Here is a 58,250-nt window from a genome sequence, read left to right as displayed (position 1 = left end):
AGTGCAGGCTGTGGTCTTGGTACTCTAAGCAGGGTGAGAGGCAGATTGGTACATAAATAAGTGACCAAAGACAGATTGGAATACAAGTACAAAGTCTCTGGTTTTGTGGAAGCAGGAGAGGTCAAACTGGAAGAATGTGAGAGGTCATCTCAGAGAAGGTGGAATTTAAGCTGAGCCTGGATGGATGGGCAATGCTTTAAGGGTAATGATGGATTGAGGCTACTCTCCAAGCCCAGGGAGCAAATCAGGGCATGAGGGAGCCCTGGGTGTGTTTGGGAACAGCTAATGGAAGCTGAAGCATGGGATGTAGAAAGGGCAGTGAGGGAAGAGGAGACATTTGGGAGATAAAACTGGAAAAATTAGACTCAGCCTTCAAACGCCAAGCTAGGGAGGTTGGACTTTACCAAAGGCATCTGAACAGGGGAATTCATCATCAGTTTTAGTATTTAGGTAAAACAGTTTTTTACATAATATTTAGAATGGACTGGAATGGCACAAAATCTACATGATCTACAGAAACTGGACTGTTTGATGTTGACAAAAATACCCATCTAAGTCTAACATTTATTTGTTTGTTTGTTTATTTATTGGTTTCAAGAGTAGAATTTAGTGATTCATCACTTATAGATAACACCCAGTGCTCAACACAAGTGCCTTCCTTAATGCCCATCACCCATTTAGCCCATCCCCCACCCACTTCCCCTCCAGTGACCCTCAGTTTGTTCTCTACAGTTAATAGTCTCTTATGGTTTGCTTCCCTCTCTTTTTTTGTTTTCCCTTCCCCTATGTTCATTCATCTGTTTTTTTTTCTTAGATTCCACATATGCATGAAATCATATGGTATTTGTCTTTCTCTGACTGTAAGTCCAATATTTAATATATATATAATTTATTAGGTGGCATTTAGCAGTGGTTAGGAGTATAGGGTCTGGACTGACTATGTGGTCTTGAGTCCCTGCTTCACCACTTTTCTAATTGTGCAGTCGTAGCAAGTTGAACCTCACTGGGCTCCAGTGAAAAAATCTGCAAAATGGAGACAATAATTGTACCTACTTCACAGGATTTTATTGAATATTAAATGAAATAATTCTTGATGCTTAGAATAGTGCCTCGTTGGAGCTCATAAATGTAAGCTACCATGTTAGTTCAAGAAAAGGAAAATCTGTGTGCATCAGTCACCACGATAATCAAAGGGAGCCATGACGCAAAAAATAAGATAATAGGAAATTCTCTAATCTACTTTTCTTTGACATTAGGCAGGTTGGCCTTACTAGGTCTTGAATTCATTTGAATTTCCAAAAACTTGCCAAAAAACAAAACAAAACAAAAAAACCAGGGGGACAGCAGCTTAGGAGCATGAGTGTTAAAAAAAATGTGCTTTTAATTTTTTTATTACTTTTACTATTTTATTTTTTTTAAGATTTTATTTATTTGACAGAGAGAGACACAGTGAGAGTGGGAGAAGCAGGCTTCCCTATGAGCAGGGAGCCCGATGCAGGGATGCAGAGCTCGATCCCAGGACCCTGGGATCCTGACCAGAGCCGAAGACAGACGCTTAACGACTGAGCCACCCAGGTGCCTGGGTGGTTCAGTCGGTTAAATCTGCCTTCGGCTCAGGTCAGGATCCCAAGGTCCTGGGAGTGGACCCCCCAACAGGCTCCCTGCTCAGCAGAGAGCCTGCTTCTCCCTCTTCCTCTGCTGCTCCCCATACTTGTGTGCTTTCTCTCTCTCTGTCAAATAAATAAATAAAATCTTAAAAAATAAAATAAAATATTCCATATTTGCCAAAGAAAATGATTATACATATATAGCATAATAATAATAAAATGAAAACCGTGTTCTTACTACCTAAGTTTAAAAATTGTGGGGGAGATAGGAAGAGGGGCCTCCATTATCCATTTTCCCACTTTTCAGTAATAGAAATTATTTAGCTGGGCAAATGGTAGGCCAGCTAAAAACTACATTTCCAAGCTTTCTTGCAGCTATGTAGTCATGTGACCAGGTTCTGGCCAGTAGAATGAGAGCAGAAGTGACGTGTACACTTTAGGCCACGCCCCAGCAAGGAAATGAAGCATCGCCTTCGCCTTTTAACCATTCCAATTGATTGGAACTTGTGGTTAGCAATTTTTTACCACAAGGGCAAAGGGCAACATCCTAAGGGTGGCAGGCTAATAAAATGGAAGGAATTTGCTATACCAGCCCAGAACTGCCTGACACTAGGTGAGAGAAAAATACACTTATATCATATTTAGGCCATGTGGTTTTGTATCCTAACATAATTATCAATGCTTTGGAAGCCATCTGTGTGTGCTTCTACAATCCCATTTCTGGAATTGTATATATCATTTATTTCCTTTTCTTCATAGCTTTGTCACATATGTACATATTCCTAAATGCAAAGTCATGCATGTTTTCAACCTTTGTATGAATGAAATCATACTGTGTGCATTTTTTCTATAACCTGCTTTTTTTCCTCTCTCAGTATTATACTTATGCAGTCCATCCATGTCAATAAGTGTAGCTATGGTTTATCAATTTTCCACTGCTATATTAAACTTGCTGTGTAATATTAAATTGTATGAAAAGACCTCAGTGTATCCATTATTATTGGACACTTAGGATATTTATATTTGTTGATTATTGTACAAAGATGCTATGAATATTCTTATACCTGTCTCCTAGGACATGTGCAGCAATTTCTCTAGGATATACTCCTGGATCAGAATTGTGGTGTTAGAGTATGTGCATCTTCAACTTTACCAGATAATGCCAGGTTGTTTTTCAAAATGGTTGTCCCCATCTATTCCTCCTTGCTAACACGTGCACTCAGATAGGCCGCATGATTAAGTTCTGGCCAGTGGGATGTATGTAGGAGTGTCGTTTGGGAATTCTAGAAAAGCACCTTACTTTGCTGGCTCAGCTGAATGGTATCCAACTTTTTTTTCCCACCATCTTTCTCTCTCCTGCTACTTGAAATGCAAACAGGACGGCTCGAGCTACAGCAGCCATTCAGAACCAAAAGATGACCTTCCTGGTGATCACGAAGCTGCCATAATTCTAGACTTATGCAAGAAAAAAAATAAACTTTTATTTTGTTTAAGTCACCAGATTTTGGGGATTTTTGTTACAAGTATCTGAATGTAAGCCCAGTTGAGTGTTTTTGTTTCTCATTGATTTTTAGGAATTCTTTATGTAATCCGGGTACTCATCAATGTGGATTTTATTTGAGGGAAATACCTTTTCCTGGTTTGTGGCTTGTCTTTTCATTCTTTTTTGATGTTTTGATGTATACTAAAAATTATTTGTAATATAGTTAAATTTATTAATGTGGAAAAGGATTTCTCCTTGGATTATTCATGGCATTGATAAATTAAAAAGCCAATGTCCCCAAGTTTACTGTACATAAAACCAGCATAGTTAAAAGTGGATCTGTCATTCTGATTCCTTTCCTGCATTTTTCAGCATCTTTTTTTTTCACATTAAAGATTAGGAGATGTATATTCAATGGATGGTTTGGTCTTTAGGAACTCTCATATTGCTCTAAGGCAGGGATTGCCAAACTTTTTTCTGTGAAGGGCCAGACTGTAAATATTCCAGTGTTTGCAGGCCAATGTCTGTCATAACCACTGAACTCTGCTTTTGGAGTGATAAAGTAGTGTAAACAATTTGTAAGGCATAAACATGGCTTTATCCATGGCATTGAAGTTTGCATTTCATATAATTTCACATCAAAAAAATTCTTTTGAATCTTTTCAGCTATTTTTCAGCCGCGTAGCTCATAGGCTATACTAAAACACGTGGTGGGTTAGGTAGTAGGTTGCTGACTCCTCTCCAAGGTGCTGTAATGAATCCTGTGGGACAAACTGCATCTGCTGATAGACGTTGCTTAACACACTATCTCGAAAGCAGTTTCTGAGCTTGTTCTATGTCTCAGAAAATTGCATAAAGATCAGAACCAGGAAGTGAAAAAAAGGCAAGTGGCAGGCTTATCTCAGGCTGTGCAATATGTTTATGACAGGATGTCCCCTGCCTAAATGGGTGCATTGTGAGGTAAGGGGCTGCTGAACCACCACTGTGTGGCAAAGTGTGCTTAGTTAGTCCACTCTGCAGTGGGAGGACATTGCCTGGATCCGTGTCCTCTATCCCCAGAGAAGGCTCCGCGTAAAAATATCCACTGTTACTGGTATTGGATGCTGTGAAAAAAAGGGGGGGGCATTTGGGTTTCAACCATTCAGTCCCCTTGTCAGCAAATGTTTCCAAGTCCTGATTTTTCGTTTCAACACCTTGGTCTCTGAACCCCGAACCTTAAACCCCCAGTGAGCGTTCTCTAGAGCTAATTAATGGCAGGGGCCCTGTCCTCAGCGTTGGAAGAAAAATTGTTTTTGTTGTGTGTTTATCAAGGAGGACCTCTTTCTGGGCAGACAGATGGGGCCATTAGGCCAGTGACCCAAGACGTGCAAAATCATGTTCTCACAAAACCCCCTCCCCCTCCTCCCGGGCTCCGCGGGCAGCGTCGTCCTGCAGTGGTTAGCCAAAGGCCAGAGCACACCCACACTAGAACAGAGTTGTGCACAAGACCACACGTTAGAGGAACCAGCCTCTAACTGCCCAGCCTGGGAGGAGCCTTTAATCACGGGAGCGCTGCCAGACGTCCCTGGATAAGAATCGAACCTTAGAGGCAGGTGCATCGGCCCCTTGGGGAAGTCAGGTCCCTGGCACACCAACCAGAAAGTTACTGTCTGTGGGACCCTAGTGGTGGCCTGGTGGCTTTGCGAGTGCCGGTCCAATCCTCCCAGACACCTCGCCATACTCTCCCCAGCCCCTCCCCTAGGTCCCCTCCTCCGAGGCCCCGCCCTCACCCCCTCCCCCGGCGGTCGCACCCGCGGCCGGGCCACTCTGGGGGCTGGGGCCCCGGGACCTGGGGCAGCCCGGCCTGACCTCGACCTCGCCCGAGCGGGCCCGACGGGCTAGTCCCACCCGGTCAGCGCAGGCCCTGGCCCGCCAGCCCCTCCCTCCACCTTCTCCCCGCCCTGGCGCCCGGCACCAGCCGCGCTCCCTCGCAGCGGCGGGGCTCGCAGCGGCGGGGCCCGCAGGCGGCCATGGCGGCGGGCGCCGGGGGCAGGCCCGCGCCGCGCTGGCTGAAGGCGCTGACCGAGCCGCTGAGCGCGGCGCAGCTCCGGCGGCTGGAGGAGCACCGCTACAGCGCGGCGGGCGTCTCGCTGCTCGAGCCGCCGCTGCAGATCTACTGGACCTGGCTGCTCCAGTGGATCCCGCTGTGGATGGCCCCCAACTCCATCACCCTCCTGGGCCTGGCCATCAACCTGCTCACCACGCTCGTGCTCATCTCCTACTGCCCCACGGCCACCGAGGAGGTAGGACTCGCCGCCCGCCCGCGGCCCGCGCCTCGGCCGCGGAGGAGGGACCCCCAACTGCTGTCCCGGGATCCCCGCGTCACCCCCACCCCAACCCCGCCCCAGTGCGCCGCCGTCCCACCGCTGGAGGCGCCGGGGGAGCGGGGAGACCCCCGCGCGGCGACCCTCCTGTGGCGGGGGGGCGGACACAGCTATTGCCCCGCGCCGCGTCCGCCCCGAGCCTCTCCCGGCCGCCTGGAGGCTGTCGCGCCGTTACCCCAGCCCCGCGTCCACACCGAGCCTCCGCGGGCGACGGAGGGGTTGTCAAGGTCACTGCCTCAGCTCCGGGTCCACTCCAGCCTCCCCCAGGCCACTGAGAGCCGGGGGCCTGCCTGCCCCGCCTCCACCCCGTCGGGCGCCAAGCTGTGGGATGGACAAGCCGTCGGTTACTTTGCACACTGGGGACTGAACGCCCCCAATCTCCGCCCGGCCGGTCACCAGGGCTTGCGGTCGGGTTGACCAAGCCCGAGTTATCCTTTGGACACTTTTATAATCGCGTGTTTCTCAGGGTTGTGCTGGTGATCCTGAAATTACTGGTAGCACTGATCAAAGAAAGTTACTTCCAAGAGGTAACTTCCTCTTTGCTTCATTAACATGCAAAATCCCTAAGGTATTAGCAAGGAGATAATCCTTATTATCATGACCCAGGGATCACAAAAGCCGACAGATTTTATTAGCAATCCGTCTGTGTCCGAAATAAGAGTAAATAACGTGGGCTTTGGACAACTGTTAATCGGAAGCACCGCACCCCGTGGGCTCGGGACAGGATAGGAGGCAGAGGGGGTTCACTCGAATTTTTAGCTTTAATGTGGAGTACATGAGATAAATATCACATTGCACATTCTGTGACACTGCTCTCTTATCTTTGCCCTCCAAATAGTGAAATAAATCCCTTTTATAATCATATTTGAGTATAGGTTCTGTGGGGAACTAATTCAAATTAAGGTTGACTAGCAGGAATACAATGGAAATATTTCATGCCTTCCATGCTATGCATCCATTTAAAAAAATAATGGAGCCGACGTTTTAAACCTATCTTGCCAATCAATGGTTATGTTTATTACATATGAGTTCTTCGCAGATGTTTCCATTGTTATTCATTTCCATATTGTTTGCAAAAAGTAAGTTTCTTTAGTTTTTGGTTTTTGCAGCCTGTTTACAGAATTTCCTTGAGGCCTAGAGGTGTGTGCTAGAATGGAAGGAGCACTGGGTTTAGAAGTGGAAGGCTGGGGTTCTCCCTGCTGGTCAGTTTTCCCATGAGTGAAACAGAAAATCACGCCTACCAAACCAATTTCACAAGGGTACAGTGAGGATCAAATACTATATTACCTGAAGAGAAATGTAGAAAATGGCAATTTGCCCAACAAATTTAAAATATTATCAACACATTAAAAATACCACTGTTATTAAAAATGTCCTGACAACGTATAATAAAATTTAGTTTTTATTAGGCCTAAATTTGGCTAACAGCATTTGGGTGTTTCTGATACTTGGCAGTGGAACTGTGACCTTGTCGATATTATTAATTTAAGGACCATTTGTTGAGCACTTAAAAACCAGGACACACAACCAAGTCCAAGAGATTGTTTAGTTGTGTCAAGAGGGACCTGATGGAAGAGGTAAAATTATGATTAATTTTTAGGCTCAGACACTTAAAAAAGAAAAAGTGCAATCAGAAAATCAGAATGGCCCCAAAAGGAGGAATAAGAATTAAAATAATAAGATGAAACTGAGAAGAGTTTCTGAAATGTATGTCATTAGATCCTCCTGCACATGCTTCTGCGTGGCTGAAGCAGTGAGGGGACAAGCCATTACAGGATTCACAGTGCCTGTTTGATAAAATCCCAGCAATCGCAGAAAAGAAGTGTGGCAGTTCAAGCTCCTTTGCTTTCAGGTCACAGAGCTAATAAATGACTGGACCCGACAGGATTCAGATCTAAGTCAATCTGACCCCAAAGCCTATGTGTGTATGTATGTGTGTATATACATATATATATATATATATATGTATATATATATATATATATATATATATATATATATTTACAACACATCACCACCTTCTGGTCCAGAGTTCCTGCCTTTGTCTAGGTTGTATGCAGGAAAAATTCCTTATGTTTTATATAAGATTTATCAGGTATGTAAAATGCTTACACATCCATTGTTGCCTTTGTGTTTTATCCACCCAAGGAGGTTGGCAAGTTTTTTCCCTTCCTGGAATGGCCTTTCCACCATTTTAGTATTTCTTCTATCCATCCATCCTGAAGTAATAGTAGTATATACGTTTTTATTAAGAGGCCCGTAGGGTTAAGTGATGTTAACCTGGATTGGAATGTGTTTTCTGATTCTTAGACTTAAGGATTCTTAGTGCTTTTTCAAACTTGACAGATTGCTTCCAGAAAGGGTTAGGAAAAATACATAAGGTTTTGGATTTAGATGTTTAGGCTTATGTACCCATATGGTATGTAATCCTACCCATATGGGATTACCTTTATGCAATGCTGACTATATATCTATATTAATAACAATACTTGATCTATTTTTTTTACCTACTGTGTTAACTTCTAGGACATAAATGGGGATGAGGGGAAGTTAATAGAAAAAATTAAATGATTTATATTAAGTTCTACAACGGGTGTTCCTTTTTTTTTTTTTTTTTTTTTTCTTTTTTTCTACAGTGGTGTTCTGAACTGCATGTCATGCTACCATTTCTGTTAAGGAACTTTCCACTCCAGCCAAATTGAACTACTTGCTATAGCAAGGATTTCTTTTTGTCCCTGTCTTTTCTCCTTCCCCTTCCTTCCCCCTGCCCTGCTTCCATCTCTCAATGCCCAGTTCTAACATGACTTCCTTATAAAATTTTTCTTCCTTCTCCAGAGTCAGTCCTCTAAACTCCAATAAAAATAACAATATCAACTAACATTTACTGGGTATTAACTATGTACCAGGTATTATTTTAAGGTGCTTTAGCCTATTGTCTCATTTAATTCTCTCAACAACTTTATGAAGTGGTACTGTTATTATCCCCATTTTATAGATTAGGAAACTGAAGAGAAATTAACCTCTTCCAGGGTTCATAGCTTTATTTTATTTTTTTTTTAAGATTTTATTTATTTATTAGAGAAAGTGAGAGACAGAGCAAGAGCAGAGGGGGAGGGACAAGCAGACTCCCCGGGGAGCAGGGACCCCTATGTGGGGCTCTGTCCCAGGACCCTGAGATCATGACCTGAGCCAAAGGCAGACGCTTAACCGACTGAGCCACCCAGGCGTCCCAGGGTACAAAGCTTTAAATGGAGACCAGGATTCCAAGCCAGAATGCTATGCTTCAGGCATGGGGCTTTGTAGGTCTCCTGTGGAACTTCTCCATTTCATTTTGGTTATGTGTGTCCTTACTGAGCAGGACAACCTACCAGCTTTTAAGTTCAGACAGCGATTGCCCATTTGTACATTTTGCACTGTACAACGCCTTGCATAACACAGAGGCTTAGTAAATATTCACTAAATTATTGCCTGCATGAATGAAATGTCATCTTGGGAGATGATGTTTTTCCACCCTTATTCAGTTTAAGCTGGTCTTGGATTAAATACTTATCGGTTGTTTGGCCTGGGAATTTTAACAAGAGTAAGCAAGAGTTAGGGCTATTAGAGAAAAGAGGAACTGAATTGCAACCTCCTCACCTGGATGAAGCAGTTCTATCTGAATACTACTCTGCATGGAGTTGGTGGCCCCCATTCCTTCCGGCCTAATCCTAAAATAGAATCACAGCCTTCTACAGTTTGAAGAACTTTAGAGCTTATTTAATGCAGTTCCTAAATCTGTATATAAGAAAACTCAATGATTCTAATCTAGTTCTTTAGAACTAGCCTAGTGACATCCTCAGTGACACACCAGTGTCATTGATTATAGCAAGTAAGTACCTAACATAGGGTCAGGTCAGAGGGCATTAATATATTTATTTTGTTAATGATGATAGAAAGTTGAACCAAAAAGGAAGTTTTTCTAAGGAAGTCAGAAAGACCTTAAGAAATGGTTTGTTCCCTATTGAAATAATTCAGATTATAGTTGCCTTTGCACTGTAATTATTTGTTGGGGAATAAGAAAAGGCAATAATCTTTAGATTCCTACTCAGATTGTTTTCCTTGGGTTTGGTTTCTTCAAAATCTAGTATTTCCTTTTTTACTACCTATCTCCGTCTTTTTTTTCTTTTAACCAGCTCAGTAACTTATCAAGCATCATTAAGGCAGGACTCTTGTAAGGGAGTGGCCTCTCTTAATAAAATATAAACTCCAACTCCTTTCCAGAGGTGAAAATTCTAGAAAGTGGGGCAGGGAAGTCACTAAAATGAGGCAAGCAGGCACTCAGGCCTCAGGACTTAAAGAGGCAGATGCAGGACCCTGACCCTGAGGGTAAATGCAGCCTCAACTTCTGAAGCCTAGGTGGCTCACTGGCCTCACCACAGTCCCAGCTCTGGCTGGAAGGAGCTTCTGCAGGTAATTGCTTCGGGGCTTGTCCCTTTGATTCCTATGGTTTTCCCATACTTGGTTATATAAACTCTTCCTCCTTAGACTTTTGACCTGCGCCGAGGCTCTGACCACCTGGGTTTTGCAATGGTTAAGAACAGAACAGATGTGAAAGCACCCCGTACAGTTGATGTTGATGATCCATCTGACCCAGGGATTCTCTTCATACCCCTCTCCCTTCTTGTTCCCTGAGCACAGTGAGAGACTGGCTTTTTCAACAAGAACTCTAGTAAGTACTAAAGGTTTACAAAAAAAGGGGAAAAAAGGACTATTACCCAAAATATAAAAAGAAAGAAAGTTAGGGCGCCTGGGTGGCTCAGATGGTTAAGCGTCTGCCTTCGGCTCAGGTCATGATCCCAGGGTCCTGGGATCAAGTTCCGCATCAGGCTCCCTGCTAGGCGGGGAGCCTGCTTCTCCCTCTCCCTCTGCCTCTCTCTCTCTCTCTCTCTCTGACTCTCATGAATAAATAAATAAAAAGCATTTTAAAAAAATGTTAAAAAAAAAAAGAAAGAAAGTTACCTTCCTGAAGTACTGATTTCTAAAGTCAGGAGAGAGCCCTGTTGGTCCTAAATTGCTGGTCAAACTGCATTTGTATAAGCTGCCTACTTGTAACCTGCTTCATTTCCCGAAAATGGGTATGCTCATCTCAAATGCTGGCTCCTAACCAGAACTGAAGCCTGAAGGTCATAGTTGAAACCAGTAAGCCCCTAGGCCCCTTCCTGATTGGTGACTGAGAATTATCTTACCTTTCCTGAGGCTTGGAATTACCTGCTCTTGGAAACTTCTAGGCCTCTGGTGGGAACCCTCCCTCTGTAAACAAGGAAGTGCCCATCAGCCACAGGCGCACAGTAAACAACCTCTTCATCGAATCACAGGGCTAGAACAGTGTCAGATTCCTTGTCAGTTAGAAACGCCGTGAATTTTCTTTTTAAAAAAATCCACTTTTTAACACCCCATAGCATTACATTTTTTCACATAGGCATGATCCCTCTTCTAATTTTCTTTCTTCCTACCTCTTATAAATGCATTTTCTGTTTTTATGGAGAGAGAAGTCAATTGCTGTTTGGATAAATGAAATCTCCCTGTTAGCAGCTGACCCAATTGTTACTGGTTATATAATACCTTTTGCATATGTGTCAACTCACACTCAAGGCCATTTAAAGCAAAGAGATAATTCTTTTAAGTATAAAAATTTATATAAATAGACATTATATAATTCCAGTATTTCCTAGATTTTAATTTGGGGAGATTTTTACTTTTGTGTATTACCTATATATACACTATTTTCTATTTACTATTTTTCTTTACATCAATTTTAAATCTCTTCCTTTTTAAAGATGTGGACTCAGGGACACCTGGGTGGTTCAGTTGGTTAAGCGTCTGCCTTGGGCTCAGGTCATGATCCCAGGGTTCTGGGATCGAGTTCTGAATTGGGCTCCCTGCTCAGTGGGGTCTGCTTCTCCTGCTCCCTCTGCTGCTCCCCCTGCTTGTGCTCTCTCTCTCTGACAAATAAATAAAATTAAAAAAAAAAAAGACGACTCTTTCTCAGCCTTAATATCTATAAAGTCATAGCTGTGATACCATACTAGCTTTTTTTAATGCTAGTTCTTTTTTAAATACGTTAAAATACTTCCAAAATATATTAAAATAAAGACATAATTTTTAAAATGAAAGTTGACCCATGAATCATCTAAAGTTGTCTTTGTGGTATCAGTAATAACAACAACTAAAACTTACTGAGCTCCTTCCACATCCTGGGCACTTTTCTCAACACTTTCCCTGCCATACTTTGATTTTCACATGAGACAGGAACAGTAATTATTTTCATGTTTGATAAAGGGAGACTGAGGCATTGGATATCCATACTCAGCTAGTGATGAAAGCAAGGATCTGGGTGCAGATAGAGTCCAGACTGCACACTTTTTTTTTTTTTAAGATTGTATTAATTCATGAGAGAGAGAGAGAGAAGCAGAGGGAGAAGCAGGGAGCCTGATGCAGGACTTGATTCCAGGACCCTGAGATCACAACCTCAGCCGAAGGCAGACCCTCAACTAACTGAGCCACCCAGGCGTCCCAGACTGCACACTTCTAACCACTCTGCAGGAACAACCCAGGGCATGAATTCTTATCTTTGGAAACCATTTTACCTGATAAGGAACAATTAGAGCACCTAGTAATTTAGCTTCTGTGGTATGTACAGCAGATTTTAAAAACAAGATAGTATGCCTCATACCCTTGAGAGAATTATATTCTAACATGAAATATGGGACCTTGGAGACTATCTAGTCTAGCATTTTCATTTAAGGACCTAAGTATGTGTTCCAGAAAACTGAGTATTTTAAGGTCCAAGCTTGCAAATGAATTTTGTCCATTGAGCAGAGATGTGCTCACTGATCACTTTCTAAGTCTTTTCTTCCTTTTCCTGATGCATGTGTGCTCATTCAGACCCACATATAAAAAAGAGGATAAATAATTGGTTTATATGTGAGTGTTCTCTCTGACCCAGAGTTATTTTTAATGAGAACAATTGCCATATGGTCTGGTTCAGAACTCTGGTTTCTCTAATTGTAAAATGAATAATAGCATCCTATAATTCAAGTAACCAAAAAAGTAAAATTTCCCCAAAACTTACTTTTATACAGCTCTTTTTTAGTGGTGTAACTGAAAAGCAATTTAAATTTATTAGTGTTTTTTTTTAAAAATGACTAGGGGTTATGATTGGTTCTTAGTAATAGTTTTGTTTTCTAGAATAAACTTACATAATAGTTTTCCATGAAATAATGAAAGATTCATCATTAGTGAAGTTATTATATGTGATATTACCACATAATTGAATACATGTCATCATTTAAAAGATTGATGTAGCTCTTCATGGGTGACCTGGAAAGCTTCCTATGACATATTCTTAAATTCTGATCCTAAAAGATACAGTAGATACTATGAAAATTATATAATTTAAAACTTTAAATGTTAGGAATCTAATATTACCTGGAGAAGTTCTACTTTTTTGACTAGGTTCCTTCTATAGTTGTATTCTGATAAATTGCTTATGACTTCATAATGCGTAATCTAAGCCTGACTGTTCCATGCTTATGTTTAAATTTTTGAAAGTCCACATGAAAAGATGAAATGAGTTGGGGTGGCTTTTGTAAATCCTCCTTCAACCCGGAGTCTGTTCTGTAATTACACCTGTTTTGAGAAGACTCCTGGAAGGAAGGGTCCTGTGGTTCCTGGCCAGTGGATCTCCATCCTGGAGATGGTTTTGCAGAGGTAACAGGTTAGAAAAGAAGATGACAGTTTGCAGGCCGAATTTAATAACTTTCAGATGGGGGTGGAGGTGATGACATCAGGGAAAAGAAGAGAGAGGTTTGGCCGCCCGTGGCTCACAGCCATATTCTTAGGCTCACTACATTTGAAATTGGATTGTGTGAGCAGGAGAGTGCTTCTCAGCAGGTTTGAAGGAAAAGGTAGTCTGTGAAGTAAGAATCCAGGTCTCTACAGCCTGTGGCATGATGGATCCCTTATCCTAAGGCAGGGCAGAAGACCCGGGTCTGATTCCCAGGCCCAGTCTGGCCACTCGTCTCGATGGGATGTCATCACCTCTTTAAGTTTTACTTTTGACTTTAATAAAAAGAACATGATAACTGTCCTGTCTCTGTGGATTGCCGTATCAAATAAAATAATGCTGAAAAATGCCCTTTGTTGTACTGTTTAAGATAATGTTACTACCTTTCCAATCTGATTGCTGTGATTCCCTGTTGACCTTCTGATCCTGAAACAGGGATCTGGTCACTGACTCATGAGTAAACCTTGCATTTTCCAGGCCTCAACCTTCATTTGGGCTAAGACCTCCTCTCACTTTTCCTTGTTCAATTTCCCCTGCACTCTTTACCTAATTAAGCTCTAAATCTTAACTACTCTAGTATCCTAATAAAGTAGTTTTAAACTAGTGAACCAGTCTTGCTTTCCTTTTTCCAAATGAGGGGCAGAGTCCAACCCTCAACTGTGGTGTCCAGGAGTAACCAAATTTATCTTAGTATGGATTTCCATTAACACTTTGACCTTTCGATTTGCCTGCAGCTAGTCTCCCAAATCAGAGGTTAGAATTAAGGTTTTAACATGGACCTTGGGTCCAGTGTCTCAGTATAAGAAGGTTCTGTGCATAGACGGGAGAAATGGAATACCTGTCAGGTAGATGATGTACTTTTAGAAGTCTGTCATGTAGGGGCAAGGTGCTTGGTGGAAAATAGATAAGAAAAATGACCTTAGTAATTCCAGAAATTTTAATAACTTCGATTTCCAATTTTACATAGATTTGAAATATAACTTTGCTCACTTTTGGTTATCAAAATTAAAACTATAATTTTTCATAGTAGGAAAAAGTGGGTAGGAATTTACTAGTTTGAAAAGAGTCACTGGGATTGTTCTCTTCAAAACACTTTGGGATTCTTTCAAGAAAGATTCTAGGTGGTTTGTTTTGCTTTCTCCACTTTTGTACTGTCATAATGATTTATCAACTCTGTTTTTTAGCCCCCTCTTAATTGTTTCATAGTTTGCAGATAAGCCTTTAAAAGCATGCTAATCAGAATTGAATGTGACATTTAAGTTTTTAATTTTTTATTAAGTTTTTTATTTTAATTCCAACATAGTTAACACACAGGGTTATATTAGTTTCAGGTATACAATATAATGGTTCAACAATTCTATACCTTACTCAGTACTCATCACAAGTGCACTCCTTCATCCCTGTCACCTATTTCACCCCCCCCAACCTCCTCCCCTCTGGTAACCCTCTGTTTGTTCTCCATAATTAAGAGTCCATTTTTGGGTTTATCTCTTTTTTTCCCTCTTGTTCCTTTATTTTATTTCTTAAATTCCACATGAGTGAAATCATAAGGTATTTGTTTTTCTCAGATTATTTCACTTAGCATTATACTCTCTAGCTCCATCCATGTAGTTAGTTGCAAATGGCGATTTCATTCTTTTTAGGGCTAATATTCCCTTGTATATATGCCACAGCTTCTTTATTCATTCATCTACCAGTGGACACTTGGGCTGCTTCCATAATTTGGCTATTGTAAATAATGCTGCTATAAACATAGGAGTGCATATATACTTTAAAATTAGTGTTTTCATATCCTTTGGGTAAATACCCAGTAGTGTGATTACTGGGTCATAGGGTAGTTCTATTTTTAATTTTCTGAGGAATCTCCAGACTCTTTTCCACAGTGGCTGCACCAGTTTGCATTCCTACCCACAGTGCACAATTGTTCCTTCTTCCCCACATCCTCACCAACATTTACTGTTTCTTTGACTATGGTATTTTAATATGCATATTCATAACTCAGGTTGCTTCTGTTCTTAAATTATTTCTTATACTGCTTGTCTTTTAACTGCAAGAGACTCAATAAGTCCTTTGAAGCAATTAGTAGCATGATCATTAATACTGGGCATCTAATATTAACAAATGATGAAACTTTAAGTTAATTCAGAGTAAACTTCTATTTACTTAGATTGAGGAACGAGATAGCAGGTTGATTGGATATTTGTAGAAATCCCCCATAAACCGTACATAGATTGGTATTTTAAAAATTATATTTGCCACTGAAAGTATACAAAACAACTTAGTGAGAATAGCTAACCTTTACTGAGCCCTTACTGTGTGTCGGGCTCTGTGTAAAGAACTATCTAAGAATTTTTTCATCTGATACAACTATAAGTATTCATATCTTACAGGTGAGCAACCACAGTTTAGAGAGGTTAAGTGATTTGCCCAAGGTCACTTGGCTACTAAATGACAGAGCCAAGGACTCAAACACAGATCTAACTTTAAAACCCTACTTCTTAATAATTTTGCTGTACTTCCTCTCTAAGACATAGAAATCTGGGTTGAGGGGCGCCTGGGTGGCTCAGTTGGTTGAGCGTCAGGTCATGATCCTGGAGTCTCGGGATCGAGTCTTGCACTGGGCTCCCAGCTCAGCAGGGAGTCTGCTTCTCCCTCTGACACTGCCCCCCGTCATGCTCTCTCTCTGTCTCATTCTTTCTCTCTCAAATAAATAAATAAAACCTTTAAAAAAAAAAAGAAATCTGGGTTGACCATTCCTATCATCACATAGGTCTCTGAGGAAGAAGAGTATATTTACAAAGTGCTTAAGGAAAAGAATGATCATTTTAAAATCTTTTTCTCTCTCTTGTTCAAATTGCATCATTTCTATTCACCTGTCTTCAAGTTTACAGACTCTTTCCTCTGTCAGTATTATCTACACTTCTGTATATAATGTTTCGGTTTTCCTCTGGCTTCTGATTATGATGTGCCTTGGTGGGTTTTTAAAAAATATTTATTCTGTTTGGTGTTTGTTGAGCTTCTTGGATATGCAAGTTTATAAATTTCATCAAATTTGGAAATCTTTCAGCCATTATTTCTTACATATTTCATGTGCAACCCTCTCTTCTCTCCCCTGAGACTCCAATAAAAATGTTAGACTGCTTCTGTTGTCCCACGTCACTGATACCCAGATCAATTATCAGTAGTCTTTTTTCTTTCTGTGCATCATTTTAGATAGTTTCCATCAGTAGTCTGCAAGTTCATTGATCTTTTCTTCTGCGTTGTCCAATTTCATCTAGTATATTTTACATTTCAAATACTGTTTTTTAATATCTACGGGTTTCACCCAGGTCTTTTATGTTTTCCTTCACCTTATTGAACATGTGAAGTGTATTTATAATAACTTTTAATGGCCTCATCTAATTACATTTTTTCTGTCATTCCTGGGTCTGATTGTATTGATTGATTTTACTTCTAGTTGTTGATCATATTCTCCTCCCTCTTTGCATGACTGGTAATTTTTGATTAGATGCCAAACACTGTGAATTTTATATCTTTGGGTACTAGATTTTTTTTTTAATCCCTTTAAGATATCGTACTTTGTGTTGGTTATAGTTGAGTTAAATAGGATCAGTTGGGTTCTTTTTAGGCTGGACTTTATGTCTGTTAGGACTCTTCCAAGAGGCCTTTAGTCTCAGGCTAATTTCTCTCCACTGCTAGGGCAATACACTTCTGAGAACTCTACCCAATGTCCTAGGTATTACAAAGCCTTTTGCTGTGCCTAATGGGAACATGAAAAATTCCCAGCTTTGTGTGGCCTTCAAGAATTATGTGGCCTTTTGCTGTTCAGTGTTTCTTTCCCTGGCCTTGGTTAATAGTTTTATCTCATTCAGGCACAGGTCACTTTTCAGCCAAAGACTCAAAGGTACCCTTCTGTAGGTCTTGTGTCCCTCTTTTCTCTGGTACTGTGCTCCACAAATCGTAGCTGCTTTGACCTTCCTGAATTCTGCTACGTTTCTCAACATAGCAAGATCACTGGGCTCTGTTCAGGTTCCGCATTCCTATACTGTGGTCTGAAAACTGCCTGTAGGTGCTAAGCTGGAGTAGTTATAGGGCTCACCTCATTTGTTTCCCTCTGTCAGGGATCACAGTGCTTCACTGCCTGCAATGTCTGAAAGGTTGTTTCATTTATTTTGTTGCTTTTCTGGTTATATAAGGTGGGAAAATAGATCCAGTCCCCTGATACTCCATCATGAATGGAAGAAGAAGTCTGTGATTTGTCTTTAAGATCTTTTTTCATAGCAAAATCTTACTGAATAATTTCAAATCTAGTGCCATATTGTAAATAACATATTGAGGGAGCTGTGGATTGGGACTAAAATCAGGGTCCTAATCTTTGCTCATTTAATTTTGTGCTTCTCACAATATGGACTTCTTTGTCCCTCTACCCGTAGGACTTAGAACAGTTCATTTGATTCCTCAATTTAGTTCTCATCTGTAAAAGGAGGGTTATGAATGTTTAACACTCAGAGGTGATATAAGGTGAGAACACAAGAAAATGTGTCAATTGGCTTAGGTTGAACTGTTTTCAAACGGAAACTAGCTTGTTGTCATTTAATAGTATTGTTTACATTTATTTTTAGGCACCATACTGGACATACCTTTTATGCGCACTGGGACTCTTTATCTACCAGTCACTGGATGCTATTGATGGGAAACAGGCCAGAAGAACAAATTCTTGTTCTCCTTTAGGGGAACTTTTTGACCATGGTTGTGACTCTCTTTCAACAGGTAAGTTAGTGAAGGTTTTTTTTCTCTCTTTTTTATTTTTATTTTTTTGCTGATGGCTCAAAAAAGCTAAAATGAACTGAGCTGTTTGAATGGTCAACTTTTTGGATTAGGTGTACACTTGGGAGCAAATTTGCACAGTGTATATTGAAAGTATATTCAACAGTTAATTTTGTTTAGTGTACCTTATTGTAATGCCAAGATTACGTACTTTAAAACTGTATTTCTAAACAGTACATGGCAATTATTTCATTAATTATTTTTAATTCTTAATCGTTCTTAAACCTGTTTCTTTCAGTATTTATGGCAGTTGGAGCTTCAATTGCTGTGCGCTTAGGAACTCATCCTGACTGGTTGTTTTTCTGCTCTTTTATTGGGATGTTCATGTTTTATTGTGCTCATTGGCAGACTTATGTTTCAGGCGTGTTGAGGTTTGGAAAGTAAGTATGTTTTTTAAGTTGTACATTTAAAAATATAATTCAATTTATTTTCACAATCTTTTATATTTTATTTATCCATAAGAAAGACAAAGCTTCAATCAGGAATTTAAATTATCTTTTAAATTATTGGAGCATCCATAAATGCTGCACCTTAATTTAAGTCTTGTGGGTATTCTGAGTGTTATAAATAGCTATGTATTTGATAATAATTTTATTTTTTCTCCCTTTCTCCACTTTAATAGCTTACTAACCCAAGCTTACATTATACAGGAGAAAGAAAAATAAGGAACCTGAATAATATAGAAAAAGAGTATGCAGTACTTTAGTAAACAACATTTGACTTATATAATAAAATAATGAAATATGGAATCTAAAGGTCCTTTTTGGTCAAATCTTCATGTGCCCAAAAAGGGGCACCCATTACATCAGTCACCAACAGCAGGTAATTTTGAGATTCTTCAGTTGTGGTAGGCAATTGGTGAGTGTAAAAGCACCTTGAAAATGTTAGAGCTAAACGTTAGATGATATATATGCCTTTGATGCCTCTTAGACACCAGGAAACAGTGCATGAAGCAGAAACTCAATACTCTTTTCCTGTTTCCCATTAGCTCCCTCTCTGCCTGATCCATCAGGAACTATCTGCCATTGGTTCATTCTCAGCTCTGCCTTCCCACGTCTACTGATTCTTTTTGGCCCCTCTTTCATTGCTGCATAGGAGAAACAGCTCTGGAAAAAAAAACAAAAATCCAGAACCTCTGATGATGATAAAAATGAGAGAAGCTCAAATCTGTGGATCATGTAACAGAGGGAAGGCCTTAGGCAACTCATCACATTGATTCTAAATTATGGGATAAATGCAGCTACATGCACTTGCATGTTTCAGGCACTATACTAAGTACTTTACATGCATTATCTCATTTATTCCTCACATTAATAAGTATTTTTAACTATAATTTTCAACTGTTAAAGATTTTTTTTAGTAAATCAGTGACACATTAATTAGTATTTTCCTTAGCATAATATAGGATTACAGTTAAAATCTGTCTCTATATTAATGTTTGCCATGTGAAATAAGGCATATCTTATTTATAGCACATTTGCTTTCCTGTAGCAAGTACCTTGTCCAGTTCTATAGAGCATTGTTTAAAGCTTAATTTTAAAACCTAAACCAAGTCCAATGTTTACTTGTATTATGTACTATTTTGTTACTTACATGTGGACGTTTAGACTTGGTGTTAATTTTCATTATTTCAAAAGCATGAGAATTTCCATATGGTATTAGGTTCATTTCTCAAAACACCTTATGGTAAAGGACTAGTTTCTGCCCCTACCCTCAATCCATGGTGGACTAATAACATGCGGTTTAAAAATAAAAAACAAAAACCAACTTACAAAATACAGTCCTCAATATTTCATTTAATTCAACAAATACAAAATTACTCTGTTGAATTAGCATAAAAGTTTTGAAATGCTTACTCTCAATTTCTGTACCTATCTCACTGCAAACCGGTTACAAACTTTGGACCACCCTTTGAATAACACTGTTGTAGATTGTCCTCCATGATAACAGTTGGGGATTAAGGATATACTTGCACAATATCCCCAGTATCCTTTAAAGGGTTTTTTGGATCCAAAACTTGGACCCATTATTGAGTTCTCTAAGTTTTTAAATTGTTATACAGAATATTCTTTTATTTGTCTTTAATATATTTTTCAAGCTTCAACTGTTTCTTCACAGTTCAGATGTTTGAGTATTTGATGAGTGATTCTATTCTTCTTTATCTATCCTTTCAGCTTTTTTTTCCAGACTCAAGAATTGTCATTTATTTAGCTTATCCTTAAAAGGCAGAGGGAGAATGAAGCTTTGAGTTTAATTTTAAAATCTGTGATATGAATGATGCATATGTGAAACCAAGGTTCCTAGCTCAATCCTCATTTGGGTCATTTAGTTTATTGAGAGAAAGCTTTCCTACTAGCTTTCCTAGTTGCTTCTGGTCACTAGTCATAACCTAGGAAAATTATGGATAATTTAATGTAATTCTACTCTTGTTACTGGAAAAAAAGCACAAAACTCTGATAATGACTCATAAGTGTAGTAGAAAGAGTGCTGGCTCTGAGTCATTTTCCTATGGCAATATTTAGCTGTTCCAGTAGAGGCAGGAAAAAATCATTTCAATTTCCCTCTCCAAAAAATAATTTATTGGAATAATTTATAGCTGATAAGACTCATAATAGATGCTCAGTAAATGTTAGTACTTTTCTTCCTTTTTCTCTACAAAGTACTACATGTTATATGTTTATTTTTTTCAACTAATTTGCAGCCTGGAGGCCTTGGTTTGCCTGCCACTGATGTTATAAATACTGGTTATCATTTTTTATATTTTCCTTTTATTTGTGGGTTAATGTTCAGTTCACCTTCTCCTACTAACTGCCCCCAAAGTAACTTAGTCTGGAAGTATTTTCTTACCTGTCTGGTTTTATTTTGTCATGTAATTGCTACATATCTTGTATTTGCAGAGCAGTAAGTATTCCTCTAGCATCTAAAGAGTCCAGGGCATCCAAGCAGAGATGTCAAGTAGATAGATATAAAAATCTGGAGCTCAGCAGAAAAAAAAATGTGGATTTGGAGATAGGGATTTTGAGGTCCTTAGCCTATAAATGGTAGTCTAGGTATAGATATAATTGTTCAGAAAATCTAAAAGGAGAAAAGATGGAATTCTGGAAATAGTAGCATTTAAGACGTGGAAGAAGCAGCAGTCTAGGAAGGAGCCTGAGAAGAGCTTCCAGCAAGGTAGGAGAATCAGGAGAGAGCATGGAATAAATAAGAACATAGCAAAACATTTTAAGAAAGAGGGAATGATCAGCATTTTAAATATTGCAGAGAAGTTACTGAGGTACTAACTGAAATATATCCCTTAGATTTGATAAATTGAAAGTTATGGTTTACCTCAAACAATTTTAGTAGAATGGGGCCGAAGACCAGAATACAGTGGATTAAGCAGCAAATATGAAGAGGAGGAAATTACAAATATGGACTACTTTTCAGTTAGCCTGTTTATGGAGTAAAGGAGAAAAGGAATCGATAGCTTCAGGGAATGTGGACTAGAGACTGATGTTGGTTGGTTTAGTCGGTTTTTTTAAAAAGAAACTTAAGTGTGTTCATATATTAGGGGGAAAATGTCTGTGGAAACCAAAAAACTATAGTGACTGTTAGTAACCTAATAAGGAAAGCTGTTTGAATTTTCCCTACTTTTAAAGCGAAATTCACTTGGGAGTATTTAAGAATTTGTCTTAAGTCATCTGGTTGTTTTTATATTATTATAATCTTTCCTCATTACAAGAGTAATACATGATTGTTATTTAAAAATTCAAACTTTACAGAAGTACATAAAGTAGAAAGTAAAATCCTTCTGTAATCTCAATGATAACTGCTCTCAGCAATTTTATACATGCTGGACAAGCTTTTTTCCCCTGGTGCATATCCTAATGTTTACCTATATGTGAGCACATGTTGTTCAGGGGGCTTTTCACTTAACGTGTAAATTGATAATTCAGTGATGGAACTAAAGGTAAAAATAAGCTAAGCCTATAAAGACTCTTACATCTTTGATATTTAACCTATAGTTAACTGACTTTCATACTCAGGAATTTTATTTACAAATACCTTTTCTATTCTTTGTCCTTTCTTTTTAGAGTGGATGTAACTGAAATTCAGTTAGCTTTAGTGATGGTCTTTGTGTTGTCTATATTTGGAGGAGCAACAATGTGGGACTATACGGTAAATCTGAATATTTAAATTTATATTTAAGTACTTTACAAATATTTAGGAAAAAATGCATTGTTAATTTTCTTCAAAAATTCTTGGCATTACATTTAATGATCATACCACTTCTTAATCTTTTTTCTTCATTTTATAATTTTACTATCCTATATACCTTATTTTGGCACTTTCCCTATGCATGAATATGTTACCACGTAGAAGAAAATGACCCCATTACCGTAATACAAAATTTTAACACACTAGTTGAACTACCTTTTCCAGGCTAAAATTTATCTCATAAAATAGATACATAAAAAAGTAAATTCAGTAAAATATTTTATGTTTGAAACTTGTTCCTCAATATTAGGAAAGAAAAGTTAATAGTTTGCATTTTTATAATCTACTATGAGGTAAAGTTGCCCATATTAAGGAGTGTTTTTATTTTCTCCTTGGTTGGCCTCAGTATTCTGAAAAAAGTTAACTCTCAGGAGACCAGTGTTACAAATCCATGCTTTGCATAGAGAATTTATGAAGAAATAAATTATTCTGACTCTACAACCCAAGTCCATAACACTGGCTGACTCACAACCTCATGCCTATAGAATTAAGAATAATAAGGATAATATCAACAGCCAACAACTAACATTTACTGAACACCTTATGTTACCACAATTGACCATCATTGTTTTATCTGACCCTCAGAACGATACTATGAAGTAGATACTATCATTATTCTGTTTTATAAGTAAGTCTTAGAATAATTAAGTAATTTGTCCAAGGACACAGCTAGTAAGTACTGGAATTAAGAAGACTGATTCCAGACTCTATGTTTTTAATCACTCAGATATATACCTCCAGTAAAAATAGTAAGAGATACAAAACTAAACATACTCTTACTCAAGCAGAGATGTCAAGTAGATAGATACAAAAATCTGGAGCTCAGCAGAAAAAAAAATGTGGATCCAGTGACTGTGCTCCTTGATATTTACCCAAATAAGCAGAAAACTTATGTCCACACAAAACCTGAACTTGGATGTTTACAGCGGCTTTATTCATAATTGCCAAAACTTGGAAGCAACCGAGATGTCCTTCAGTAGGTAAATGGATAAATTATGGTACACTCAGGCAATGGAATATTACTCAGTGTTAAAAAGGAAGCACTATCAAGACATGAAAAGACATGGAGGGACTTAAATGCATATTATGTAGTGAAAGAAACCAATCTGAAAAGGTGGCTACATATTGTATGATTCCAACTGGAATGGAATTCCATTGACATTCTGGAAAAGGCAAAATAATGGAGACAGTGAAAAGATCAGAAGTTTCCAAAGGTTACGGGGGAAGGAGGGATGATAGACAAAGCCCAGGGAATTTTTAGGGCAGTGAAACTATTCTGTATGATACTATAATGGTGGATACTTGTCATCATGCATTTGTCCAAACTCATAGAATATAGATATCACCAAGAGTAAACTGTTAATATAAACTATGGCTTTTGGGTGATAATGATGTATTGGTGTGGGTTCATGTATTATAACAAATGTAACACTCTGGTGGGAAATGTTGATAGTGGGGGAGACATTGGGGGAGGAAGCAGGGAGTATATGGGGACTCTGTATTTTCCTTACAATTTTGTCATGAATCTAAAATTGCTCTAAAGATTAAGTCTTTTAAAAAATAGTAAAATTTCTCTGTGGCATTAGTTTCAGAATTGCCAATTATAGTTCATATCACTGCTCAGACTTGGAGCATATGGTACATTTCCTGAGCCATTCATATTCCTTCTCATCCTGGAAGAATAATAGAATCAAAGATATGCTACTGTAGGCCTCTAAAATATACTAGAGGGATGTGATGTATGTTAGCTGCTCAGCTGATTCCTATAAAAAGGTGAATGTTGACCTAGAGGCAGTTAGGTTATTAAGTCAGATGTGGTTGTCTTAAATTTAATTGATTTAGTTATAATGGGGAAGAATTTAATCTTAAAATCATTTCATTCAGTGTTTTGGCAATACCACACCTGTGTATTCTTACCAACAATACTTATTTTAGATGTAGATTTTCTGTATTTGTTAATCTGTAGTTTCCACAAATGTTGGTATAATATTTCAAAGTCTGTTTTCAAAACACATTAGCCTATAGCTTTTGGCAATTTATTGTTACTGTTTTTTAAATCCTTTGCTGCCTTTGGAGGTTTTCTTGAACAGCAAATTGACCAACAGGTAAATATACTGCTAGAGATTTAATCCTGGATATTAACTACACAAAATCGTTGCATGCACACACATTGTGATATTTGTCACATTCATGATGAGATCATGGTGTCTAACTTTTCCTGTGATGCTGCCTTTTAGAGGTACTAAATTCAAGTGAACTATCCTTTTTCATGTTTAAGTCAGATGAGGGCTTTGTGAGATTAAGTATTTCATCAGTTATGTAAGTAGACTTCCCTGAATTTGGTGGATTCATTTTTCACTTAATGAATAAAACCATTAAAAGAAAATTTACTGCTATATGCTACATCCAGGAGTTAAGGTTTGATTATAAGAAAAAGAATAGCTTATCATACAGGGCCATATCATGTTTCTTTACTATTTAATAGGAAAAGAAATTCTGTTTTCTTAATGATTTGTTTCTTTCCTCTACCCCTAAAGATACCCATTCTAGAAATAAAATTGAAGATCTTTCCAGTTCTTGGAGTAGTAGGTGGAGCAATATTTTCCTGTTCAAATTATTTCCATGTTATCCTCCATGGTGGTGTTGGCAAGAATGGATCCACTATAGCAGTAAGATATTAATTTCATCATCATTTAGTATTAATTTTATTACAAGTTTTATTATTATCAGATACAGAGATACTAAAAATATGCCACTGTTCCAAGAATGGGGAAGGGAACCAAATGTCTTTCTTTTTAGGCACATAATACAAAAAGTATTTTAAAAAGTTTTTACTGGGGGTGCCCGGGTGGCTCAGTTGGTTGAGCATCCCAGCTGAGGTCTTGATCTCAGGGTGGTGAGTTTAAACCCCACGCCCCAGAGCCTACTTAAAAAGAAAAAAAAATGTTTTAAACATTGTTGGAATGTCTTTTTAGAATCATTTGGGCTATAGCTTACTCTCTTGATTTCTTTGGTGCTGTGGTTCAAAATTTGTCCTTTAAGAGTAGATTTGAGAAAAAGCCAAAGTCATATGGAGCCAGGTTGAATAAAAGTAATAAACATGAAATATGGCATTTTTGGTAAAAAAAAAGCCTCGTGCTCTTAAATGACTTTTTAAAAAATATTTTTCTTTTTTAAGATTTTATTCATCCGTTTGACAGAGAGAGAGAGATAAAGAGAGAGGGAACACAAGCAGGGGGAGTGGGAGAGGGAGAAGCAGGCTTCCCACTGAGCAAGGAGCCTGATGCGGGGCTTGATCCCAGGACCCTGGGATCATGACCGGAGCCGAAGGCAGACGCTTAATGACTGAGCCACCCAGGCACCCCTTGTTCTCTTAAATGACATAAATTGGCTCTCAAGACAGTTTCAAAGGAATCCACATAATTCATAAATTATCAGTCTTTCTGAATACATTTTATATACATAATTCTAAAGCAAAGTGTAAAACTTATTTAGATACAGAAACCCTGATATATGTGGAAAAATTAGTCATTTTCTGAGGTGTTTTGTCAGTTGACCTCAGTACAGTACTATGCATGAGGTACTTAGGAACACTTGTTGCTTGACCATGGATGATAAACTAGAGTGCTACCTGGAACATGAATTTTACTAAAGAAATGAAGATTTAGTGAGGATCAGTGTCCACTTTAAAGAATATTTTATTAAGAAATAATTGATAACTGTTTGAAGGAAGACAAAAAAATCAAACACTATGGCTAAGAAGTGATTGATTTCTAACTCTTCAACTGGTGATTTTCCAATGTTTTTAGCAGCAGATTTTTAAGATTTTACTTGAGAGAGAGAGAGAGAGAAAGAACACGAGTGGGGGAGAGAGGCAGAGAGAGAGGGAGAAGCAGACTCCCTGCTGAACAGGGAGCCTGATGTGGGGCTCCGTTCCAGAACCCCGGGACCTCCTAACAAAATAGATGTTCAGAAAATGTTTGCACTGTGATAAATGCAATGTTAAAATATGATGCTGATTTTCTGATTTATCCCTTAGGGCACTAGTGTCTTGTCACCTGGACTCCACATAGGAATAATTATTATATTGGCAATAATGATCTATAAAAAGTCAGCAACTAATGTGTTTGAAAAGCATCCTTGTCTTTATACCCTTATGTTTGGATGTGTCTTTGCTAAAGTTTCACAAAAATTGGTGGTAAGAAATTCTTTTATTTATATTTCATGGTATAAATAATGTACTTGGTCCTCAAATACGAGTCTGGAAACTATTTCATACAATGGGTAGGTTTTTAATGGTGTTATTATAATAGTTAGCTGTTTCTGCTCCAAGTAAAACTGTGACTGGGTTAATGTTATATTCAGGGAAATAGTTTCCTTTCTGTATGCTAAGTTCTTTTAATTATCTTTTTAGCTATAATTATCAACTATAACTTTCTGATATCAGGGAATTGAAATATCAGGAACTTTAATGAGCTACCCAGGCATGAATTTGAGAAGTTTTAGAATTAGTATTTCCATATTAAATGTGGTCCATATAAATGGTCTCTTTATCTTTGTCATAATAGTGAATTAATTATAATTCTTTCCTGAAAAATAAAAGCTAAAATATTTAAAAATTATTTTGTTTACTTTTTTATAGATAGCTCACATGACCAAAAGTGAACTGTATCTTCAAGACACTGTCTTTTTTGGCCCAGGTCTTTTATTTTTAGACCAGTACTTTAATAATTTTATAGACGAATATGTTGTTCTTTGGATAGCAATGGTAAGTTCTTTTCTGCTAAGATTTTTATTTATTTTTAATAGATGTCAGATAACCCTATGCTTAAGAGTCATTTCAGTGAGAAGGCAGAGTCTTACTATCTAGTCTATACTGTAAATGTTTCTGAATATTTAAAATTAACTCCTTTTAAGCCCTGAATTGTGTTTTGTGTGTGTGTGTGTGTGTGTGTATAGAAATGGCCCAGATTATCTGGAGATAGGCTTCCAGCAACTTAAATTCTTAAAAACCCAATTGTGTACCTTAAAAATACATCTTTGTCCCTCACCAAAAACAATACAAAGATGTCAAAAATCACTTCACTCTGCCCAGAGAACTGCAAATACTTACTAGGTGTTTGACTTTTACTTAATCAAGCTTGTTAGAATTATTCTGAGCTTATAGCAGGTAACAGGTATATTAGATGGAATTAGTGTTAGAACATGTGGGCATTTATTGCATCAAGAACTGTCAGCTAATACTGAAGAAACGAAACAGAAAAGACAATACTACCAATTCAGGATTCTGGGACCATTTTGTGCTAGAAGTAAGCAACCTGATATATCTGTTTGGCTCTTTGAGGACAGTGCATAACTAACATCAATAATGATGACTCATCAAGCAAAGGTTAAATTCTCATTGACTGTGTCCTGCTTAAGAAGGTGGTACAGATGGGCGCCTGGTGGCTCAGGTGGTTAAGCGTCTGTCTTCGGCTCGGGTCGTGATCCCAGGGTCCTGGGATTGAGACCCGCATCGGGCTCCCTGCTAGGCCGGGAGCCTGCTTCTCCCTCTCCCTCTGCCTCCCTCTCTCTCTCTGACTCTCATGAATAAATAAATAAAACATTAAAAAAAAAGAAACTTAAAAAAAAAGTGGTACAGATAATACATATATTAGTTTCTATTCAAAATGATTATAAAACACAAAATTATGTGCTTAAGAGAGCCCTAGCCATCTGAGGAAAAGAAAATCACTGTTGTAACACCTTAATTACAAACATGGATAAAGGGAGCATTATTCAGTTTTTTATTTTATTGAGACATTATTATGGTCTTCAATTAATGGTGGTTCTGAACAACTTTGCTCTGTTTTCCCTTACCTTTGGACCTTAATGGCTTTCACCTAATTGTTAGTGATACATAAACACATATTAAAGTGTGCTAAAAGAAATCTTCAGTGACTCTCTTAATAATTTGAATAATCTACCCTATTTGTAGGCACTAAATATAGACTGAGGCACTAAAATATACCTGTTCTGTGCACAGACCAGGAGTACATCTGATGATTCTTTATACTAGGTTCTATAGAATTTTTTTCTCTGGAGTAAATAGCTTAATATCTATCCATGGCCTATTCTTGAAGAATCTTCCATCCTTCAAATGGTGGTGAGATGTAAATCTTAATCCTTGGAAGTTTTTCAGGCAATAGTCTAAAAAGTGTTTGAAAATCAGAATAATTTCCTATCCAGTATTCATATTTTTAGGGCTCCAAAACAATCTAAATTTAAGAAATAGGGGGTGATTATTCAAAATATCTGAAAATTCAATGTAGGGTTTCTTTTACTAAGCTTGCATATATATTACCAAATGGAATTGTTTAACATAATTAAAAAACCAGGTGTTAAAAATTTAAGCACCTATTTTGTAGTGTTGGCCTGGTTTATGCCAGTGGTAGAGATTATGGTGAGGAAAGCGAATTGCATTTTTCTCTAAAACACTATGTGGACCACAATTTAAAACAACAGAAAACACTTAACATGTGGACCAAACAAAACATAATGTGCCATTTAGCATCCTTACAGAAAAGTTTCTTACTTCAGAGAGAAAAGGGTCAGATAGAGCTTTTCAAGTAAATGATATGGGGGAGATTTTCCCCTAACGGGTGTGAATTCCCTCTCCACTGATAGAGCTGTGAGCCTCCCTCTCTGAAAGGAAGTATTTGCTCCTGCTCTTTGGTAAACTTTTTAGAGTGTGCCTTCCTCCTTAATTTTGTATTCAACACAATTTTGTATATGCCTCCCCTCAACTAAGGTGTCTTTTCCAGGCCTTTACTTTCTTACAACTATCTCAAAGGAAAAAGAAATGTGTATGATGGAATGATTTTATTAATAGTGACTGGTAACCCTTCTAATAGAAAATTTATGGCTTTGTTGCACAGCAGAAAATTTAAAGAATGTGGAGTCAGAAGACCAATTATGTTACCTTCCAGCTTTTGTATTTTTGTCTAGGACTTTTACCACTCTGAATTCGTATCTGTGAAATACCTTGCATGGTCCAGAGCATTTTAGTGAGGTCCAAATATGAAATATATGAAAGTACTCTAAAATGTAGTATTTTCGTTGAAGAATTTTAGGTTAAGGTTTGAGATCTGAGGGGGTGGGAAGTGGGGAACAGAAAAATATCTGCTGCTTCAGAAAAGACCGTAATACATTTCTTTTTTTTTTTTTTTGCTTCCAAAGGTCATTTCTTCATTTGATATGATGATGTATTTTAGTGCTTTGTGCCTGCAAATTTCAAGACACCTTCATCTAAATATCTTCAAGACTTCATATCATGAAGCACCTGAACAGGTTCACAAGCATATTGACTAATAGCCCAAGGAAAAGAGGAGAAGCAGTTAGGGGAACCTATGAGTGAAGGAAATTCCCCTTTGCAGGAGGCTAGTATACAATAAATAAGGTTATATTTGAATATAAAATATTAAGTCCTATAGATTCCATTATGTTTATTTCAGTTATGAAGCCCTCATTGCATATCAAAATTTTGATCACAGGTATTATCAGAGTATTACAATCTATAAATTAGTTAAAAACAAAATCAAAGGAAAAAATTCAATTTTCTGAGGACAAGAAAGTAAACCTCTAGTTCTAAAGATCAGTCTGTCTCAAAAATCTTTATCAGGTACTCGGGGTTTTCATTGCTAAAGGATTACATAAAAATTCAGGGCTTTAAAGGATTTTAGCCATCTTAAGGCTGATGCTTACTTCAATTGCAAAAAATTGACAAGTGAGTTCATAATACTGCCTAAGTGCATGGATTGTAATACTGTAATTACTGAGTCAAATGATGTTATAAGAAATGGTGTTTTTTAATTAGCCATTTTTCAAGTTATGTTAATTACTATCATATAAAAGGAAATACTTGTTTGCAACTAGAATTTAAAAGGGCTATGGGAATTTTTTATAATTTAGTAAAAGGAATTTGTCTTACCAGTTCAGAAAAACAAATGAAATCTTTATACATCATTCCCTGATATTCTAAGTTTCTGTCACAAAAAAAGTGGACATTAAAGATCCCCTTTTATGAAACATAAAAAAGTAGCTAAAGCAAGGTTGTTATAAGAAAATTAGTAATTTGTGGGGTGCCTGGGTGGTTCAGTTAGTTAAGCGTCTGCCTCTGCTCAGGTCATGATCCCAGAGTCCTGGGATCAGCCCAGGTTTTCAGGCTCCCTGCTAAGCAGGGAGCCTGCCTCTCCCTCTCCGCCTACTCATTCTCCCCCTACCCCCACCACCTCCTGCTCTCTCGCTCACTCACTCACTCTCTCAAATATCTTTAAAAAGAAAATTAGTAGTTTATGACAACATGGCAAAAATACCTTCCCTTTAGACTATCAGCCAAAGTTATCTCAAAAAGACGATTCATGAGGAAAGGGGGATAATATAAATGTCAGTCATCCCATCACCAAATACATTATGTACTGATTCTTATCTTTCCACTCTCACTTAAAAGTATTTATGTTAATCATTATGAATATTAGAACTATTATAAGGATCTTTGTGACTCAGACTCCGCGTCTTACCTTATTTTTAATTTTGTCTAACAGTTCTGTAGACCATAAGCTATATGATGAAATAATCAAAAAAAAAAAGAGTAATGAACACATACTATAGCTTAAGCAATAAAAAGGCATATTGAAAAAATAGTGAAAGTTGATATTCCTTGAAAGGAAAAAATATGTGAATTAAGTATACAGAAACCACTCCGGAGTACTTATTTTGCTTCTAACTTTAACTCAAACACAGATAGAACTTTTTCAAGTGTTTGAATGATACTTGAGATTTATATTCCAACATAAACTTTGGCTTTAAAGAAGTCTTTTACAAAATTAGGAACTGGCTCCTTAATGTTAGATATTCATTAATTTCTTCCTATATAAGTTGTCGTATTAAAAAAAAAGAGATCAGTATGGACTTCCTTTTTAAAACTTGAAAACCTGCGGCACCTGGGTGGCTCAGTCATTAAGCATCTGCCTTCGGCTCAGGTCATGATCCCAGGATCCTGGGATCGAGCCCCACATCGTGCTCCCTGCTCAGTGGGAAGCCTGCTTCTCCCTCTCCCACTGCCCCTGCTTGTGTTCTGTCTCTTGCTGTCTCTCTGTCAAATTAATAAATAAAATCTTAAAAAATAAATAAAAAATAAAACTTGGGAAACCTTAAAACTAAGGTAAAGGTGGGTTATAGGGGCAAAAATTAGAATTTACAACATGAAAAAACAGATGAAAACCAATCCTCTCCTAATGGGGATATTTTTTGTTTTGAATGATTCAATGAAAGCAATTTCAGCAAAAAATAAGTTTAGCTGACATATTTCAAACAAATGCTGAAATGATTTAATATTTATTAAATCTAGTGTTTCATGTTATTCTATGTTTAAAAAATGCAGATTTTTAGTAACAAGGTATAAAGTTAACTGTTCAAGTTTGGAAATGAATGTAATCAAACTTCCGTATTACTGAATATTAAAACTGAAAAACAATATTTTCTAGGTAATTTAAAGACAGATGTGAAGTATTTAAACCATAAGTAATTAAGTATGTTAATGATATGCTTTTAATCATTACTAAGGGCATGTGTCATTTAATTGTGGACCAAGCCCAATTAAACGCATTTTGAGGTCTTTGTGGAAATGACATAGTCACAAATCCATGTCTTAAAACTGATATTTATATATCTTGTTTGGTTTTCTTAATGGTTTTTAGTAGTTTAATTTATTTCAGAACACAAACTTGGGTTGTTTTTAATAAATTATGTAAGTCAATAGAATAGATTTTCTTTTGAAGTTAGAATTGGCTGTGTAACTTAAGTATATACAGTAGAATGTACATATAACATGTATTTTGTATATTTTTTCTCAAAGAAGAACAATGTAACCTTCTATAGTCCCTTTGGGACTAATACAAATACACTAAAGAAGCCAAAACCTGAAATTAAATCATCTTTATTGCTAAAAGTTAATTGACAAGTATTAAAGAGAAAAATTCACTATTAACTATTAAAGAGCTGGAAGCTTGGTATATATAATATAGGAATTGCTACTACTCACATAACTGTTCAGCTTTATGTGAAGGTTAACAGAAGGAGGGTTCTTGCACTTAAGCTAACAATTAACAGGATGTATTATTTTAAACTAGAAATTTTAAACCACTCAAAGAATTACATGCCTCATAGCTAATGTTATAATTGTATCATATTACTTAGGTTCAAGTTCTTCCTTCAAAGAGTCATCAGAATAACATGGATTGAAGAGACTTTCGAACACTTGCCATCTCTTGCTGCTGCTGTTACATGAAAGGAAATATTAAACATTTGTTTAATTTTTAGATAAGTGTTATACATATTTCAGCAAATAAAATATTTCAATGCTTGCATTACTCATTTTTTTCAATTTAAAATTACTTACAGTTTCCATCATAATTTTTTTTTGCAACATAGCCATTTCTTTTCTAAGTTCATTTTGTGCACCAGTAAGTAGATTATCATGATTTTTCTCCAAGTCCTCCATACTCTAAAACACAGAAGGCTAGTTCAGTTACAAACTACCACTTTTTATCTCAGATTCTAAACTTGAAGAATTAATTTTCAAAAGTAGGAACTTTTTAGTATTCAAATAATTATTTTTTATTCCAAATTAAAATATTTTAAGTAATAGTGGAAACCAAAATACCCATAAAGGAATATAAGCATCAGACATGGATCAAATATTATAGGAAGTATAAGAGTAGTGTATTTTGCTCAAAATAATGGGTTAATGAGCTGCTAAGGTCAAAATAGAACAAATAAAATACTGTAATTTTTAAAATTTCTAATAAGCTTTCTAAATATCAGGTAGTTATTATGACTAATTGTCAATGTGATGCGAATTCATAAGAAGGAATAAAATGATCTGTAATATACTTTTTCAATTTATGAAAAACAAATTATGTTATAAATCTTTATTATTATCTAACAAATAGTGACTTTAACCTACTATATAAAAAGTATATTAAGTGTTGTGGAGAAATTAAAAAATATTAATACATGATTCACTCCCTTATTCTAGTAAGAAACATATAAACAGAAATAATGCAAAATTTTATAGTAGGAATGGAAATGCAACTTGTGACTACATAGTAGAAAATAGGGATTGATTCCAATTTAGTTGGCAAAGAGTAAGAAAAAGTAATTAAAAGTATTTTAGAGTAAGAGCATAAGTAAAAGCATGGAAGTACACAATCAGTAAGTTTAGAGAAGGCAATTATCTGGAGGGGCGGGAGTTACAGAACAAATGTTAACAATTGAAGCATAAAGAGAGAAAGAATCACATTATGGGAGGGTACCAGAATACCTAAGAACTGAAAATGAGTAACTATTGACTTTTTCAGGAGTGAAGATAATATGACCGACCTTCATGAAGGGTAGTTTGGAGAATAGAAAAAAATCAGTTGAGGTTTAATAGTATAAGCAAAGAATGATGCGGTTGTAAATAGGATAACAGCTCTGGGAATTAAAAAAAGGAACCACTGCCGAAGTAAAAATTACAGGGCCTACTAATAACTGGATATGAAGAATAAGGGAAATGTAGAAGTCAAATATAATACTCAAGTTCCTAGCCTAAGTGGTAACATTTAGTGATAAGATTTAGAAGAAATCTTTTTTAGTACTTTATCAATCTTCACACCAATTAAATGGTTTTTAGGGAGCATTAGAGCAAGCCGATTGGAAACACTTTTAAAAGTAACTCTGGTATACATACATATTAAGTTTCTTTAAAAATAATCGGTTTAAAACCACTAGTTTATTCAGAGCATCCTGATTCCTTTAAAAGGGTGACATTTTAACATTTGAACAAGATTATCTAAAGGAATCCCCACATCAAAAAAAAACAAAAGTATGTGCAGGATTCCAATGAACTATAAACAGTTACTAAAAAAATATATATCTGCATAAGTAAGAAGTCAGTGTCAAAAACCACAATTCGCTAATATGCATATGTGTCAGATAATTCTCAATCCACAAGTTTTTAATCCTCTCGCTTTTTCATTCTATTGTAAGTCTGGGCCATCTCTTATTATAAGATGGCATATAAAGCCATTTTTAGTCACTGTAATAATCCTAAAAGGAAATATGCCATAAAATACATATGTATTACATTAGAAAATAAAAAATATTCCTCATTTTCAATTGGGTACTTTCTATTTAGCAAACACTGGAGATATAAAGTAAAAGACTACCTAGAAATGACTCATGGACTTTCTATTTTCAGTTAAGACAGAACTATTAAAGTATGAATTTTATGCACATTATATACATTTAGATAAAATTCCCAATTTACCATTTGCTGTTTTGAAGAATCCCCACAAAAACATTGGAATCATAAAGTAAAAATATATTTAACACTTAAATCAAAATGGAAAGTAGTTAAGAATTTAAAATATATAAGCAAAATGTTTTTTCCCTTAAACTTAGAAGGAAAAAATTTTCTTCTACTTCCAAATGTAATGTTATATAAGAATGTATTACATAACCAAATACAACAGACCTTTATGAACTGCTCATATAACTGTCTAATTGTTTTCAGTCTCTGGCTCTGAACAATTCTAGATTGTTGAAAAACCTTTTGTTGCTGTCGAAACATGTTCTACAAATGTAAAAGAAAAAAATTTAACAATTTGGGTAAAATTTAAAGTTTAGTAAAAAATAATTCTACATTAAACTTAAAAAAGAATGGTTTTTAAACCAACAGTTTTAACTATTATGACCAAGTTCATCACTAATATACAATAATAATCCTACCAGTCATTTAGTACGAACACTTAACAATACTCAAAATAGTTTTGTTTTTTTTTAACGTAGGCTCTATGCCCAATGTGGAGCCCAACACAGGGCTTAAACTCACAACCCTGAAATCAAAGAGTCAGACACTTAGGGACCCCTGCGTGACTCAGTTGGTTAAGCATCTGCCTTCAGCTCAGGTCATGATCCCAGAGTCCTGGGATCAAGTCCCACATTGAGTTCAGCAGCAGACTCCTTGCTCAGCAAGGAGCCTGCTTCTCCCTCTGCCTGCATCTTTCCCTGCTCATGCTTGCTCCCTCGTTCTCTGACAAATAAATAAAATCTTAAAAAAAAAGAAAAGAAAAGAAAAGAAAAAGAGTCGGACGCTTACCTGACTGAGCCACCCAGGCACCCCAACAGTACTCAAAATATGTTTTAATTCTTGGTGTTTTCCGTATCAACATGTATGATGCTTCCAATAATGCTGATCTTTCAGTTTCTTGGCCTACTTTCCACCAATGGTTTTGTCCCCCACCCTACTTTAGCCATTCACATACATGCTCATATCCTAGATTTTGTCATTGCCAATAACTACAACTTCTACATAGTATTAACAATAGAAAATGTCATATTAACTGTTAGACACCACTCTGAATTCTTTTTATTTATTTATTTAAGATTTTATTTATTTGACAGAGAGAGACAAAGCAAGAGAAGGAACACAAGCAGGGAGTAGGAGGGAGAAGCAAGCTTCCCACAGAGCAGGGAGCCCTGATGTGGGGCTCGATCCCAGGACCCTGGGATCATGACCTGAGCCGAAGGCAGACACTTAACAACTGAGCCACCCAGGCGCCCCTGAATTCTTTTTAAATAAACATACTATGTATGAATGCATTTAATCCTCAACCCTATGAGGTAGTTATTATTACTCCCCTTTCATAGATAAGGAAACAGACATAAAGATAATTTTTCCAGTTTCACATCTAGCATTTGGGCATACCAGGATGTGATTCCAAAGAGTATGTTTCCAGAATCCAGGTCCTACCACTCATTATTCACGCTGTTTCTCCAAATAGCCCACTATTCAACCACTACCTGCCTACCCTTCTGGATCACTCTTAGTACTACAACTCAGTAATCTACCAATACCTAAAATCTACTCATCCTATACCTAGTTTTCATTGTCCCCTATCCCTATTCCCATGTCCTCACTTTCTTTCTTCCCAGCTTAAATTCTATGGTCAATCATAATTACTCCTTTCATATATATATCCTGCCCTATTCTTACTCTGTCACACTTGTCTGGCTAAACCCCAATCCTGGAAAATTCAACTCTCCAGCTACTCTGCCTACATCCCTGCAGCTGGTCACGACTGGAGAAAAGTCCACAGTTACGCTGGTATATCTCACTTTAAATTGTAATCACTGTGATCACAAGCCTAACTTCGATCCTTAATGCTGCTTGGAAATTTTATCTCCCTAGTCCATTCACTGATCCACTCAAGAAAAGTATTTTATACCTTCTCATTTGACCTCAAAAGGCAACATGTTTTTTCTATCATCCAAGGACCTTAATTATTTCACTAAAGAAACACAAGTAATCCAAAGAGAACTTTGAATCTTCATCACCATTTCTACCTTCATACCTACTTCTGTGCTCACATAATCTACCTTCTTCCCTGTTTTTAAGGATGAACTATCCTTGTTCTCTGCTACCACCAATTTCTTCATATGTTCCAACCATTCTAAGAATTCAACAACTGTCCTCCTCTTTCCATTGCTTTTTACTTTTCCCTCAAGATTATTCTTGTTAGCACACAAACATGTTGCTCTTTCTACATTCTTAAACGAAAACCACACACTATTCCTCTTCTCCTCAGGCCACCACCCTATTTCTTTCTTTCCTATTCTCTCTTATACTCATTCTACTCAAGTTTTTGCACTCCCTCTTCTACCAAAATCATTCTGATCAAGAATGCCAACAACCTTCACATTGCCAAATCCACCCTATTTCACCCACTGCAGCATATAACAAAGTTAATCCTCTCTCCCTCTTAAAAAGCTTCCTTGACTTCACTTGGAGTCATTTTTTTCCTATTAGGTCACTCATTCTCAGTCTCTTTTACTGGTTCTCTCTCATCTTCTTGAACTCTAAACACTGAAGGACTTATTCCAGAACTCAGTTCTTAGACCTCCCTTTTACATTTACAATCACTCCCTTGGTGATCTCATCCAATCTCATGGCCTAAATGCTGTCTTTATGTTGAGAATTCCCAATTTTGTATGTCCAACTCATCTCTTTTCAGAACTCTAGACTCCTATACCAATGGCCTACTCAACACATTCTCTTGGATGTTTCATATTAACATTTCCAAAACTGAGCTGCCCAACCAACCCCTAAAATTATTTAATATGAATAGTACCTGAGATCTTAAGTAAGAAATGTGATAATTTTATAAATGAAAGAATAAAATGATAGTTAAAATGTAGTTACATAATGTATGGGTGGTGCTCACTCCCATCTCCCATAGAAATGGGCATGTAACACAAGTCTGGCCAAGTAAGAAATGTGATAATTTTATAAATGAAAGAATAAAATGATAGTTAAAATGTAGTTACATAATGTATGGGTGGTGCTCACTCCATCTCCCATAGAAATGGGCATGTAACACAAGTCTGGCCATTAAGAGTAAAGCATGCTTTGCCATAATGACTGGTTCAGGAATGGGCAAATGATCCAACCTAGATCAGTGATATTCCTCCAGAGGGCTTTTCTTTCTGCCAGTTATCGAGCAAAACTATCTTTCTGCTAGTTATTGAGAAAAACCCAGTCCACTGGGGTTACTAAACTTGTAGTAAGTTAAATTTCAAGAAGCTATCTTGCTTACCACACTGAAAGAGGCTATTAAGAACTGGAGACAGAGGGACACCTGGGTGGCTCAGTGGTTAAGCATCTGCCTTCAGCTCGGGTCATGATCCCAGGGTCCTGGGATCAAGTCTTGCCTGCTTCTTCCTCTGCCTCCTACTCTCTTTGCCTGCTGTTCCCCCCTGCTTGTGCACTCTCTCTCTCTCTCTGACAAATAAATCAATCTTCAAAAAATTAAATAAAATCTTAAAAAAAAAAGAACTGGAGACAGTGCCCAAATGACACTGTATAAGCAATTCTTCCTTATACCCATCCAGCTATGCCTGAAGCTTAACTACCCCTGGACTTCTTTTATATAAACTAATAATCCTTCTTTTGTACTTTGATAATTTGTCACTTGGAACTGCAAGAATCACAACCAATATAGGAAGCAAAGGCCAACAATTTTTTTAAGTATGGTGTGTGCCTGTAATTCTCTGGTTTACCATTCAGCAGGACAAAACACATAGCCGGCATGGGAAATGGAACCTAGCTGAGTGTCACAGATCTACTACACAGCTAGGCTCTCCATTCCTACTTGACACTTGGTTATAATTGATTATAAAATTAAGTGTGATACTAACAGCTAGTTTTTCTTCTTGTTCCTCAGCTTTCTGCACATCTATATCCCACTGCTGAAACAAAGTCAGAAACTGCTGAGAATATTCTTGGTTAAGCTTCTGCCTGTAAAACGTAACAATGAATATTTTCATATTTTATACCAAAACATTCAAAACAAAATTTATTTGACATACATTATAAATACTAAAGGAAATAATGGCATCTTAAATTTTCAAATATGAAACCAAAATGTAAAATTATGATTTATGCTGATTTTAGAAGTATTTCTTTTCCTAAGCAGCTAACAGAAAAGCCCTCTCACATGCTTTAGTTCCTAAAAACTATGGAAGTTTTATTATATATGTAACTTTTCCAGAAAAGTCCATTTCATCTCCAAGCAGTTTTTTTTTCCCAACCAAATATAGGTTCCGATATGATAAACAGATTCAGTGAAGTTATTATGTTTATCATGTAAGATTTCCAAACAAATATTCCACTTAATTTTTCCCCACTTTGGTACAATGATTTTGTAAAAAAGAACAATTAAGTCAATTCAGCTAAAACACACAGATGTAATATTTACAATAAGACTGATCTTTTTCTACATTGTTAAGCAGGTAACTATCACAAGGCTAATAATTTATATGACATTTCATTTTTATTCAGTTGGTGCATTTCTAGAATGAATATGAATAACCTTTAGAGTAAAAAACTCAATTGTTATTTAAATGGAGAAAAAGACAATCTGCACTGATTTCTAAGAAATATATCTCAAGTCTATGAAGGTTATAGAACTAAAGGACTTAAAAAAAAATCAAGCCAAATATATATTTTACTAGAGACCCTGATAAATAGAAGATGATAGTATTTTTCATAATTTACAGCAATGAATACTAAGAAATGATACAGATGTCATGGCTGTGAAAAAAACCAACGACCTTACCTTTGCTCTTGTTGGGTTTTCCAAACATGTTCAATTTTCTGATTACTAGTTTTGAGAGAAGCCTTTGTATACAATTCTAGTCTTTTTCTCTTGGCAAGAAGAGCCTTGTTAATGTCAGCTTTATCAAAAATAAACATTCATTAAAACTTGTTGAAAATTATTTTGTTCCCACACATTCAAATTAAATAGGGATATAGTTGGTTCAAGTTTTGGAAAGACATTTAAAAAAAAAATCTTAGGGATGCCTGGGTGGTTCAGTAGGTTAAACCCCTGCCTTTGGTTCAGGTCATGATCCTGGGATCAAGTCCCGCACTGGGCTCCTTGCTCATGGGGAAGCCTGCTTCTCCCTCTGCCTGCTGCTCCCCCTGCTTGTACTCTCTCTCTCTCTCTATCTCTCTCTTTCTCTGACAAATAAATAAATGAAATTTTGAAAAAATTTATATTAAATCTTAAAGTAGGTATAATATTAAAAAGCAAGATTTTGTTTTTTTTCCTAAGAAACCTTTCAGCTATTAGTATCCCTATTTTGATTTTCCTAACTAAAGTTTTTAATTTAGAGATGACTGAAAAAAGCTAACCACGAAAAAAGAAAGGGGAGTCTCAAAGACAGACCTTTAACTTCCTCATGAGAGAACACTAATAAAGGCTAAATTTTTCTAAATTTGTAAAATACTCTCCAAATCAAATAACTCATGTAGATGAGTTATTGCTAGAACTCATCATATGAAACACACAAAATTATTTTTAAAAAGAATCCAAAAAGGGGTGGCTCAATTGATTAAGTGTCCTCCGTGGGCTCAGGTCATGATCCCAGGGTCCTGGGATGGAGTACTGCATCAGAGCTCCCTGCTCAGCGGGGAGTCTGCCTCTCCCTCTGCTTGCCACCCTCTCCTCCCCTTGTGCTCTCTCTCTCTCACAAAAATAAATAAAAAATCTAAAAAGAATCCAAAAAGGATAAAAACAGTTAAATAAGAAAATTATTTTTAAAAAATACAGTCCATGATACTTTTAAATATGATTTTTACCAAGAGATAAAAACGAAGCATAGGAAAATCTTAAGTAAATATCTTGATAAATTCATTCAAGAACCTTTTTAAATACTTTTATAGAACTTTTTTTTCCTGGACTTACTAAAAGAAAATTTTTTTCTTACTGAAGTATAGTTGACACACAATGTTATACATTAGTATCAGGTGTATAACAATGATTTCAGCTTTTTTTTATAGGACATTTTTACCCATAAGTACTGTATTTCACAAAATTTTTAATACTTCAAAAAATGCTTTGCTAAACACATGCCTATGAATCTACCATCAATAATTATTTTTCAGTAATCATGATGGATTTGTATTACTATACAAATACGTTATATTTCTAATATCCACCTGTGATAAATTTAGAAGAAAGATTACAAGACAAACATTTTTCTGCCACCAAATAGAGCAAAGCTTTCAAAAAAGACTTGACTGAATAAATAATCCGGATAGAGGAGCCAAATATTAACTCTTTTTTAAGAATACTATCCCCTGGGGCACCTGGGTGCTCAGTCAGTTAAGTGTCCCCCTTTGGCTCAGGTCAAAATCTCCAGGTCCTAGAGATCACATTGTGTTGGGCTCCCTGCTTGGCAGGGAGTCTGCTTCTCTCCCTCTCCCTCTGCCCCTCCCCTGGCTCATGTGTGCTCTCTCTCTCTCAAAGAAATAAATAAAATCTTTTAAAAAAAGACTACTATCCCCTAACACAGTTAATGTAACTAATATCAAATATACCATGTAAGGTTTAACTTTTTTTTTAAAGATTTTATTTATTTATTTGTCAGAGAGAGACACAGTGAGAGAGGGAACACAAGCAGGGAGAGTGGGAGAGAGAGAAGCAGGCTTCCCGCAGAGCAGGGAGCCTGATGCAGGGCTTGATCCCAGGACCCCGGGATCATGACCTGAGCCGAAGGCAGACCCTTAACGACTGAGCCACCCAAGCGCCTCGGTTTATTAACTTTTTATCTGATTATGTATTTCTTACTAGCTAGCAGGGTTACTTTTCTAAATTACATAATGTAAAACATTACAATAAAGAGGTATTTTAAAGGGTTCTATTTATCCTGCCCCTAAGAAAAGAACACAGGTGGGGCACCTGGGTGGCTCAGTCGTTAAGCATCTGCCTTCAGCTCAGGTCATGATCCGGGGGCCTGGGATAGAGCCCTGTATCAGGCTCCCTGCTCCGTGGGAAGCCTGCTTCTCCCTCCCCCACTCCCCCTGCCTGTGTTCCCTCTCTCTTTGTCTCTCTCTCTGTCAAATAAATAAATAAAATCTTTAAAAAAAAAAAAGAACACAGGAATGTCATAGAAAATAAATTGAGAAAATGAAAAACTGACATATATAAAGATATGTGTGTTTTTAACACTTGGTCCATGAGTTTGTGAAAGTTCATACAAATAGGGATAGAGACATTCCCCTTCCATTTTTTTCTAAAATTGCACAGTTCTCTAAATTCACACATATATAAAATAAAAACACCATTCTTACCTCACCATTGTTAATACCATTCTTACTCTTCACGTTGACAACTGGAGAAGATTAAGGAAATCTATGTAGCTGAATCACACATACTTAGGCAAAATCTTATATATGAGGACAAAGCATTAGGTAACAGTCTTATAGTCCACTGATTAACATTTCCTATTACAGATTATGTGTTGTATGGTTTAAAATAATTATCTCAAAAAACAAATATCTCCTAAAACATACCTCCAAATCTTTCCAGCATATTTTGTACTTCACCCCTGTGAAATTACATTAAAAAAATTTTAATTAAAGATTGAAATATCACACATACAATGTATTTTACAACAACACTCATTGGACAACCAAAGGAGACTTTTCTTAAAGGACTTTATGTAACAGAAAAAACTATTTTGAGCACATCACCCCACATCTTCAAATACTGCTGCAGAAGTCCTTTTCTTCCCATGCTTATCAATTACTGGAGTCTTCCCTGCATTGACAATAAAAAAGAAAATATTTTGAAACGAAATATTCCATTTTAGTAATTTTTAATGGTGTAATATCTTAATTTTGAGGACTTTTAGGCTTTTTGGCCAACATAACTTTTTAAAGCAGATATAAATACAGTACTTGCTCTGCAGTTTAGATGGAATTAAATCAGGATCCAGGACCATTTTATAGAAACAATTTTGCAAGTCTTCCTGTGTTAATGTCATAGTAAGCCAGGTTTTTATTTATTTTTATATATTATATATATTTATGCTATAGATAAGTTTACTTATTTATTTATGAAGCAGACATCTGGAGAATAATGACTATAACGGTAAGAAATGCTGTGTAAACTTTTCGAACTCCAAATGAGAAACATGAAGTACATGAAAATGTTTTACAAATAAAGTTTTATTATAGTCTAAAACGTAGTGCATCCCAGACGAATGAACTACAGGACATGGTGACTGCCCAACAAAATTAGATATACTGTACCTTCAGTAACATCCTCCTCTGAACCACTCAGATCTTTTTTATCTTCTTTCTCAAAGTCATAGGCTCTTGTAACCTGATCCTCCATTGACGTCTTCCCAGATTTCCCTGTATGTTTTCTTCCAGAGGGCACCATATTTAGATGTTTTCTGACTTTTAAAAAATAAATCTCTCAAACCTTCTGAATCCAAAGACACCATGTAAGTAAATTGGTAAATTTCAAAATCAGCGATATCAAATAGAGATTGTCTTAGCTGAATAACATTTTAGGAGTCTCCTCACTATATTTTGTTGGCCCAAAATTAACAAAGAAGATAATGACAGCATCGACCCTGATTCCAGTGTGCGGCGATGGAGAGTTGGCATCTGAGGGCTATGAGATCTGAATTTTAATCCGGCCTCTGTCAGATTCTGGCTAAATTCGGGCTAGATTCTAGTTTGTGCATTTCCGTCACAAAGTCAAATTGTAGTTGTTGACAGGTTCGATCCTGTGAGCATGCCCCAAAATAAGTTTACAGCAAAATAAATATAAAATAAAAACGTTCTGCAATCTGTGCTTTGAGAAATAACGATTACGCCTAAGATTTTCACAACACAGACATCGAGGGCAAAGGAAGAGAAGCCCTTAGTTCGTTCTGTTTCTGACGGGTTTGGGGCGGTCACGAGGGAGAGACGCGCAGAGGGACGAAGGCCCACACTGCTCCCCGGAGGATATAAACTTGCCCAGGGCGTCGTGACCAGTCAGACTCCATTCAGCCCTCGCCTTTCCACCCGCCCCTCGCCTGCTTAAGGCCTTGCCCTCAGTGAAGTTCACTGACTTCATTTTCCTGTCAGAGGCCCCAAGTAGAGCCAATAGGAAAGATTTACCTCACAGATCAAGGGTAGCCTCTGGCTCAGACTCTGGCGCTTGACAAAGTCCTCTCCTTCTCACGCCTGAAAAAAAACCCCAATGGCCAAAGACCACCCACAGGTATAGGTCTCCAGACAGGTGTCCCTGCCACCAGCCTCCACCCCCTCCAGCTCCTCACCTGAGACGTACGCCTGGCTAGCGCGACTCTCCTCTGAAACAACTCAGAATTCACGCGGGAGAAAAGCCAGAGTCGTCTCGCCTGAGGGCGTCGCTGATTGGCTGGTGGCTGCGCGCATGCGTATAGAAGGCCACAGGTTCCGCCCCCACGGGCTACTGACCACGAGACCGCTGACCCAGAGCGCCTTTCGGCGGGCCGTGGCCTACGCAGGCCGGCGCTCCTGAGGTATATTCCTGTCTAGGTTTCATTTTTTTCCACTTAAGTTTTTAAATTTTTATATTTGAAAGTTACAGAGTATATACGTTACGAAACATGATGAACATATGATCTAATTTGTGAAGTAGAATTGTACCAGAACCCTTGGCATTTTCTCAGGAAATCCTTTCCATCCTATCCCCGCCCCCAATTCCCCTTTCAGAGATATTGTTTTAATTATCCTGAAAAAGTGTAAATCGTCGTCCCTCCCATTTTCTACGTTTTGTTACTACACATGAATGTCCTTAACCTTGCTTGGTTTTGTGTTTGGGTGATACCAAAAAAAAAAATTTTTTTTTTGTGATATTCTGCCACTCTTCGCATGTCACTAAGAATCTATTATTAGCTGTAGCCATATTTCTTTCATTTTCACTGCTGTATGACATTTTATTGTGCCTCACTTCCACAATTTATTCATTGATTTTCTTGACCGTGCACATGTGGGTTGCTTTCAGAGCATAGCCTATATAAACAGTGCCACTATGAAATTCTGATCTCGTGCATATATGCTAAAGTTTTTGCAGAGAATCTAAGTGTGAAGTTGCTAGGTCATAAAATGGATGATATTCAGTAATGCTGAACTGGTTTCCAATTTATGTCCCCACCAACAGAGTGAGTTCCCATTGTTTAGTATACTCACTACTTGGTATAGTCAGATTTCTTTCTTTTTTAAAGATATTATTTATTTATTTGACAGAGACACAGCGAGAGAGGGAACACAAGCAGGGGGAGTGGGAGAGGGAGAAGCAGGCTTCCCGTGGAGCAGGGAGCCCGATGTGGGGCTTGAACCCAGGACCCTGGGATCATGACCTGAGCAGAAGGCAGATGCTTAACGACTGAGCCATCCAGGCTCCCCAGTATAGTCAGATTTCTTATTTTTGCCATTCTAGCAGGTATAAAATGATACTGCTTTGGGGTCTGCAAATTTATATTTCTCCAATCATATGAGATTCATATGTTTTTCTAATGTTAACATTTTTCTAATGTTTTTCTAATGTTAAACCAAACCTACATTCCTGTGATAAACCCAAGTTGATCATGATATATTAGCTTTTTAAGCATGTTGCTATGTTTGGTTTATACAGCATTTTGTGTCCATTTTCATGACTGAGATTGGCTTGTAATTTTCTGCTTTTACCTAGTTTGGAATGAAGTCTATGTACATGACTTGCTCTGTGTTATCAAGTCTTTGTTCAAATGCTAGTATTCATATCAGTAGGCCTTTTCCGCCCCTACTTTTAGATATTGTAAATGCAGACTCTGCACCTTACTTCTCTTTCCCTAGTCCCCTTCCCTATATACCTTTCTCCTAGCACTTACCATTTTTTATTATAAATGTAATTTATTTACTTTATTGTCTTCCCCAAACCCCTTAGAATGTAAACTCTGAAGGGCAGACAGAATTCTATATAGTGTGAAGAACAGATCTAATTTCATCTTTTTCCAAATATCTATCCAATTATCCCAACATCATTTACTAAAACTTCAACCTTTGCCCCCCGCTTGATTTGAAATACTATCTTTATTATACACTAGATTTCCATAAGGAGTTGGGTTAACATCTGGATTTTGTTACATTCCACTGACCTATCATTCATGTACCAGTACCACACTGAATTATAGACACTTGTGAGTGTGTATATATATTTATTAAAGATTTACTTATTATAGAGAGAAAGTGCTAGTGCACAGAGTGGGAGGGGCAAGAGAGAGAGGGGGAGAGAGAGAAAGAATCTCAAGCAGACTCCCTGCTTAGTGGGGATCCCCATCCCCACTCGGGGCTCAAGCTCACCACAGTGAGATCACAACCTGAGCCAAAACCAAGATCGGAAGCTTAACCAACTGCACCACATAGGTGCCCCATGAGCATATTTTAATATTTGATAGGCCTGTTGCCCCTCATAGCTACTTTTTTCAGGGATTTCCTAGCTATTCTTGCATTTTAAAAAATATTTTATTTATTTGAGAGAGAGAGCGAGCGAGCATGGAGAGGCAGAGAGAGAGAGGGAGAAGCAGGCTCCTCGCTGAGCAGGGAGCCCAGTGCAGGACTCAATCCCAGGACCCTGCGAGCATGACCTGAGCTGGAGGCAGACACTTAACCGACTCAGCCACCCAGGCGCCCTTTTGCATTTTTAAAAACGTGACTTTTAGCATCATCTTGTGTCTAAGAAGAAAAACCTTGACTTTTTAAAAGTTTTTATTTAAATTCCAGTTAGTGTACATACAGTGTAATATTAGTTTCAGGTATACGATATAGTGATTCAACATTTCCATAAAACATCAGATGCTCATCACAGCAAGTGCACTCCTTAATCCCCATCACCTGTTTTACCGATCCCCGCCACCTGCCTCCCCTCTCATAACCAGCAGTTTGTTCTCTATAGTTAAGAGTCTGTTTCTTGGTTTGCCTCCCTCTTTTTTTTTTTCCCCTTTGCTCATTTGTTTTGTTTCTTAAACCCCACATATGAGTGAAATCATATGGTATTTTTCTTTCTATGACTGACTTATTTTTCTTAGCATAATACTGTCTAGCTCCATCCATGTCATTGCAAATGGCAGGATTTCATTCTAAAAAGAATAAAAATGGCGGAATAATATATTCCATTCTATATATACCACATCTTCTTTATCCACTCATCAGTTGATGGACAGTTGGGCTGTTTCCATAATTTGGCTCTTGTATACAATGCTACTGTAAACAGGGTGCACATACCCCTTTGAATTAGTATTTTTTATTCTTTAGGTACATACCTTGTAGTGCAATTGCTGGATTGTGGGTAGTAGGTAGTTCGGTGTTAACTTTTGGGGCACCTCCATACTGTTTTCCAGAGTGTCTGCACAAGTTTGCATTCCCACCAACAGTGCAAGAGGTATCCCCTATCTCCACATCATTGCCAACATCTGCTGTTTCTTGTGTTGTTTATTTTAGCCATTCTCACAGGTGTGACATACCTCATTGTAGAGGTTTTGTTTTTTAAGATTTTATTTATTTGCGAAAGAGCGTGAGCTGGAGGGGGGATGACACAGATCTTCCAACCCATGAGCGTGGAATGTTTTTCTATTTCTTTGTGTTGTCTTCAATTTCTTTCATCAGTGTTTTATAGTTTTCAGAGTGTACAAGTCTTTCATCTCTTTGATTAGGTTTATTCCTAGGTATCTTACTGTTTTGATGCAATTGTAAATGGGACTGGTTCCTTAATTTCTCTTTCTGCTGCTTCATTATTGGTGTATAGAAGTGCAACAGATTCCTTTTTTTTTTTTTAAGATTTTTATTTATTTTGAGAGAGAGTGCATGCATGAGAGAGCACAAGCAGGGTTAGGGGTAGAGGAAGAGGGAGAGGGAGAAGCAGACTCGCGGTTGACCAGGGAACCTGATAAAGGGCTCAATCCCAGGACCCTGGGATCATGCCCTGAGCCACCCAGGTGCCACTGGAAATGCAACAGATTTCTGTATATTGATTTTGTATGCTACAACTTTACTAAATTCGTGTATCAGTTCTAGCAGTTTTTTGGTGGAGTCTCTCAGGTTTTTTATATAGAGTATCATGTCATTTACAGGTAGTGAGAGTTTTACTTCTTCCATGCTGATTTGGATGCCTTTTATTTCTTTTTGTTATCTGATTGCTGTGGCTAGAACTTCCAGGATTGTGTTCAGTAACAGTGGTGAGAGTAGACATCCCTGTCCTGTTCCTAACCATAGAGGAAAACCTCTTAGTTTTTCCTTATTGAGGATGATATTAGCTGTGAGTGTTTCATATATGGCCCTTATTATGTTGTATCTTCCCTTTAAACTTACTTTTTTTAGGGTTTTTATCATGAATGGATGTTATACTTTGTCATATGCTTTTTTTGCATCTATTGACTGATCATATGGTTATCCTTTTATTAATGGGGTGTATCACATTGATTTGTGAATATTGAACCACCCTTGCAACCCATGAATAAATCACACTTGATCAGTGGTGAGTGATTCTTTTAATGTATTGTTGGATTCAGTTTGCTAGTATTTTATTGAGAATTTTTGCATGTTCATCAGGGATTTGGCCTGTAGTTGTTTTTTTTTTTTTTTTTTTAGTGGAGTCTTTATCTCGTTTTGGTATAGGGTAATGCTGGCCTCATAGAATGAATTTGGAAGTTTTCCTCCCTTTTCTTTCTTTTTTTAAAAAAGATTTTATTTATTTATTTGACAGAGAGAGACACAGCGAGAGAGGAAACACAAGCAGGGGGAGTGGGAGAGGGAAAAGCAGGCTTCCCACGGAGAAGGGAGCCCGATACGGGGCTCCATACGAGGACTCTGGGATCATGACCTGAGCTGAAGGCAGACGCTTAATTAACGACTGAGCCACCCAGGCGCCTCCCCTTTTCTATTTTTTGAAATAGTTTGAGAAAAATTGGTATTTACCCTTCTTTAAATGTTTGGTAGAATTCACCTGTGAAGCCATCTGGCCCTGGGCTTTTGTTTATTTGGGAATTTTTTGATTGCTGATTCAATTTCTTTGCTTGTTATTGTTCTGTTCAAGTTTTCTGTTTCTTTCTGTTTCAGAAAAACCTTGACTTTTTATTGGGATCTCAAAATTTATAAATTTACTTAGGAAAAGATGACATTTTAATGATGTTAAAATGTTCCAGCAAAGAGCAAGGGGTATCTTTCCACTAGTTCCAGTATGCTTTTGTATTTTATTTTTTTTTAATTAGAGCGCAAGAGCCAGCACGAGTAGGGGGAGGGGCTGGGGGAGAGGGAGAAGCGGACTCCCTGCTGAGCAGGGAGCCCGACTCAGGGTTTGATCCAGGACCTGGAGATCATGAACTGGGCCAAAGGCAGCCGCTTAACCGACTGAGCCACCAAGGTGCTCCTAAAATGCTTAACGACACGAAAGTGGGGCACCTGGGTGCTGCGAGCCTGTGGGTACAGCAGTGGCACAAGCTCTGTTGGAATTTTTCTTTTTTTTTAAGATTTTATTTATTTGAGAGAGAGAGAGAATGAGAGATAGAGAGCACGAGAGGGAAGAGAGTCAGAGGGAGAAGCAGACTCCCCGCTGAGCAGGGAGCCCGATGCGGGACTCGATCCCGGGACTCCAGGACCATGACCCGAGCCGAAGGCAGTCGCTGAACCAACTGAGCCACTTCTCTTAGAAAATTCATTGTATTCTCTGTCTCCTGGTAATGCTAAAGGCATGGCTTATATATGATTTTATTTTCGCTTTTGCTATTTTATGGTTCTCAGAGAAGATGTGTGGAGAGATTCAGATTCAGGGGGGTCACCATTAACCTCCATATGCAGATTCTCCCCCAAGTCTTTCCTTGTTTTTTAAACATCACCAGAGGTGTATCTTTGCTATTAGACTTTTTTATTTACTGATCTTTTCTAGTAAATCTTAGTTTTCTCTTTCATTAATTTTTGCTATTATTTCCTTCTGTTCTCTTTTGTTGTTTTTTCTGACTTTTTATGTTGGATCATTAACTTGTTTATTTTCAGTCTTTTTTTCTTTTCCAAGATACTCATTTCAGTTGATAAATTTCTATGTACCCTTTAACTGAATCCCACAAGTTTTGATATGCAATATTTTCATTACCATCAAGTTCTAAGTATTTTTAAATTTCCATTATGAGTTCTTCTTTGACTCCTGAGTTATTTAATGTTTTTAGACTTTCAAACAAATGTAGTTCTTCAATTTTATCTTTTTAATAAAAATATTCTAACTTGAGGAGCGCCTGGGTGGCTCAGTCGTTAAGCTTCTGGCCTTTGGCTCAGGTCATGATCCCAGGGTTCTGGGATTGAGCCCCACATCGGGTTCCCTGCTCCGCGGAAAGCCTGCTTCTCCCTCTCCCCGTCCCCCTGCTTGTGTTCCCTCTCTCGCTGTGTCTGTCAAAAAAAAAAAAAAATCTTTAAAATATTCTAACTCGATAACCTATAATCTGGATCATACCTGTGATATTAAATGTGTTACCACTTGCTTTATTTAGCACAAGGGCCATTTAAAAAATTATTCTCTGTGTGCTTGATAAGAATGGGTAAGCTCTAATTTGGAGGTGCTCAGTTCTAGATATGTCCATCTAATTAAGTTTACTAATTGTATCATTCATATCTTTTAAGACTTTGTTGATATCTTTGTCTCCTTGGCCTAGGAATAATTGAGGGGTTATTGGTTATGTGTTAAAGTCTTCTACTCTGATAGTGGATTTGTAAGTGTTCCCTTACAGTGCTATCAATTTTTGATTTTTGTATTCTGAAACTAGTTAGGCACATAAAAGTTTAGAATTTATTCATCTTTCTGTAAGTTGAAACTCTAATCATTATGTAGTGCCCTTAATAATGCTTTTTGTTTTAAATTGTTTTTTCTTATATTCATAAAACTTCCCTGTGCTGCTTTTGTTTAGTATTTATCTAGTATATCTTTTCTAATGTTTACTTTTCAACTTCCTACATCCTTTTATATTTCATATGTATCCCATGGTGTATATCCAGTTTTGTTTTATGCTGTAATATTTGGGGGCATGAAGGCTGTTGGCTGGGGTGTTTCAGTTTTCCTCAAAGTGGGTTCTCCAGGAAGCTACTTCAAGCCCATCCACATCATGGTTTCCGGGTTCCAGCTGAAGTCAAAAGAGGAAGCCCCAAAGCACAATCATTTTCAAACCTCTGCATTTGTCCCATGTGCCAAAGTTATTCAAATGGCCGAGCCCATCTTCAGACAGTGAAGAAATAAATTCTACCTCTTTTTTTTTTAAGATTGTATTTATTTGAGAGAAAGAGAGGGAGAGAAAGCATGAGCAGGGGGAGGGGCAGAGGAAGAAGCCGGGAGCCCAATGTGAGACTTGATCCCAGCACCCCAGGATCATGACCTGACCAAAGGCTTAACAGACTGAGCCACCCACATGCCCCAGATGCTACCTCTTGATGGGCGGAGCAGCACAAATCTGTACATACAGAGACAGGGGAATTATTGTAGCTGTCTCTGCAAATAAGTTATCACAAACCTCTTTTATATTTTTGCACCTCCCTGTATCTCGGGTACAGTGTGGGCAATTATATTTGGTTAAGTCACTATGTGAAATGCAACCAAATGCAATTGTGAATGATAAAGAAGTACATAACTGAAATTTTTCTTACCCAGTTTGCATTAGCTAGGGTAGACTATTACTGCAACAAATAAAACCAAGCATGTATAATGACTTAAAAAAAAAGTTTATTTCTCCTATAACAGTACTGGGAAAGTAAAGAGGTCCTCAGGGAACTTTCAGTGTGCAGTCATTTAGGGACCTAGGCTGATGGAAACTCTGCCATCTTCAACTTAGGGGTTCCAAAGTTGCCAAAAAGTGGTCTCTGTCCCTGCCAGCTAGATGGGAAAAGAATATGGAGGAGCATCGGGTAGGAGGTTTAATGGGCTAGATCTGGAAGTGACACACATTATTTCTGCTCACATTTTATCACCTAGAAACTCAGTCACGTGTTGACACCTCTAACAGCAAGTACAATGTTATTCAAGGAGAAACTCATAAAAATGTTTTAAAACATGACGTGAAAATTTAGAACAAAATTAAATTAGGCTCTGCCACTTATTAACTGTGAGACCTTGGGTAAATTACTTGACCTCTCTAAGCCTCTGTTTCTTTCTTCACTAATATAAGGGGCATAATGGTATTTATCTCATAGAACTTTGGATTTTAAAAAGTGAAATAAGGCATAAAAACTCTTGGTAGGCACTCAATAGCATATAGCAAGTACTCAGTAAACCTGTTATCAACATTACTAATATTATAATGGGTATTTGTTGAGACACTGGTATACCATTTCCTGAATATCAAACATATGAATGCTACCAGTGCCAGACATATTAAATAATATATAATTTAAAATTTTGATAAAAATTAGAGTTTAAATATTTTATTAACAAATGCAAATTTAGCGATGGAAAATACGTTTTTTCAATTTTCAAACATAAGAGTTACTCAGAAGATATAAAATGTCACAAGGCATCTCAAAAAAGATCTAAGAAGTCCACAGCTATTTAATCAAAAGGAAGACTGCTTGCATAGACTAGTTTAGAAGGACCCTGTGGTAGTCACTCATCTCACAGTCTTGAGGCCAGTCTCTCACATGTTGTCCCATCCAATTCTGCCTGTAATAGGCAAATGATATGATTTTATTAAGTTTAGTGAGGTGACACACTTTGCACATCAAACAGAACAACTTCGTAGACATCCCTTTAACCAGGGAGCTTTTTCCTTCCAAGTGCCCTTAGGAGAGCCTCATGGCAGCTGCCAGTTCTCTCCCACTACCTCTCTTGCTTGCTTCCCTAATACACCTCTTCCCTATTTTTCCATTTTCCTCTTTCCCTGGATCTTCCCCTTTAGGTCACTCTATTACTTTCTTTTGTAAACAACATAACTTTCTCATGCTTCTGTTGTATCCACCCTATAATTCCACTCACCAAAACAAAGGAGCTTCCTTAGAAGGTTTGAAAGGGACAAGATTATACATAACTAGTTGATATTTTTGCAATCACAGGGGGGAAAAAAAAACTTATTTTTTTTTTTTTTTGGTAGATGTCCAAGTATCCTTAATATCTCCTTCTTGGTCTCCCCTGTTCATTTACTAAATACAGTGGCATTTGGCAGTCTTCTCACTCCAACTCTTGCCCACATCTTTTGACCTCTCAGTTTCTTAAGGTCCTTATCTAAAATGACCTGCCCCTGCACTCCATTTAAAGTTCCCCAGCTCTTACGGCCACACCTGAAGCTGCTCCACCTTCACAATTCCCCTGTCCGATATCCTGCACTCAAACCAATACGTCCCACCTTTCCAGGTCACTTAGTCTCATCTGTTCACAATATAACCACATGCCAGTCTCATCCAGACTTTCAATCCATTACCATTTTACTTTTCCTTTCTCCATGGGCCCCCCTCTTGTCTTTGATTCAAATTCCATCATTTCAGTCTCATGCAAATAACAACCTGTACTTTCACTGCATTTGTCTGGCAAAATGTTATTTCTGCAAACACTCAACTATCTTCCTCTGTGCTACCTACCATCATTCTGGTGCCTCTGGAGAAAACTACCCAAAGGAACAAATTTGTAGCACTTTTTTTTTTTTTTTAAAGATTTTATTTATTTGACAGAGAGAGACACAGCGAGAGAAGGAACACAAGCCGGGGGAGTGGGAAAGGGAGAAGCAGGCTTCCCGTGGAGCAGGGAGCCCAATGTGGGGCTCCATCCCAGGACCCTGGGATCATGACCTGAGCCGAAGGCAGACGCTCAACGACTGAGCCACCCTGGTGCCCCTGTAGCAGTTTTATTTATGAGTTCCAGCCTCAGTTGGGCCCTCAACTTTGCCCTAAATTCTTCCATTTCCCTATGGCAACTCATTGTCCCCAGCCTTTTCTACTCTATTCAGCCTTGAACAGTAATGAACAGTAACACTTCCCCTTCACACTTAGTATTTAACAGTCCTATTTTTTTCCCCTGAGGGAGTAGTTCACACTGTAACCCCCAAAACTTCTGCCATCAGAGCTATAGCCTACCTGGATCTGAGTCCATTCTTTCCTCCTCTTAGACTAGATGTCCCTCCTCCTGTGTTCTGAGTTCCACAGGCTCTTGTCTTCTAAGAATCTTATATTATTCATTCTTTCTCTCCCTTTCTCTGCTCTATCCCTCCCATTAACATTTACAAATATTCTAATATCTCACAACTTAAAAAATTCCTGGGCCTTAATTCCAAACAGTCACTCCCCTATGTCTTCCTCTTAGCCATCAAAATTCTAGAAAGAATTATCTAAGGCTGTTGCCTCAAATTCCTTTCCTTCCATATACCCTTTAAACCACCCTAAACCACCTTTGGTCCTTTCTACTTTAAAATGGTGCTCCCTCTAAAGTGACCAGTGACCTCCATGTTGCTAAATCAAATGCATGTTCTCTGGTTCTCATCTAAGTCAAAACAACATAAAATTTTTTTCCCCTCCCTCATTCTGTCATCATCTGGCTTCTATAGCTATACATTCTCTTGCTATCCTCTTATTCTGGCAGCTTCTCAGTATCTTTGTTAACTCTTCCTTCTTCAGTGGACCATCAGATGTTGGAGTTTCCCAGGACTTGGTTTTACTTAGTTCTCAGTTTGTATTCTTTCTCTAAATGTTTTCATATATACACAGCTTCAAATACAAAAGTTTCTCTAAGTGTGGTTCATGGGCCAGCCTGTGTCAGGATCACTGGCAGAAGATGAAGTGGGGAAATGTGGTGGTTGAGGAAAGAGGTGTTAAAATGCAGATTCCTAATGAGATCTTGCCATTTGCAACGACGTGGATGGAACTGGAGGGTGTTATGCTGAGTGAAATAAGTCAATCAGAGAAAGACATGTATCACATGACCTCACTGATATGAGGAATTCTTAATCTCAGGAAACAAACTGAGTGTTACTGGAGTGGTTGGGGGTGGGAGGGATGGGATGGCTGGGTGATAGACATTGGGGAGGGTATGTGCTACAGTGAGCGCTGTGAATTGTGCAAGACTGATGAATCACAGATCTGTACTTCTGAAACAAATAATGCAACATATTTTAAGAAAAAAGGAAAAGAAGAAGATAACAGGAGAGGAAGAAAAGGGGAGTATGTCAGAGGGGGAGACGAACCATGAGAGATGATGGACTCTGAAAAACAAACTGAGGGTTCTAGAGGGTAGGGGGGTGGGGGGATGGGTTAGCCTGGTGATGGGTATTGAGGAGGGCACGTTCTGCATGGAGCACTGGGTGTTATGAACAAACAATGAATCATGGAACACTGCATCAAAAACTAATGATGTAATATATGGTGATTAACATAACAATAAAAAAATTAAAAAAATGCAGATTCCTAGGCCCCATGTTAGGCCTACCAAATTAACTCTTTGGGTGAGGACTGGGAATCTGCATTTTAATTTATTAAACAGAAGCTTATTTCTCTCTCCTTTTTTAAAGATTTTATTTGTCAGAGAGAGAGAAAAAGAGCACAAGCAGAGGGAGCGGCAGACAGAGCAGGCAGAGGGAGAACAGGCTCCCTGCTGAGCAAGGAGCCTGATGCAGGACTCAATCCCAGAAACCTGGGATCATGACCTGAGCCAAAGGCCCAACTGACTGAGCCACCCAGGCATCCCGGGAATCTGCATTTTATTTAATTTTTTTTTAAGATTTTATTTATTTGACAGAGACACAGCGAGAGAGGGAACACAAGCAGGGGGAGTGGGAGAGGGAGAAGCAGGCTTCCCGCGGAGCAGGGAGCCTGATGCAATGCTTGATCCCAGAACCCCGGGATCATGACCTGAGCCAAAGGCAGACACTTAACGACTGAGCCACCCAGGTGCCCCAGGAATCTGCATTTTAAATAATTCTCCACGTCATGCTCATACTGACTAAAGTTTGGAACCCCTGACTTGATTTGCTACATTAACAAGAACAGCTCAACATCTCCATCTGGTGACATACTAACACCAATGCCTTATTTTCTCAAATGTTAGGAAACTTAAAACTGTGAAAACCACAAAGGAAATAAGAAAGAAAAGATATCTGCCCCATGAATAATCAAGATTAGATCATGTCATCTTTTGGCTTTTCTAGCTCCAAATGAGAACTTATCTTTATTTGTAAGTTTCAAATTTTAATCCTTATCCAACTAAATAAAAACACAAGAATTGAAATGACTATTTCATCACACGGAGTCTCTTAAAATGGAACCAAAGACATCTTATGGATTTTCAAAGTTAGCTTTCCCTTGGTTAGCTAATAAAACTTTCTACTTTCCACTAAAAATTTAATATAGGTCATTATAATTTTACCTAAAATTTATTGTTAAATTGTTATCTTAAATAAATATTCATTGTAAAACAATTTGTAGAAGATAAATAATTTATGAAAGAAATGAAATTCACTCATAATCTCACTACCAAGAGATAATACAGTTAAATTTGGGGTATTTCATTTTTTCTATGCATGAATCAGTTTCCACTGGATAATTTGAAAATATTTTTTGACTTTGTACTTGCCTTAATTTGCTACCAGCTCTGCAATTCTTTTCCTTTTTTTTTTTTTTTTAAGAGCAAGAGCAGTAGGGTATGTGCTATGGTGAGCGCTGTGAATTGTGCAAGACTGTTGAATCACAGATCTGTACTTCTGAAACAAATAATGCAACATATGTTAAGAAAAAAGAAAAAGAGGAAGATAGCAGGAGGGGAAGAATGAAGGGGAGTAAGTCAGAGGGGGAGAGGAACCATGAGAGACGATGAACTCTGAAAAACAAACTGAGGGTTCTAGAGGAGAGGGGGGTGGGGGGATGGGTTAGCCTGGTGATGGGTATTAGGGCACGTTCTGCGTGGAGCACTGGGTGTTACGCACAAACAACGAATCACGGAACACTACATCAAGAACTAATGATGTAATGTATGGTGATTAACATAACAATACAAATAAAAAAAAAAAGAGCAAGAGCAGGTGGGGGGAGGGGGATGTGCCGGAGAGGACAGAGGGAGAGGGAGAGAGGAGTCTTAAGCAGACTCTATGCCCAAGATGGACTCCAACGCAGGGCTTGATCTCATGACCCTGAGATCATGACCTGAGTCAAAATCAAGAGTCAGATGCTTAACCCACTCAGCTACCCAGGTGCCCCAATTTTTTTCCTATTTTTAATCCTATGTTTTACTACTTGTATCTAAAGTTTAGCAAACAAAGGCCTCAGTGTTTTATTGACTTTGATCACACTTTGATTGCTTAAAGTCTCAGATAAAATTGGTATATAATATTAGTTTCAGATGTATAACATAATTTGATATTTACATATACTACAAGGTGATCAACACAATAAGTCTAGTTACTGTCACCATATAATTGAGTCCCTTCACCTTTTTCACACACCCAAACCACTTCCCTCTGATAACCACCAGTCTGTTCCCTGTACCTATGAGGGCTTTTTTTTCCACATTCAACATATAAGTAACATCATATGGTATTTGTCTTTCTCTGACTTAATCTCACTTAACCCAATACTCGTAAAGTCCATCCATGCTCTCACAAATGCCAAGATTTCCTTCTTTTTATGGCTGAGTAGTATTCTATTGTATAAATATATGATCAAGTCCCCGCATCGGGCTCCCTGCTCTGCGGGAAGCCTGCTTCTCCCTCTCCCACTCCCCCTGCTTGTGTTCCTGCTCTCGCTGTGTCTCTCTCTGTCAAATAAATAAATAAAATCTTTAAAAAATAAATAAATAAAAAAATAAATATACCACATAATCAAAACAGTATGGAGGTTCCTCAAAAAGTTAAAAATAGAAATACCCTATGACCCAGCAGTTGCACTAAGTATTTACCCAAAGGATACAAAAATACAGATTTGAAGGAATACATGCACCCCAATGTTTAAAGCAGCATTATCAACAATAGCCAAACTATGGAAAGAGCCCGTGTCCACTGACTGATAAATGGATAAAGGTGTGTGTGTGTGTACATATATAATGGAATTTTATTTAGCCATCAAAAAGAATGAAATCTTGCCATTTCCAACAACATGGATAGAACCAGAGTGTATTATGCTAAGCAAAATAAGTCAGAGAAAGACAAATACCATATTTCTCTCATGTGGAATCTAAGAAACAAAACAGATGAACATAGGGGAAGGGAAGGAAAAACAAGATGAAAACAGAGAGGAAGGCAAACTGTAAGAGTTGCTTACCTATAAAGAACAAACAGGGTTGCTGAAGGGGCGGTGGGTGGGAGGATGGGCTAAATGGGTGATGGGCATTCAGGAGGGCACTTGTGATGAGCACTGGGTGTTACATGTAAGTGATGAATCACCAAATTCTACTCCTGAAACCAACATACTATATGTTAACTAACTTGAATTTAAATAAAAACTTGGAAGAAAAAAAATAATTACAATATATATATATATATATATATATATATATATACCA

At 37.7% G+C, this 58,250-nt stretch overlaps 2 protein-coding genes across 8 annotated transcripts; one reads left to right on the top strand and one right to left on the bottom strand.

Moving 5' to 3' along the window:
* The first annotated feature begins 4,861 nt into the window (after window positions 1–4,861).
* On the top strand, window positions 4,862–56,541 carry CHPT1 (choline phosphotransferase 1). Of its 7 annotated transcripts, none has more exons than XR_003210076.2 (9): window positions 4,870–5,372; window positions 17,901–18,048; window positions 18,344–18,485; window positions 22,179–22,263; window positions 24,900–25,031; window positions 26,402–26,560; window positions 27,005–27,130; window positions 29,581–29,780; window positions 32,599–32,768. XR_003210076.2 is itself a non-coding variant. In XM_025881306.2 (9 exons), the coding sequence occupies exons 1-9, from the start codon at window positions 5,100–5,102 to the stop codon at window positions 32,641–32,643; spliced, it is 1,221 nt and encodes a 406-aa protein (XP_025737091.1). In that variant the 5' UTR covers window positions 4,872–5,099; the 3' UTR covers window positions 32,644–32,768. The 7 variants fall into 7 exon arrangements, 5 of the variants coding, with proteins under 5 accessions (XP_073756507.1, XP_073756506.1, XP_025737093.1 ...); XM_025881306.2 differs by having other exon boundaries at window positions 4,872–5,372; window positions 29,581–29,691; XR_012380640.1 differs by lacking the exon at window positions 27,005–27,130 and having other exon boundaries at window positions 4,865–5,372.
* Window positions 32,625–44,158, bottom strand: SYCP3 (synaptonemal complex protein 3). Its single transcript, XM_025881311.2, has 9 exons — window positions 44,068–44,158; window positions 43,043–43,192; window positions 42,482–42,548; window positions 42,302–42,336; window positions 39,561–39,678; window positions 38,641–38,740; window positions 34,919–35,017; window positions 32,801–32,905; window positions 32,625–32,678 (listed from the first exon to the last, which is right to left on the bottom strand). Exons 2-9 carry the CDS (start codon window positions 43,173–43,175, stop codon window positions 32,625–32,627), a joined length of 711 nt encoding a protein of 236 aa, XP_025737096.1. The 5' UTR covers window positions 43,176–43,192; window positions 44,068–44,158.
* Window positions 56,542–58,250: the final 1,709 nt, after the last annotated feature.

This window comes from Callorhinus ursinus, unplaced genomic scaffold (assembly GCF_003265705.2).
Source record: "Callorhinus ursinus isolate GAN/ISIS: 27379988/994484 unplaced genomic scaffold, GSC_fseal_2.0 scaffold14, whole genome shotgun sequence".
NCBI lineage: Eukaryota > Metazoa > Chordata > Mammalia > Carnivora > Otariidae > Callorhinus > Callorhinus ursinus.
This window is presented reverse-complemented; position numbering and strand designations above follow the sequence as displayed.

What these genes read in the sequence shown, in the direction of transcription:
- CHPT1 (XM_025881306.2), top strand. Translation starts at nt 5,100, where the DNA reads ATGGCGGCGGGCGCCGGGGGCAGGCCCGCGCCGCGCTGGCTGAAGGCG. An exon ending in TTGTGACTCTCTTTCAACAG is followed by an intron (nt 18,049 to 18,343) that starts GTAAGTTAGTGA and finishes TGTTTCTTTCAG; the next exon opens with TATTTATGGCAGTTGGAGCT. An exon ending in CAACAATGTGGGACTATACG is followed by an intron (nt 22,264 to 24,899) that starts GTAAATCTGAAT and finishes CTACCCCTAAAG; the next exon opens with ATACCCATTCTAGAAATAAA.
- SYCP3 (XM_025881311.2), bottom strand. Translation starts at nt 43,175, where the DNA reads ATGGTGCCCTCTGGAAGAAAACATACAGGGAAATCTGGGAAGACGTCA. An exon ending in TATATGAGCAGTTCATAAAG is followed by an intron (nt 32,906 to 34,918) that starts GTCTGTTGTATT and finishes TCTGTGTTTTAG; the next exon opens with AGTATGGAGGACTTGGAGAA. An exon ending in AAAAAATTATGATGGAAACT is followed by an intron (nt 32,679 to 32,800) that starts GTAAGTAATTTT and finishes TTCATGTAACAG; the next exon opens with CAGCAGCAAGAGATGGCAAG.